General features: G+C 35.4%; 6 protein-coding genes and 1 pseudogene across 6 annotated transcripts in view; 5 read left to right on the top strand and 2 right to left on the bottom strand.

The window, feature by feature from the left end:
* The window catches only part of LOC115967170, a 2,995-nt gene extending 1,529 nt beyond the window's left edge, over positions 1-1,466 (bottom strand). The window contains exons 1-3 of the mRNA XM_031086238.1: positions 707-1,466; positions 330-463; positions 109-279 (exon numbers count right to left, since the gene is read on the bottom strand). Of these exons, the coding sequence (XP_030942098.1) occupies positions 109-279; positions 330-463; positions 707-1,466 (1,065 nt within the window). The remainder of the gene's footprint in view (positions 1-108; positions 280-329; positions 464-706) is intronic.
* Positions 1,467-3,468: 2,002 nt separating this feature from the next.
* Positions 3,469-7,098, bottom strand: LOC115969367. Its single transcript, XM_031088999.1, has 3 exons — positions 6,617-7,098; positions 4,148-4,248; positions 3,469-4,043 (listed from the first exon to the last, which is right to left on the bottom strand). The coding sequence occupies exons 1-3, from the start codon at positions 6,669-6,671 to the stop codon at positions 3,762-3,764; spliced, it is 438 nt and encodes a 145-aa protein (XP_030944859.1). The 5' UTR covers positions 6,672-7,098; the 3' UTR covers positions 3,469-3,761.
* Positions 7,099-11,976: 4,878 nt separating this feature from the next.
* LOC115969073 lies at positions 11,977-13,769 on the top strand. The gene is made up of 2 exons (XM_031088637.1): positions 11,977-12,537; positions 12,691-13,769. The coding sequence occupies exon 2, from the start codon at positions 12,781-12,783 to the stop codon at positions 13,516-13,518; it is 738 nt and encodes a 245-aa protein (XP_030944497.1). The 5' UTR covers positions 11,977-12,537; positions 12,691-12,780; the 3' UTR covers positions 13,519-13,769.
* An 11,514-nt stretch (positions 13,770-25,283) lies between these two features.
* Positions 25,284-26,397, top strand: LOC115967169 (annotated as a pseudogene).
* Positions 26,398-31,527: 5,130 nt separating this feature from the next.
* Positions 31,528-33,952, top strand: LOC115969432 (non-functional pseudokinase ZED1-like). Its single transcript, XM_031089083.1, has 2 exons — positions 31,528-32,397; positions 33,532-33,952. Exons 1-2 carry the CDS (start codon positions 31,676-31,678, stop codon positions 33,560-33,562), a joined length of 753 nt encoding a protein of 250 aa, XP_030944943.1. The 5' UTR covers positions 31,528-31,675; the 3' UTR covers positions 33,563-33,952.
* A 17,824-nt stretch (positions 33,953-51,776) lies between these two features.
* Positions 51,777-54,249, top strand: LOC115967168 (zinc finger BED domain-containing protein RICESLEEPER 2-like). Its single transcript, XM_031086236.1, has 3 exons — positions 51,777-53,892; positions 53,994-54,078; positions 54,218-54,249. Exons 1-2 carry the CDS (start codon positions 51,777-51,779, stop codon positions 54,065-54,067), a joined length of 2,190 nt encoding a protein of 729 aa, XP_030942096.1. The 3' UTR covers positions 54,068-54,078; positions 54,218-54,249.
* Positions 54,250-56,559: 2,310 nt separating this feature from the next.
* Positions 56,560-58,077, top strand: LOC115967165 (non-functional pseudokinase ZED1-like). Its single transcript, XM_031086235.1, has 2 exons — positions 56,560-56,715; positions 57,175-58,077. The coding sequence occupies exons 1-2, from the start codon at positions 56,560-56,562 to the stop codon at positions 58,075-58,077; spliced, it is 1,059 nt and encodes a 352-aa protein (XP_030942095.1).
* The last annotated feature ends 14,012 nt before the right edge of the window (positions 58,078-72,089 follow it).

Here is a 72,089-nt window from a genome sequence, read left to right as displayed (position 1 = left end):
ATCCATTGGAATCACATCATATGAAATCTGAGCCTTGTATGAAAGGATATGAATAGGAACAAGACACCTATCCTTGATGGTGATAGATGAATCATCTACCCAACAAACCTTATAGGGCTTAAGATGGGCAACTAACTTCAAACCTAGGAGGGAGACAAGTTTAGAAGAAACTGCATTAATGCAACTTCCACTGTCAATGATAACCTTGCAATTTGTGGTTCCACACTTGACAAAGGTTTGGAAGATAGTATTTCTTTTCCAATCATCACTTTCTTCGGACTGTGCTAGAGCACACCTAACAACACTCATTATAGGAGTATCAAGACTACCTTCATTGAGGTTATCAAAAGATGGTAGGGCTCTAATGAAGCTAATTGGGTGGAATCATCCTCTCCTATTTCTACAATGTCTTCAGTGTTAGGCTCATAGACTACTTCTTCTACCTCTTCCTCTCCATCCAATTCTTCAATCAACAAAGTCTTATTAGGACATTGGGTAGCCATATGACCAAAGCCTTGACACTTAAAGCACTGGATTCTAGAATTTGGTCTAAATGTCTCTCTAACCACACTCTTCCCTTTGTCTTCTGGGCGTAAGGGCCTATTGTTGGGATTGGGTCTAGTTTGAGGACCTAGTTGGTATTTACCCTGAGGATTTTCTTTTAAGTGTAAGGGTCTGTTGTTGAGATAAGGCCTATTTTAGGTACCTTGGAGGTATCTACCTTGGGGACCATCAAAATTGTTGCGAGGCAACATGCGATTGTCAAATCTCCTTCCACCTTGGGGCCTAAGGATCAGCTTTAAATCTTGTACTAAGGTATAAGCATCATCAAGAGTTGAGATTTGTCGAGCCACCAATTCTCTTTGAAGATCATAATTAAGACCTTTCCTAAATCTACTCAAGGTAATTGGCTCATCCTCAGTTGCATTGCTACGTATCCTGTACTCTTCAAATTGTTCTACGTACTTAGTAGCAGACCTATTGTCTTGTCTCAAATCATGCCATTGATCCAACAAGTTGCCTTGATGAGAGACTGGGAAGTACTTTTCATTGAACTTGGCCTTCATTTCTTCCCAAAGAGTTATGGGTGATTGGCGGGTCTTACGGAGGTGGTTGACAACACTATCCCAATGGAGTTTTGCTCTTCCTACAAGTTTCATTTTGGCAAACCAAACCTTTCTATCCTCAGACAGGTCATACCACTCAAAAAAATGCTCCATCTCTCGCACCCAATCATTGTAGACCTGAGGGTTCCTAACACCATCGAAGGTAGGAGCCTCTACTTTGATATGCTTAGCAGAGTTGTCTTCATTGTCTCTATGGTCTTGCCTGGGGTAAGGGCCATGCCTATTATTATTTCTGCCATTATTTGCATTTTCCTCGTCATACCTAGCCTTTAAGTGGCCTAGACGGGCAGTAAGCTCTGCAATGGCTTGTCTTAATTCATCTTGGGGAGGAGGATCCATGTTTAGGCGGGATTGTGGACTAGACTGGGATTCAGAACTAGACTCTGATTTGGAATTAGATTGTTCTTTAGAACTAGTTACTAGACGACTACTACGCAAATGCATGCAAAGAGATCAACAAACTAATTCTAGCAAGTGAATAGTAAGGATAATACTCAAGTTAAATTATATGTGAAGAGAAGTCATGAATTCCATAGGTTGTTGCATTCAAGCAGTACTAGCTTCAACAAGAATTAAATTAAAAAGGACCTAATTATGACAATGTGATTAGGCTAGTTCAACCACTAATACTGAGAAGTAATTACTTTAAAGGATTTTTTTTTTTTTTTGGTGGAATTTTTTTTTTTTGGCTAAAATAAAATGTTGAAAGAAAATAAACCAGCAACTAAAATAATAAATTCATGTGAAAATTTAAGCAAAACAAAGGACAAAGGCAGTAGCATGTTAAGGTAAAGTTGAGGCACATAGTAAACATATTGATATTAAATCTGAAAGTGCATTTCAATCCATTAAGTTTGGAAAGTCCACACCTTGGTTGGGCTGACTTAACAATCTGGGCCTCACTGGATAGTGGGTCACACTACTAATCAATAGGGAAATTGGGCCTCACGTGTAGTGTAGTGGAAGTGGAAATTTGGCTTGTTGGCCTTCACTGGGACTTTCTTGAAGCTTCTACTTGACCTGACTTGAATGTTTTTTTTTTTTTTTTTAATTTTATTTTCAAATATAATAATACAATAAAGAAAGAACTAGAATATAAAGCTAAAGTCCTTATCTGCCAAGTTCAAACAAAACTAAACACCGAAACTAGAGAAAATAGAAACAACGGAAAACTAAAAGAGATAGCGGAGCAAACACGAAACATCTTTGGAGTTGACGGCGAAGAGGCAGCTGGGCTCGTCGGCGATGACTGTCAGCGGCACTCGAAGGTGGAGATCGGAACTGGTGAGTCAGATCTCAGAACCCGTGAAGCGGCATGGTGGGAGCGAAGGTGACGGCGTGTCGACGGCGGGTTGTGTGATGGCGTCATTCCGTTGATGGGATCAGCGACTTGGTGGTGGCTTTCAACTTTCTTGTTCTCAATCTAGCGGTTTGAAGTTGTGGGTCTAATTTATTTATTTATTTATTTATTTTCCGGTGGTGGTCCTAAAGTCGGGCACGAATGGGGGTCACAGGCTTGGAGGGAGTAGTGGGTTTCTCTGTTGGTTTTGGGATGAAGAATTCTTGTGGCCAAAGCGGGTATATGGTACAGATTGGTTCAGGTTCTGGTTTGCAGATCTCGTGAGGCAGGGACTTGGGTTGCTTTGGTTTGCAAATCTCGTGGGGGTAAGTATTTGAGTAATGGCATGTTTGGAGGTTGATTTGTTTGTTGATGGTGAGTGTGGGTGTGGGTGTGGGATGTCAGTCATGATTTTGGTTGCTGAAAGGGAAGATCGGGTTAGGCTCTGATACCAAGTTAATGCAGGACAACCTAGGCTTCCCACCTAGATTAGTCCTATCGTAAAACCTTAGGCTTCCCACCTAAGGTGTTTGGAATCACCACCAAACAAATCAATGCAAATAATCTCAATAATGATAATAGTAGTCTGTAAAATACAAAAGGAACCATCTGGAGCTTTATATACAGCTTCCAGGAATCATAATTATAAAGATAAACTCTCCTAAACAAATCCTAAACAATCTCAAATACTAATACGATAATCCTAATAATCTCAAATACTAATCTAATACTCAAGATAAACCCAAATAAAAATAATATAAATGATAAAGATAACCTCTACAGATGTGCCATCATGTGGTGTCCGCACCACAAGGTCAGCATAAGCTTTAGGTGAAAGTTTTGATAATTTGATAGTTAGAGGCAAGAGGGTGCCAGTCAATTAAGCTTTTACTCAAGATTTAATTCAAAGTATAGTTGGCTTCAGCTTTGCTAACTGAATACATTTGGACATTACCACACATGGGCCACCTCATTCAAGGTTTTCAAGCCATAATCCTGGGGTTTTAAAGAACAAGCAAAATTCCGCTTGAGGTTATTATCATCATTTTCTTTTTCAAGATCCAACAGTGATCCAAACTCAAAGTGGAAGGAGCCCAAAATAAGAGAAGGGCCGAACACCAACTGCAGCAAATACAACCCAAACATCGGAAATGCTACTGAAAGAATCTTTCGCAGCAAAAGCAAATCTCAAAGGCCTAGTTGAAAATTTATTGTCAAAATACATAAACTTTTATAAATTCAGTCTCCAAAGATAACCCTGTGTACCAAGTTTAAAAAGCTCTCAAATATTCCACTCACTGGGGATTCCACTTCTCAAACTGAGACTCATGACAATGTGGGTCCAGCCAATCCCTGGTAGAGCCCTTTGTCATGTTGCCGGTGGCTTTGCCACCACCCACAAGTTCTCTGAGACTCTCTAACTTATTCTCCCGACCTGTCCCACTGGTCCTCTCATCTGCTTCCTTCAATTTTTGCTTGAACCGCTGCTTACGACCAGCAGAATTTGGCTCTTGCTGCTTTGACTGCGAAGGAGGTGCTCCGTGTGGACCTAGGTAGATATTCTCTTCTTTTTTGGCCTGCAAAAGTGAACAAAACACAGATTTTAAAATACAGACTTAAATACATAATCTATAGACAATATTTTTTTTCTTTTCTTTGGTAATGAATAGTGTAGGATGACCTTTGGAGAAGGAGGTTTTGAGGCTTCTACTTCTGAAACATCTGTTTTACTCCGATCTAAGTCTCCTATTTCCAAGCTTGGAATCACGAATCCATCAGTGTCTGATGCATATAAAGGCCATAGATTAATGTCAGCACAATAAGAGACACCTTAAAAAATTTAGAGATGTTAAAGCTGATGACACCTACACAAACCCATTTTTTTAAAAAATTGATTAGTCACAAAAAAAGGTCACTGAAAAGTGAAAGAACATATTCATCATGATCACAATTACCATCACATTTACTCACTATTACACTAACATATAAGGTTAAACTACCAAATCAATCTGTGAATACAAACTACAAGGGATATTATAACAAGATGAAAACACTCTCTCTCTCCAATATGATAATTACTAATGATGTAACAAGTAATGACACTACTAAAGACATTGTTCCTTGAGACAGTGATAGATGTTACACCTTCCACTCTTGCAGACCACAAACGGTCCACCTAATTAGTTACATGTCAATTCATCAGGTATGGCCTGTGAGAAGGCTGCATATTACTCCCATCTAAATGAACAATACTTACGCCAAAGAAAGAAACTTAATATTTACTATACTTCAATTGGTAAACAGGATAAATGAGATTTTAACAATTAAAAAAATATCAAACTCAACTACAAATTAGAGCAATTCAAAGATTACAAAGACTCCAAATTTATCAAGTGCCATGAAAGGCATTATGTTCTATGCTGAATCCTCTACTCATAACATTCTCTACTGAATAATTACTCATATTCTTACTATGTCTTCTAAAAGATGGAAAGACAGAGACTGCATAGCCATATCAACAAAAAAAAAAAGAAAAAAGAAAATGGGAAACAACATATACATATATAGTAAATAATGAATAATTCATTTAATTGCTTAGGAAAAAGTGAAAGCGAAAAAGCATAGGAATGGATGATACAAATTGTCCTTGTGAAAAGATTAGCCCGTCAATGATTAATCACATAATAATCATCATGTGTGACCCCAAGACACAACAAACAAATTCAGAAACATACGTTAGAGTTATGAACATTAGGTAGTTATAAACTTCAAAGGACCAAGCTCATACACATGGAGTTCCAATCATCCTAATGTAAGATGTATGTGCAAACAAAGCTTAAAGATCACTAAGTCTAATTTATGGTCAATCTACTAAACCCACTAAATGAACTACAGGACATGAGTTAGTAAAAATATGTGGAAATGGCCCATTGAAACAATAATAAACTCTTCCGGGGACATAACAGCCTCCACTTTGACAGGAAACTCAAGCATAATTGCACTGCAAAAAACCATATATTAACAGATGATCTGACATTTATGTGTAATATAGTGCCAACTATAGCTCAGCGCATGCATGTAAGCAAGAAACATTGCATTTATGATGTTTCCCTCACACTAACAACTTAATCCTCAGCTAACTATATTCACCCATGTTCATTAGAATGGAAACTCATTTAACAGTATTATATTTATTCCCATCAAATAAACATAATAGCATCAGGAATGAAAGATATCAAATCAGTAGGCCACATATTCTCAATTTCTTTTTCGTGACAATGAATAAACAACTTTTTAGGCATATACTCATTCCCTTCATAAATTTTAGGTAATATATAACTTCTGATTTCAGGTCCCTATTTCTTTCCCAGGTTCAATGATTTAGCTATATCAATAGATAAGAAATTATTTATTGGCCAAGTAAAAGACATTTTTGACACATTAGAGATGGTCATCTTTCTAATACAACAATTTAATCTCTTCAACTCTAATGTCTAAAGAAAACCCCTTAAAGTATTTCAACTTATCTACAATTCTTGTCAGAACAAAACTTTTCTGCAATTTGAAATGTGCAGACAGCTCCTGAGACAAAGTCAAATACTAAATACATTTTTTTTTAAAAAAAACCTCTAATGCCCACACATACCCAATTTAACACTGATGGGTTAAAAAGAAAAACTTTAACACAATGCAGTCCAAAACTGAGAAATCACACAATACAAACATGCCCAATTCCAAATATTCATGCAACACCAAACTCATAACTCCACCAATAAAAATCAATAAGACCCACAAATCCAAATCCAAATCACAAGCCCTGCGCATCAACAACTATACACTAACACATCCAATTGCAACGCCATCACCAAAAACCATGCATAGTGAAACTAACTGTTGCATGCAGTTTTGGTTGTGGCGTGTTAGTGTAATAAAAAAAAAAGCATAGTGAAACCAACAATTTTCAAATGAAATACTACACTCATAACACAATAGCATAATTGAATAATTACGTCAAGACATGTAGACATAAATCCAGAAAACCCAAAATACAAAAGCTTTCCTCTTCTTTCCCACATTTTCTCAGCAACCAAATAATGGGTTAGTGACAAAATCTTTTTAAAAAAAATTGAAAAAAAAAAAAAAGTGATACCCCACTCATCTTCTTCTTCAACTGGAGGAGTGGTTGGCACTGTAGACGGATCCATGAGACGCTGATGATCATGGATTTCAACGGTGCCTCAGGGCGCTAAAGCCCAGAGAGAGAATCACAATCTCACGCCCAATAAGAAACCAAAAAACCTCAGAGCGAGCTTCTGAGCCGTCCGATTCACTACACAACGCAAAGTTCAGAGCTTTATAGTGAAAAACCCCAAAGAATCAATCACTCCCAACCCCAAATTTGGAAGCTTTGTACTAATTCGATTTTAAACCCTAACCCTAGATTGCTCCTACTAGTCCCAATTTGGATTTTAATTTCTTATCACCGAATATGCCCCTATAGTTTTGGTTTACGTTGTTGGAAGGGACTGAGGGTGATTTCGTCATTTCATGGATTGCTGGAATTTAGTTGACTTGGTTTTTTTATGCTTGATTAGTGGTGGTGATTTGGGGTTTAGGAGAGAATATGGAGCACCTGGCATTGATACATCTGCATGGATATTAATTTAATACAGCAAGGGAAGTGTTATCGGATATTTTAAGTACATTAGTTTAAAAAAAATTTTTAAAAACTTTTTATGGAAAAAGAAAAAAAATGTGATTTTTATATTTTTAATAAAAGTGATATTAAATTTTTCTAAAATGATTTATTAATTATTACTTTAAGGATTTCGATTAACATAACTCGTAAAGTAAATCAGCAACACAAGATGTTTAGTTTTTTTTTTTTTTTTTTTCAAAAATTGTTTAGGTAATTTATTGTGATTGATGTATAGTAAAAAAAATTCTCAATAAAATAACCTATGAGAATGATGTTGCATCAATCAAAACTAACAAGTTGTGCAAAATATTGTGTTCATAACATTCTTTTTTTAATTATATAATATTGTTTTCTAAATTAAAAAAAAATGTTTTTCTTTATCATAATTTAGATTTTGTTTTTTATTTTTATAATTTGATAGTTAGAGTGGGAGAATTTGAATCTTGAATGTCCCTATTAAAAACATCCGAAGATGCCAACTAGTTAACTAATAAAGCTCTTAACAAGTAAATTTTAGATTTAAGTACGAGTAGACATGTTAAGTGTAGTTTATGGTCTATATGATAAGGTTAATTTATTTTTTTCTTTTCTATTTTTTTAAATACTCATAAAAAAAGAGATTTATTAAATGATGAATTTCATAAATATCTTTATTTTAAATTTATAATAAAAAAATTTAAATGATTTTATTTGCTAATAGATTTGGGCAAAATAACTAGATTAATTATTTTTAACACAGTAAGAAACTAAATTGACAAAAATTAAACCTTAAGAACTATTTTGACAATTGAAGTACAAGTCAATGTACTAAATTGAATTTTAGCCAAATTTCTATAATTTTTTTTTTTTATAAAGTTGATGATGTGCCTTTGTTGTGATTGGTGCATAATATAATTAATTTCAATTGTGGAATCATGTAAAAGTGGTGAACCAATCAAAACTTGTATCCTTAACAAGTTACAAAAAAAATCTTGTAAATTTTTTTAACTCTTGACATTATTCTTTATCAAAATTCTAAATTTTACTAAGAGTAGACATATTAAACACGGTATATTGTCTATGCGATACAATTCAAGGTTTTTTTTTTTATCAAAATGAATGGTCATTTGAATTAGATTTTAATTTTTTTTTTCAATTTTTAACTTATTTGTTTAAGTATAACCTTTTAAATTCTCATTATTTTTAGTTACAACTATCACTTTCATCAGATCAACAAAAAACTAATCTCAATGCATACTAAAATCAAATTTTAAAATAATATTTATGTTGATTTTATATTTCAATATTTAATTACCTTAGTTTTTTTTTTTTAGTAAATAGTAATACTTATTAGAATACACACGAAAATACTAATAATAGTGTTTTAAACAAAGTTTATAATACATTACATAATCAGAGTGCAACTACAAAAAGTTTAGATTAGGGTTATAAATAGCGGACACTAGATACACACAACTAATATGGGATAAATATCCTCATTTAATTATCTTAGTTGAATTATCTATTTGGATACTTCATTTTCCCTTGATGCGTACACACTATTATTTATTAAATTAAAGTTTATATTTTATCTTTTTAACTGTGGTATTGAGTACTCATTTACTTATCAAAAAAAAAGAAAGAGAAAAAGAAAGAGTACTCATTTTAATTGGACTTGATTTTCCTCGACAAAAAGAAAAAGAAAAAGAAGGGACTTGACTACCCAACATTTGTTATCGGCAAAATAATTGGTAGAACATAAACAAATGTTTTTTATTTACAACCAATTGTTGAGGTACAAGACTTAAGACTTTTAACAATCTAAACTCGCCTCAAATCTATGTCATGACGTTTAAACCCAATTTAGTACAGTTTTAAATTTTTAATGGGTAAACTCTAAACAAGTAAACATCCTAAATTCCCAACCCTTAGAACATAATGCAGAAATACAGACGATCAGTCCCAAGTGACAAAGTCAGAGGACATAGAATTGCCAAACCCTAAATCGTTAGGAGCTGTTTTAGTATAAGATATTTAAGAAGTAAGCATTAATTAATGTTACTCAAATTATAATAGAGTAGATTAAGAAGATGAAGTTGATAATGAAACCAGATTCTCAAAAAAAAAAAAAAAGTTGATAATGAAACCTTAGTGGAGGTCAATCTCTAAGTGGGACCTAGTGATTCTCACTACTTTAATTCCTTCGGTGGAAAATAAGGATTGTGAGTTTCGAGTAAATTAATTGTGTGGCCACCGACACATTAAAGATTCAATTGTTTTTTAAAGATATCTTAACCTGACTCGAACAGGAACCAAGCTAATCTTATATATAGTGAGTGTTTGGATATCATTTATTTTACAGAAATTAAAAAATTATTATTGAAAATACTATAAATAAAGGTAAAAGTTAGTTGAAATAGTACAGTGGGGCCCATGAATAGTGTCAAAAAGTGCACTGAAACCCTTGAATAGTAACAAAATAATCTAAATAGTGAAATAATTTTAATTTTTAATCCTAATCCAAAACGCACACATAGTATAAAAAGATTAAAAGAAAAAGAAGAAGAAGCTAATCTTATATATAAAAAAGTGTGTTAGATTTCTAGTATTATTCCTTGTTACGCATGGTAATAATTAAAGTCATTATCTTGTCCCTATTCTATAATCATAAACTTGAGAATGCAGCATGAGTCAAGCAAATTGTTCTGAGTGGTAAAAATTCATCTAATGGATCATTACTGCTGTTTTTTGCTTGAAATGACAAGAGTAAAACTATAAGGAAAAATACTACTATTACATTATGAATGACATATTAAAATGTCCACAAATGCTGCTGCCTCATCTAACTTTATATTGTCCTTAGTGACGTGAGGCGTTTTAGTTAACATCATGAACAATTTTTTTTTTTTTTTTTGGTAATTCAATAGTATTTTACACTATCCCCCAAATTAGGACAATATTTTATAGATTAAATTACAAATTACCTCCTCTAATTATGAAATATTTTTAATTCAGTTTTTTAAGTTTATTTTATTTTCATTTTAGTTCTTTAATTTTAATTTTTTTTTAAATTTAATTATTCTATCTAGTTCTATTTGCCGTTAGTTTTAGTGATTTTTACTTTAAAATATGTCGTTTTAGTGGATGTAATAGCTAGGGCGGATTGGATGAAAAGACTATATTGAAAATGAATACAAGTTACGTAACCAAAAAGAAAAAAGGAAAAAAGAAAGAAAAAAAAAGAAAGAAAGAAAGAATAGAAATTAAAGGACTAGAATAAAAAATATGAAACTTAAAAAATTGAATCTAAAAACCTAAAACCACTCAAAGTCAAGGGTTCTAATTTGTAATTTAGCCTATTTTATAATATCAAAAACATATTCTTCTCAGTTTCTCATAAATGAAGAGGAATCTTATTTATTTTTTGAGAAACGAAGAGGAATCTTAATTGGAACATAAATATTAGAGTGCATACCTTTTTAATTTATCTTTAAACTAGGGTAATGTCACCTTCCACTAGCTTTTGTCATTGAGTTAAGAGAGTCACAGTTAAAATGCACCCAAGTCTCCACAAAAAAAAGCACCCATGTTGTTAGTGATGCCTTGTTACCTGGACATGGATTAACAAGACTTTGACAGCATATATTTTGAATTTTTTTTTTTTTATTTTTTAATAATCATAATTGCTTTTCTTGCACGGGAAAATGATTAGGCTGAGGAAATGTTTCAACAAAATAAAGTGGAAAAATCTAATAGGGACACTTCTTTTTTGCTGTCAATTTTTCTTTTTGCTATGCGTTTTTGCCCATCTACTTTTTTTTTTTTTTTTTTTTTACCTTTTCCTTTCGTCTTTTTCCATAATTTTGCCTACTCACTTCAAACAATTCAAACTTCTAAAGAATTTTTTCAATTTCAAATGCGATCCTTAACATAACATAAGCTTATGAGTGCTTTGTTATGGTCACATTTTGGAAAGCACCTTTTTTTTTAATAAAAAAAATATATTTTTATGAAGATTTTTTTAGAAGCAAATTTGACATTTTATGTGATGACATTTATAGTGGAACCTTTTTGCTGTCAAAATTTGTTTCTCCTATGCATTTCTCCCATCTACTTTCCCCTTTTCTTTTGTCACTTTCCAAAATATTTTGGACCTTAGATGGAACCTTGACATGCAATATTTATTTTATGCATTCAATGTATGGATTCTTCCCCTTTCAGGGTGTGTGAATTTCATAGTTGTGCAGAACTCGGTCATTTTAAAAGGAAAGATGCTTATATCAAGTGCATGAAATATATACATTATCCTTAACATGACATAGAATTGCTTTGTTTATTATGTTTTGGTCACATTTTGAGAGAACCTGTTCTTTTCTTTTTTCCTGTTTTGTTCTGTGAAGCCAATTTAGCAATATTTTGGGATGAAATTTAGTGGAATATTTGTATCACACTAACTAGATGACACCTCGTAAATAGATTATCGAATGCATGAAATTTTCAAATTAATGCAGCGGATACTTTGCACCTGCCCCTTTTATCAGCTCTGTTTGCTTGTGAGAACAAAGGAGTAGTGGAACCTGACCAAACTAGCCGAAAGGTCTCTTCAAGGAAATGGGCTTCCACTAAAAACTTGGAGGATAAGTAGAAATAGAAATGTACCTCCAATTGATGGCTTTTAATGCAGACAGTAGAAAATGGGTCATAATCAGTGAGCACAGTTCTCTTTTATAATTGGATTTCTGAGTTCTGACAAAACTGCAGGGTGCTATTATTTCGAGTCAAGCACTAATTTTTCATTTCTACAGATATTTGGCCGGCTTTAGAATAGTGTTGTGAAACCCCAAAAAAATAAAAAAATAAAAACTGATTAATTGATGTTTGTTTACTGGGAAAATTTGTTGTACACAAAAGGTAATCTTTAAGGAAAATTGACTTTGAAGTGACCCTTTTGAGTATATTGACTTTTTTTGTTTGGTTGTGAAAAAGATTAAAGTGACTAGTAAGGATTTTCCTTTTTATATTATTTTATTTATTTACCTTGAAGTACTGTATATGGATATCTCGTTTCTGCTAATGGGTTTTGTTTTGAAGGGTCTCATCGTGCCATGTGGGGAGCACAGATGTGTTGTACATGATTTGGTAATTCCTAGGCTTTGAGGTTGTAAAATGATAATGGAAAACAAGGGTTTTGCTTCTTTCAAGAGAATCAGTTGCAGATAAGACCAGACTGTTTGGTGTAAGAGAAAACAAAAAAAATACCATATTTGCTAGGTCTTTAAAGTAAAGGCTGTGCAAGGGAGGGAAACTAAAGGGGCTAGTAATTTCAGTGCCAAAGTCTTACTAGAGCTCATTACCATAGGGTTACTTGCATTTTTCCTTGGAAGCTCAGTCAGGTAAATGCAGCTGGTCTTGTTCTATATTCATGTCATCTTTCTACTTGGGATTGATTGTTCAACTCACTCCCATTTCTGTTGCTCATTTCTTGATATATGAGCAACAATATTAGTTTATAAGAAAAATTAAAGTTTGTTACTTTTTTGCTCCAGAAAATCTTTTAGCTCTGGAAAGTCTCTTTTGCTACCCCTAAAAGTTTCTACTTGGTTAGGTCCTTCTCTTTCGTCTTCTTTGATGAGTATATGAAAATGGAAAAACCAGCTGAGAATCAAATCTGTTCCTTAATGTGGTTTTCCAGAACCTCATTGCTATGTGTTGCAGTCCTTGTTCCAGTCTTTGCTTACTTTCTCAGTTTTGGGTTCTATCCCTCCCTTGTTACCATTCCAATTTTGGTTCTATCAACTTTGTTTGTTGTCACATTCAGAAAGAAAAATGTGATTTTGGATGAGAATCCAGTCCAAGATGAGGGTCACATCTGTGACCAGAAACACCTACTTGGAAAGGAAGTTGGTCAGACTCAGACACCACAGCCACTTCTAGAAACAGCAATCCAACCTGAGGTTACCCAACAAAATGAAGTTGGTGTGATGCATGAGTACAAAGTTGAGTCACCCCCAGATACTCTTTTTCCTTCAGACAGTGAAAGCAGCAATGATTCCTTAATTGGTGAAAATTTTGAGGTCAATTTGATGTGTTCCAACCATATGGATCAAGATCTAGCAATCTCAGATGGTTCAGTTTCTGATGAAGATGATGATAGCCTCATTGAAATCTCCCTCCCAGGCAGCAAGTCTGGTGGCCTAGATGAAGAGCCAAAGCAAAAGGCACAATCAAATTTGCCAGATCTCTTGCCAGAGTCTATTTTTCAGCAGCAAGGCTTAATGGAACTCCTAGCAGAGATTAATGAGATGAATGAGGAAGAAAATTTGATAGAGATTGACCTTTCAATGGGCTCTATCAATCAAGTGTTCCAAGGTTAGAGATTGAAGAATGAGTTGTCATTATCAAGACTCAAGAGGTCAACATGTTCTAAATTTTGATCTCCATGAATGATGCTTAGATTAATGGATAGGGTTGCTCTTCTTTTTTTAATTTTTATTTATTTATTTAATGCTGAACCTTATGAAAATATTGCGTTTTCATTAACTTGGCTTTCTCTGAAGGCTTCAATTCTGATTAGTAAAGCATGCCTACCACAGCCTTTTTGTAACCCCTTTAAAGTTTATATATCAAAATTCCACTTCATTATGTATTTGTTGTATATGTAGAGTTTTTGGAAGTAGCTTTTTGACAAAAAGCTTATTTACTAGAAGTAGATTAAAGTATAATTATACATAAACATGTGAAGCTTAAAAATAAGATTTTTATTTATTTATTTATTTATTTTTAGGAAACATTAAAAATAAGAAGTTGTATATAAATAAATAAGCTAAAATGTTAGAAGAAAACTCTGTTTTCAAACGGACACTAGACATAAACAAAGCAAAATAATCTTGTCTGTGGAGACTTTTGCTAGTCAAGGAGCCCCACTTGCATTTGCTTTTGAATGGTATCAATTTCTTTTGTTCTTTCATTTTCACTTTTTTCATATCCTTTCCCATTATGTGCATAGGCACCAAGGACCCAGGCTATGATCTTGGATGCAGTTGCTTATCATTAAGAATGTAATGTCGTGAGCCACATAGTGGAAGAAATTAACCATGGGTGTTTGAGACAAATGAGGTTGGTATGTTTGTCATGTTACCCAGCAAGTGACACTTTGGAAACAGAATTGGTCCTTGAATCATTTGAAAGAAGCTTGAGACTGTGTAACATTTATAATCTACTTTCACTAGTCACAAACATTTTCATTATCTATGTTCTTGTTAGATGAAAGTGGTCTAATCCTGATCTTCTAGTAGGAATTACCCTGATGAAATAAATAGTGTAATTGATTCAATCACATATAAGGTTAGCAACAACCTTCCCTTTTCTTTTTTGAGCTGTTCCAAAGCTGCTATATGAGTGAACCAATTACACTATTTACATAATGGCAACTCCAACTAAATATATACCTAGTTCTTTCCTTAACTCTTCATTGAACATGTTGTATTTTATCATACTCACGGTTATCACACCATTAGGAGCTGAATTGTAATATACACAACTAAGTTTTTCCAACTATCTAGCAATAAGCTCAACAAAAGTAATGCTTTTACCGCATCATCTACACAAGTTTAATAATAGACTACTCAAGTAATGCTTTTCCCTACCACTTCCTCCAGAACATTACAGTTTCTGCAGAGCTTACTTTTTTTCTTTTTTTTTTTCTTCTTCTTCCTTTCTCTCTTTTCTCTTACCACTTTGTCTGCAAATTTCTTTCCCTCTATCCCATCAAAACACACAAACTTAAAGATCACATACACCACACCATTTGATTTTCATCAAACGAAGATAGAGAGGGAAATCGCCAAGGGAGGAATGGGTCAAATTGGTGCTTGATCTTTGCCTTCACCGCCACCTGTCTTCCTCCCCATTGCTGCTTGATCTCTTCCCTAATACCAATGACATGCAGTAGAAATGGGTCAGATTAGTTTTTTTTTTTTTTGGTTCTGATTTCATTATTGGGTTACTTAGTAAATTTGTGTTATAAACAAAGGGATAAAATTGGGTTTTTAAGAAAAACTAGTGTTCAATTTGGGAAATTTGTTCAACGGTAACATGAAACGCACTAGTACTTTTTTGCAATGGAGCTTAAGGTTGCTTTTGCGAAACGCGCTTTTCCTTCACAAATGAAAACGTAGCTTTTTTAGAAAAAAACAAATTTTAAAATTTACCAAATGCAGATTTTATTTATTTGGTTTCAAAAAGTGTGTTTCAGCTTCTAAAAGCTGAAACAAACGAGCACTTAAGAGTGATGTTATTGTCTGCGTTAAGGTGTTTTTGGATTTTACTGAAATAATGATGTGGCGTGGTCTCATTGGCTGGTGTAAAACACTGGTTTTATGCCAGCTCTGGACCCAATTTATTCTCAAATTAGTTTTGGCTGCCATGGTTTATCACATCTGGAACAGAGAAGTGCAAGAGTTCACAATGGCAATGTTAACATCTGAAGAGGCAATATTGCAGTGTTTGAAACTAGACTTCTCGTATTGATTTTTGTGGGTTGTTATTGAGTGCTTTGGGAGTATACTCCCTCCCTCTCACATAGAGGTGGACCCCATGTGAGAGGGAGGGAGAATACTCCCAATCTACCTAATAATTTTCTAAGTTTTGTAAGGGAGTTAGGAATTCAATTTTAATCAAAATGTTGTGTTGGAATTGGGCAATAGCTGGTTCTGTTTAAGTTTTGTTGGAAAAATTAGATCTGGTTGTTACTTATTACTAGTCACAGACCCATGCGATGTGTATGAATAAATAATTATTTTGTAATTGTAATATAATGTATTATTTGTTCTGTAAATTTTTTGAAGATAATTTGTTCTTCTTAAAAATTAAACAATTTCTTTTCAGTCTAATTAGGTATACTTGGGTCCACACAATCAATGTCGGTCTCCTTTGGTTCATTTTGGACTAATTTAGCATTAAATTGATTCTTTTTTTAGGTTGCCTATTCAAGTTTAACTCAAAATTTTATTTTATTTGTCCTTAATTTTCAGGTTGAAAAGTACGAAATTTTAATATATTTGGACTAAATTCTTTATTTTCTAGTTAAAAAAAAAAAACCACATTAGAAATTAAAAATATGAGTACTAAAAATGCAATAAAATGATAAATATTCAAAAGTCCTATTCGGTCTATATTGGTTTTATTCAGTCCACTTCGGTCCTATTTGGTCTGTTCTGTCCTCTTTGGTCCACTTTGTTTCCCTTCGGTCCATTGTGGTCCTATTTAGTTCATTTGGTCCACATTAGTCCTATTCTGTCCACTTCAGTCTAATTTGGTCCAAATTGGTCCTATTCGGTCCATACTTTTGTCCACTTCAATCCTATTTGGGCTATTCGGTCCAATTTGGTCCTATTCAGTCCATTCTATCCGCTTTGATTCTATTCAGTCCACATTATGGTCCTTTTTAGTCATTTTGCCCACTTTGGTTCTATTAAGTTGACATTGGTTCTATTTGGTCCACTTTAGTCCTATTTGGTTTGATTTGGTCCTATTTAGTCTATTACGTCTACTTTGGTCCTATTTTATCCATTCTTTCTTATTTGGCCCTATCCAGTCCACTTCAGTCCTATATGATTCACGGTTCACATTAGTCCACTCTATCCTATATGGTCCACCTTAGTCCTATACGGTCCACTTTGTCATATTTGGTCCACATTGGTCCAATTCGGTTTACCTTGTTCCCATTCAATCCTATGCTGTTCATTCGGTCCACTTCATTCCATTTGGTCCAATTCGATCCATTTGTGTTCACTTCGGTCCATTTTTGTATACTTACATATAGGAAGAAGTTGAAAAGATGTTTGGGTTGAGAGCACCTATTCTAAATCCAAATTTATTAAAAATATATATATAGCTCTCAAAATCATAATATCTAAAATCATGGATATTCAATTATTTTTATGTGCTTTAGAGGAAATAAAATTCTCTAAAATAAGAGGTCATATGAACAATGTAACAAAGACCAAGTAGGCATTTGATTAGGTAACTTTCCCCCCAAAAGAATTTAAAATGTAACTAAAAAAATGTTAACAGTTTATATCTAAAAAAAATGTTGCAATTTGATGCAATAACTTGGAGTAATCATAGCTTCTAACCCAACTTTTATTAAGGAAGGAGAGGGAGATTAAGAAGGCTAGCTAGCAATGGTAATAATCTCCTTAGATGGCAGCTACTATGTGCTGTGTATTTTGTTACTAGTTTTCTCCAATATTTCAATACTTTTTCTAGTAAAAAATTGTAATATTTAGTGTTCTATTCTGTATAGAAAAAATAGAAAGACAATAAGAATAGTGTAGTAATTTTACCATACTATATTTATTTACAAAATTTGAACATTTCATGATATAGTGATTGTAAGGACCAAAAAATCTTGTGGCCTAAGCCCACTTAGAACAGTGAGTTGCATAGTTAAACCTTAGCCCAAATCAATAGGATTTGTAAAAGATGGAAACGAACAACAAGAGGGGACTCTGCCTGAGGATCAAGATAGAGAAGAAAAGGTTAATCTTATAAAATAAAGGGGTATATATCCCTCCACAAGCTCACCTGAGGAGGCTTAGTTTGTACAAGTAGTTACACTGTTCACTATCCTCTCTCTCTCTCTTCTCCTTCTTCTTCCCTTTTGTGCTTATGTCTTTTTGATACCTGTATCTCGATCCCTTTCTCAATGTTCCTTTTTTTCCTTATATACTTCTCCCTCTATCATATCTCAACCATCCATTCTCACCTAACATCCCTCCTTTCATTACACTTGTCACTTTTAACATCTGAAGAAGATGGTGGAAGGAATCTGCTTAGCTATGACTTACATTGTTCAGGTCACTTCCTTATCAATGCGGCTGATAAAGCTATTGCCCACTATTTAATGTGAATGCAATAGGCTACACCAGACCAGAAACTTCCCTAATGTCCACTGACTTTCTCTCTCTTCAAATTCTAGCTCCCACTTAGAATACTATAGAGTACCTTGATTCATTTCTTCCTTTCCTCGAGCGGCTTTCTTCCTCGGGCCCGTGACCGGTGGCATTCCCACACCAATGTTGCAACTCTTCAACTTCATCCTCGGTCCTTGGGCACCCATAATAGCCCCCTAAAACGTTCACTATTTGTTTATGAGACAAAAGCAAAGTTTTAGTCTCACAGGTAAACTATGCACGCGCCATATGAGTTCCCATGTATTAACGTCCTTTCACCTGTCTTCTGCACGCTCTTGATGCTTTGGAATTAACGATCTCACATTTATGTCTTCAGGCGGCTGTTTGTCTCCTCACGTTCTACGACTCGATCAAGATCCTACGGTCCTCATTCCCCCTCATTTATAGGCGGGAATTTTATCGCTCATTTTTTCACTCCTATAAAAGGAGAACTTGGAGTTGGCTGAGGTTCATTTTGAACATTTAAGTGATCTAAGTTGAAGAAAAAACTCCTGAGGAGCACTTTTCACGTTCACTTATAGGTGTGTTGATTTCCCTTTTTTTAATTTTAATTTTTATATATTAAGTTTAACGTTTTACACCACAAAACTTCATGGGTAGATATGCTAAGTTAGTGGACACTGTCGAGGCTAGGGCAGTCTTTAGGGCATAATACAGGATCCCTAACAGTGTTGAAATCCAACACTGTGAAGAGGGTGGGTAGTTAGTCTTAAACAAACCTCCTGAATCCGTTGTCATTACTATGATCGCCTTCATCGAAGGTGGGATGGAACTTCTCATGGAGAGGGTAACCAAGGACTATTTAATAAACTATAGGTTAACCCCGACCCAATATTCCCCAAATATCTTTAGGATCCTCGGGTGTGTAGATGCGTTAAACTGTAGAATGGAGACTAACCTTACTTGGCATGATGTAAATTGGGTATTCAATTGCCAGAAAGGGGAAAAAACCAAATACTACATGAAGTGTAGGATTCTCGCCGTTAGACTAATCTCCTGCTTGCCTGACCCAAGCAAAGGCATGGATGAAGATTTTCTTATTATCTCGGGAGGCTGGCATGATGGAATACACTGCCTTACCCAAGAAGGGGAACCAGGTAGTGTTCTCGAGGACCGTGGTCACACATAGGATTTTACATAGCTTTAATAGTGTTAACGTTTTTTTATTTTTTATTTATTTATTTATTTTATTTATTTTTTACTAACAACCCCTCTTGTCTTATCTAGCAAATGAATACCACACCACCCCAGCCAAGCACTTGGTGAATTTTAAGGACTTAAACTGGATTTTCAAGGCAGAGATCTTCCTACACAAGGACGGACAACTTTGGGTAGCTCACGTCATCCTTGGTTACAAGCCGTCCCCAAGAGCTTTTAGACCCTGAAGAACATTATTAAAGCCAGGGATCCCCGCTTGGCTTTAATAGATGTAGTCGTACTGGGTTTCTTGTTGTCAGAACCTCCGCTAGTAGGGACTCAGGACGCCCAACTCCCCGCTCTTTTAGCCGCTAGACTCCTTTATTCTCAAGAACCACCCATCCCATTAGACGACGAGGCCAAAGAGTCCACCCCCAAGCCCATCCATCAAGAAGTCATAGAAAAAGGCTTCGAGGTTTTTTACCTTGAGGACGCTCTTAGCACATCAATAACATGTACTTTAGCAGAAATGGGTTTTGAAGAGAAAACCCTAAATTTGCTTGTCTTGCTAGCAGCCCATACTGGGGACTTTTCCCCAACTATAGCAGCGACACCCCGCCCTCCTACTCCTGCTGCAATGCACATATCACCTGCTGATGTCGCTGACAAGAAGAGGAAATAGGGCCAAGGAGGCAAGGGCTCCGAGGATGCTGAAGAGGGGGAGATTGCTGAACCCCCAGCCAAGCGGTGCTTGATGACGCCAACCTAAAGGACCCTAAAAAGGGTAGCTTAGGCTTGGTGGCAGAATGCTTGGAGAAGGCATTATGCCTGCCTGAGGACATGGTAGAGTTGAGGTCCTTCAGGAAGTGCAAGGTCTTCCTTGCTTTGAAGTAGGACTTGGCCAAGGTACATGACTGATCCCATCTAACCGTATAGTTAGCTTATTCATGCGTTATATGTTACTTACGTTGTTTTTTTTTTTTTTTTTTAGGCCGTCCAAATCGCTTTCATGGCTGAGGAATGGGTAGACCCACTCCTTAGACGTGGCAAGAAAGGCCAAGAAAGGATAAGAGGCCGTAGAAAAAGCCCATGCAAAGGTGGACAAGAAGTTGAAAGAGACTCTTGCCTAGCTGTCTGAAGTGGAGAAGGCTTAGAAGAACGCTGAGTCTACTTTCAAAGGCTATGAGAGGCAGGCGGCTGACGCCTTGGAGGCCTAGAAGAGGGCCGAGAATAAAATGGCTCTCACAGTTGTGGAGCTAAAACAAATAAAGAAGCAATTGGAGACCAAGGAGGCTGAGAAAGTTCAGGCCAAGCAAGCAGCATATGACGTAAGCATGACCAAGGCAGTTAATTGCCTCACTGCCCAACTCAGAGATGTTGCTCGTGCCTTTTGCTTGGAAGTGTGGGGCCAAGTCTTGAACGTTGTGGGGGTCAGCACCAAATCAGAGCTTCGAACTCCTGATAAGGTGTACTACCCTCCTACTCTACGTTTGGCGCCTACTCTCCCTCAGCCTCCAACAAACCCCAGCTCTACTCCCCCTTCTTCCTCGGCTCAGCTTGATCACGTTCCCTCCCCTACCTGGGCTAAGGGCAAAGAAAAGAAAAAAGAACTACCACCTCCAGCTGATGTGTAGGACATAGAGATCAAAGAGAAAGTGGCCGAGGTGGCGCAATTGAATAGGAAGAAGAAGGAAAAAGAGCAGGAGAAGAAAGGAACCAAGGAGAAGGAGTCAACAGCCTAGCTTAGCCTTAGTCTAGGAGATACTTAGGTAGTTTTGTAATGGGCTGTTGTATAGCTAGTGCCCCTTTTTTCCTTTTTCATTGTATCACAGTTCGCTTATCTTTAATGAAAAAAAGTTTGAAGTTAACCTTGCTTGTTTATTTTTTACACTTGTACATTTTTTTTTACTGTTTACTTTATGCTAGCCATTTTACGTACTACGTTACCTTCCTTCATAACAATCAAACCGTGGCAAATTTCTACTTTATCATAACATAAAGAGTAAACTAACCAATGGGTCTTAAGCAATTTTATCAATCAACACTTACTTGAAAACTTGCTGACACTACTTCAAAAACCCGAGGAAATGCCCACAGCGTTTACTTTTCTATTCCTTCAAGCAACCTTTTTCAAGGCCCACTCAGTTCCCCATTTGTGACCTTAGGAGCTATGTCAGATCCAAACTCTATCCAACACTTAGAATATTTCATACAATGTTAATTTAACCTAGGCTTGTGAATCGAGGAGCCGAACGAGAATTAAATTCTGTTTAACACTTATCATTTTTTCTGCAATGTCAATTTACCCTAGGCTTGTGACCCGAGGAGCCAAACAAGGCCTAAGTTTTGTTTAACACTTAGAATTTTTTCTACAATGTTAATTTACCCTAAGCTTGTGACCCGAGGAGCCAGACAAGGCCTATGTTTTGTTTAACACTTATAATTTTTTCTGCAATGTTAATTTACTCTAGACTTGTGACCTGAGGAGCCAGACAAGGCCTAGGTTCTATTTAACACTTAGAATATTTAATGGACCAATTGTCTCAGTAAACACATCCATAATAAGATATAACCAGGCAAGATATGAAGGGTAATAGAAATTACTAATAATAATAACGTCGTAGATTATTTACATTTCAAGGGCAGTGAATTACATTTTCATCCAAATCTTCCAAGTAGTAGGCCCCAATGCCAGCAATGGAAGTGATCCTATATGGCCCTTCCCAGTTAGGGCCTAGCTTGCCCCAAGCAGGGTTCTTGGCCATCCCCACCACTTTCCTCAAGACCAAGTCTCCGAGAGCCAATGGCCTAGACTTCACCCCCTTTCATACCTCTGCTTAAGTTTCTATTGGTAATGTGCCATCTTTACCGTTGCCACCTCTCTTCTTTCCTCGACCACATCCAGGCTGTTTAGGAGTAAACAGTTGTTCTCTTCAACATTAAACTGATCAGTTCTTAGAGTTAGGAATCTAGATTCAAGGGAAATTACTGCCTCTACCCCATAAGTCATTGAAAAAGGGGTCTTTTCGTTGATCTTCGGGGTGTGGTACGATAAGTCCACAACACGTGAGGCAGTTCATCCACCCATTTTCCTTTAGCATCATCCAACCTTTTCTTCAGGCCAGACATTATAACCTTATTGGTGGCCTAGGCTTGCCCATTCCCCTAAGGATAAGCAGGCGTATAATACCCGTTCCTAATCCCTAACTCCCCGTAATATCTTTGAAAGGCTTTACTGTCAAATTGAAAACCATTATCTGAGATCAGTGTGTGAAGAACTCCAAATCTAGTGACAATGTTCCTCTAGATGAACCTCTTAGCATCAATGTCCCTAATATTGGCAAGGGGCTCGGCTTCCACCCACTTGGTAAAGTAGTCCGTGCCAACGAGGAGCCATCTACGGTTCTCTATAGCTCGGGGAAAGGGTCCCACTATATCCAAGCCCCATTGAGCGAACGGTCAAGGGCTAGACAATGGATTCAGTATTCTCCCTGGCTGATGAATATTTGGGGCATACCTCTGATATTAGTCATACTTCTTCGCATAATCTTGAGAGGTTTTTCGCATGCTAGGCCACTAGTACCCCTGAGTGAGGGCCCTATGCGCTAAAGATCTTCCTCCTATATGACTCCCACATATGCTTTCATGCAACTCTTCCAACAAGGGCTCCACTGCTTCTGGATGTATGCACAACAAATATGGTCCTGAGTAAGAGCGCTTGTACAACTTCTGCTCCTCAGACAACTAGTAGCGATGGGCACTTCTACGTACCTTCTTTGCCTCGCACTTGTCTTTAGGCAACGATCCTTACTTCAAAAAAGTTACTATGGGGTCCATCCAACTCGACCCCACACAGAGGTTGTACGCCTCTACCAAAGGTACCCTTGTAAGACTTGAGCTGTCCATCTCCTCAACAAATAACAACCCGAGGAAGACTTGACTCTAGCGAAATGGCCAACATTGCTAGAGAATTTGCATGAGAATTCTATCCCCTTGGGATTTGCTTCAATATAAAACCCTTAAACTGAGCTTGGGCATTTTGCACTTTAGCAAGGTACCTGTAACACCCTAACCTAATTTCATAATTAATTTTATGGATTTATATGCATGTTATTATCTTAATTATTTTTAAGTGCATGAAGCTTTGATATTGTGATATTATAGAACATATATGTTTTTTTTTAATGTGATGGATATAACTTTATAAAGGTAAGGATATATATATGTGTGTGTAAAGTGATATTATTTTTGTAGAAAAGTGAGTGAATGCAAGAAAGTTGAAAAAGTTGGGAAAAAGGGGGTGTGATTTTTCTTCTCTAGCATTCCACGTATCCCACCCCAGTTGTCCACATTTCTTATCTTCTTTTGTGCCCCAAAAGTCTTCGTAACCCCTAAATGTATTGATGGAAAAGATGTTTTTGTCATCTTTTAGAAAGAAAAAGAAATTTTGGACTTTAGGGAGTTGATTTTTTCTTGCTCAATAAGACCTCATACTTGACGTTGTTTTACTTTTTTTTTTTTTTGGGGAGAATCAACTTTAACTTAGGGTGCGTTTGATTCGACTTCAAACCAATTTCGGAAATCAATTTCCGAAAAATTTTGCGTTTGGCTGTCACGAAAAACATTATTTTCCGGAAATTGATTTCCTGTTGACCGAAATTTGAAGCCTTGACCACGGAAATGAATTTCTGCCTTCATTTTCACTTCAATTCATTTCCGTGTCTTGCAAAACGCAGAGAGAGGGAGAGAAAAAACAGAAAACACAACACGAGAGAGAGAGAGAACGAGCGAGAGAAAGAACGACGAGCGAGAAAGAACGACGAGCGAGAGAGAACGAGGGAGAAAGACAGAGAGAAAGAAGACGCGCAAGGGAGAAAGACAGAGAGAAAGAGAGAGAAAGAACGACTCGATCGTCGCAGCACCGGGTCTGATCGCCGCAGCGCCGCGCCGATCGCCATCTTGCCTTTGACTTTGCCCGTCGACTTCGCCGTTCGACTTCGCCGTTCGACTTCGCCCGTTTACTTCGCCGTTCGACTTCGCCCTTCGACTTCGCCTTCGTGCTGATCGCGATCGCAGTCGCAGCATCGATTCGTCGTCCCCAATCGCGAACCCAGATTCGTCGTCCCCGATCGCGATCGTCGCACCCCAAAACCAATCGTCCTCGATCCCAAAACCGATCGTCCTCCCTCTCTTCCTTCTTCTCTCTGTGACCGGATTATGATTTATAATTTTCCTGGGTTTTATTTGTGTTTTTGAATTGAGGGATGAAATATTTGTTTGGCAGGTGCGAAAATGTGTTTTCTGTGTGATTTTGATTTTTGTTGTTGTTGTGGTGGTGTGGTGGTGGTGTTTTGGTGGTTGTGGTTTTTGATTGCCGGTGTTTCCTGCCGTGGGATGAATTGCTGTGTAGGAAAATAGCATTTTCACCCATATAACCAAACACTAGAAAATATTTTTCACAATATTTTCTGAAATGCAACCAAACACTTAAAGTTATTTTCCTTTCCGAAAAATAACATTTCCGGAAAATAAGTATTTTCCGGAAAATCATTTACATGAAACAAACACAGCCTTAATTGTATTTCCAAGAAAAGTATTCACGGTATATATAATTTTCCACGCATCATAAAGGGAATTATTAAAGACAATTGTCATGTGAAACATAGTCACATAGAGTTGGTGACCCTGCCTGCACAGCTAACTTAACTTGCAAGCTTGTTTAGTAAAATCCATAAATAAAAAGTGAGGGAATTAAGTCAGAAGAACCAGAGATGCATGATGATGGAAAAGAAGCAATCTTGGTCAAAGCATGGGCACACATATGAGTCAGACCAGTCAAAAGGAGCAATCTTGGTCAAAACATATGGCTCTCCATGGAGTAACAGGTGCACACGTTGGTTGCTCATACCATATATAGGAATGGACATTGATAGGACTCATAGGAGCCTTCTAGAATGGCTGCTGAGAAAAGCTGAACTTGGTTTAGCGTGTAACCTCAATATATGGCCATTGAGCGTCCCTATGGCTATACAGTAGTATTCTAAAAACTCCTTGTGAGCAGAGCAGGCAAAAGGCTAGCGAGATAGCGAGGTTCCACATTCAAGATATGCGGAGTTGGTTTAGAGATAGTTTCTTTAGAATGAGTAAGAAAGATGAGGAAAGAGAGAAAAGAGAGAGAGCGTTTTTGAGAACGGAAGCAAATTACTGGAGAAGCTAATTGTCTCTTGCAATGGCAAGTCTATTCCCATCCGTAGCTTCTCTGCACAAGAGCTCCAACAAGCCACCAACAACTATAACAAACGTTATGGAATGCGTTGGTACAAGGGTTCTCTTGAAGGGCGAATGGTTTTCGTTAAGAGATTTCCTGAAAATGAATCATTTGCCGAATTTGTCATCAATGATATAGTGATTTCTGCACAGATGAGCGCTCACAGTAATGTATTAAAGCCCATAGGGTGCTGTCTTGAGACTACATCTTCCATTTTAGTGTTTGAATTCGCTGCCAATGGTTTCCTTGCAGATCAAATTTTTGTCTACCATATTACTCAACAACAAAATCAGCCCATGGTGTGGGAGAGAAGGTTAAAGATTGCAAGGCAGATTGCTCATGCAATTTCCTATCTCCATGATGCCTTCTCTAGACCTGTCATCCACATGTACATAGATATAAAAAATATCTTATTAGATGAACATGATGTTCCAAAATTGTCCAACTTTTATTTTTCCGTGTCAATCCCCGAGGGCGAAACTGATGTGGAAGGCTTTCAGAATCGGCATCCAATGTTCAGAACTCCCGAGCTTGAAGCAACAGGCAAGGTAAATGAGAAAACTGATGTATATAAATTTGGTGTGGTTCTTCTAGAACTTTTAACTGGAGAGGATTCTGATAATATAATACGATTGGCAAATGATGAAGGTTCTAACTTGGTAGCATACATGCATAACCGTGATCAAGTTTGTTGCATAAACGAGATTGTGGATCCTGCAATCTTGGTTGGGGAAGGAGGTGCTAGTTTAGAGCAGCAGTTACAATCTGTTGTGGACCTTGCCTTGACATGTACAGAGGAAGATCCAGAAAGAAGGCCAACTATGGTTGATGTCACCAAAGAACTCAGGCGGATTGAGAGCTTCGTTCCATGACTAGTTATTTTCTTACTTGAATATTGATCCAAGTTCCTTTCCAACTATCAAATGTTAGACATGTATTTACCAAAAGGATTTGGTCTCCCTTGATGGCTATGCTATGCTTGGAATGGAAAATAATATCGGCTGTTGGCTTGAGGTCTTGTAATGGGGCATAAGAGATTTGAAGGGGAGAAGTTCATGTAAAATAGCCTTGTCTGCCATCGCTTATCAGATCTGGATACATAGATGTGCCAGAGTTCATATGGCAGTGTTTGAAGCTAAACACTAGGTCTCATATTGAGTCTTGGAAGAAAGTTAGGAACTCAGTTTCAAATAGCTGGTTCTGTTTTAGTTTGTCTGGTTCTTATGTGTCTTCAGCTTAGCTGCTGGTGTGCAGATAGTCTGATGTGTATTCTGCGTGCTGATTCTTGATATGTTTCTTTAATAAATTTCTCCCATTTCTAAGAGAAAAAAAATGTTAGACATGTAGTTACAATTTGGCATGAATTAACAAATGTCAAATGAACTTGTTTTTGCCATCATTTTAAAAAAGAAAAGAAAAAGGACCAGAACGTAAGTACCCCTAAATATATTGGTGGAAAAGATGCTTTTGCCATCTTTTAAAATATTTTAAAAGATGGAAACCTTAGCAATCTAAGTCGAATTTTTCTTGCTCAATAGAACCTCATACTTGACTTACTTTTTTTTTTTTTAATTACAATCATTCGGGGAGAGAAGAATAAAGTTGATGCGGGAGACGTAAGAAAATTATTATTTAATATTATTTATGTTTGCAAGCCAATTGTATTTTTATGTTTTAGGTCTTATTAGTTTATTGGGCTATTAGTATTTAATTTAGAAGCAAGGTTATTTTTGTAATAAGGCAATTAGGGTTTCCTAGTCAATTAGAACTAGGGTTTAGCAATTCTTTATAAGCAACCTATTGTACTCCTTGATAGATAGTGGATATTTTAATGAATGAAAAAATGGCCGTTTACTCTCTTCTTTGGTCTGGTGCTGACTCTATGTTTATCCTAGGTGCTAATTCCTAGTGGTTTCCCTGCTTGGTGCTAACTCCAAGCCAGGCCTAGGTGCTAACTCTAGGTCATATCTCTTTATTTTACCATTGTTTAGTTTTGTTTTAGTTGTCCCATGTCGTATTTGATATCAGAGCAAACACCGTTCTGTTTGAAGCATTACTGCAGTCATGAACCAAAAAAGTTATAAAAAAAAAAATTTTATTCAATGCCTGTGTTTCTCATCCCATCAAATCACAATTTAGATCCACAAGAAGTCAGCGCTGCCATTAGCCTCCATCACTAGCAGCATCCCCATCACACTGGTGACTTCCAATTTCATTGTCCAAAGCCACCACGACGATGATCCAGCCTTCAGACCGCCACCTGCTCACCTGCTCCAGTCGATGCCAAACCATCTCCGTCGACCTGTGAGCTCGATCTTGATCTTTGTTAGTGTTGCACTGCCAGCAGCCCTTCATCTTGTGTGCCATTGCCGGCTCCGCTGGTTCTGAAGCTCTCCATCTCACCCAACGCCGCTGTCAAACCACTGCACCTACTGGGACTGAAGCTTCGTTTTGTTGTTACCCATCCACACCACAGTGTATCTAGCTTTTTGGTCATTAAAAAAAAAGGGGGGTCAAGACCTTTGGCCGGTGCACTAGAGAAGTTCCAAGTCCGTGAACAACCAACTCCACGTAAGGCCCAGTACACTTAGCCGCCATTACAAGGGTTAGGTTCGCTTACTATCTTTAGTGGACTTAACTTTTCATTTAAGATTCATCTTTAGTTTCTTTACGTGCATACCAAAAAAAAAAAAAAAAAAAAATCAAGTCTAGCCTTCTAGGCCTTCAGTCCAGTCCACGGTTCTTCTATTGGTGTTCAAACTTCAAATAGTGAAGCTTTATTTGGTTGATGCCATGACAATCCCTTCTTTAGTGGGCCATACATAGCAAGTCAAGTTGGCAAAATCTTTTTGCCCAGTGAGATGGTAATATCCAAAGCACCTTATTTTAATGGTTGTAAAACTAATCCACAGAATTTTGTCAACTGGATGAATGGGATGGAGCAATTCTTTAAACAAGCAAATTTTGCGGATAACATAAAGGTTAGGTATGCAAAGTTGAAGTTAAGAGGTGGAGCACAAATGCTTTGGGAGGATCTTGAATATTTCCGCTATATAAAGTATGAACCTGCCATTAGTGTATGGGAAGATATGAAAGAAAAGTTTTGTGAAGAGTATTTGTCACCATATTTTCGAGCTAAGTATCTACCCCAATCTCAATGTGGTACTTTCAAGTTGAAGCAAATATGATGAATTCTCATCCCATTTCATGTCCTCAGTGCACTTTTAAACAATCTATCAAGGAATTATCTATCAAGGAATTGTCTACCAAGGAATTAAAGGAATTATCTGTAAAGTTCATGAAAGATGTTCAAGACAGGATTGCTCAAATGAAGCAAATGAAGACTCAAACCGATTCAATTCGGAAACCAAGGATAATTGATCACAATGAACTTGTTGCTGCCCCCATAGAAGACAACATTGATGATGATATCTTGGTCATGGAGAATCCTTAAGCAACACCAAAGTCTAATGTTGACAGAAACGTACATGTCTTGACAAGTGTTGCTTTAACATGCGTGCAAGGAAATGAATCTATTGAAGAGTAGCGAGGTGAGGAGATGGTTTCTAAGGAGAGTATTATGTTAGAGGGTGCACATGATGTGATATTGGAAGCTAATGAATCTGCTTTTGATTAGCCTTCCATGGTGCATGAAGACAAACAATTTGCTAAAGTGGAGAAAGTGGATAATATAGTACTTCCAATGGTTCAAGATAAGATTATGTTAATTCCACACATTAATTTTGTTATTTCAGAAGAGTTTGCCATGATTGAATTCAAGATTTTTCTTTTCTCTATGCTCCCTAAGGTGATTCCAAACTTGAAGCAAGTGTTACTTGTCAGCATCCTAATCCTTCAATGCTTTATAACTCGAGGTCGAGTTTTCTCCAACCAGAGGAGAATGATGCTGGAGACGCAAGAAGATTATTATTTACGTTTGCAAGCCAATTGTATTTTTATGTTTTAGGTCCTATTAGTTTATTGGGCTATTAGTATTTTAATTTAGAAGCAAGGTTATTTTTATAATAAGGCAATTAGGGTTTCCTAACCAATTAGAATTAGGGTTTAGCAATCCTTTATAAGCAACCTATTGTACTCCTTAAGAGATAGTTGATATTTTAATAAATGAAAAAATGGCCGTTTGGTCTCTTCTTTGGTCTGGTGTTGACTCCAAGTCTACCTTAGGTGCTGACTCTTAGTGATTTCCTTGCTTGGTGCTGACTCTAAGTCAGACTTAGGTGCTGACTCCTAGGTTATATTCCTTTGTTCTGGTTGTCTTGCGTCAAAAGTGATGGACCAAGAATGTATTGACTCCTTGTGATAAATTAACCAATTAATTTAGCCAAGTGAATTAATTAAGCTAATTAACATGCAAAGCGCGTGGTAACACAAACAAATCACCAAATAACTAAATGCAACAGAAATTAAATTTGACACGGGTGATTTATTTACGAATGGGGAAAGCTACCAAGGCAAAACCCCACCGGGTGATTTTAAGGTCACTACTCCCAAGAATCCACTATTATCAAAACAAGCGGTTATAAGTAAAGGAATCCCAGTACCTTATACCAACCTACAGTTGAAGCCTTATCCTAATACCCAATTGGACTTGTTCTGTAGTGATAATCTCTCCTTTTAATGCACGGCTCCTAGTACATGACTAACCAATCTGATATGTAGATCCCAGTATGTGACTTACTCCTTTGCACGAATCCAAGTACGTGACTAACTCCACAGCAACCCTTTGATTGTTGTAGTTGATTTGCAGCAGCTTCACATGAAGACACCAATAAGATCTTCAATGTTGGTGCAAGAGACTTTGCTTGGTTACAAAACCCAAAGGCGTACAAGAAATGCAACAAAAACTCTTTCTTCTGTAGGAGGAGGCTACGATTTTAAAAAGAAAACCTTATGAAACTCTCTAGGGTTTGGTTTTTCTTTTTCCACCTCCTTTTAAATAGGAGTTTAATGGGCTTTCATATTCCAAGTAAGTTTACACAAATCTTGGGCTTTCCTAATCCAATAAGGATTATACAAACCCACAAACAAATAGCACTTTAGAATAAAAACGTTGCTGGCTATAATCTGAATCTCATAAGCTCGATAGATCGAGACATATGTCAAGTTTTAATGAATCTCGATAGATCGAGTTTCTATCGAGGAGGTATCGAGACTTGTAGATTGCACTTTTCTTGAGCAGTTCTTGAGTAATATCCATGTCTTCAATTACCACTTGTAATGATTATCTTGAACCTACTTAGATTTACCCAAATACAAGTAAAATGCATTTTGTCAAAAGATATGCCAATTACATAAAAATATGTCCTTAACAAAAAGTAATATTTCTAAACTACAGAACTAAAGAAGAGGAAAAATAAGAAAACCTTACTATAAACATACTCTTTAGAATTATCAACATTGAAAAAAAATGTTCCTCACGTTCATACTGAGACATCGATTCAAATCCTAATCCTTCCACCCAACTAACAAATTATCAAAAAATAAACATAAAAAATTACAAAAAAAAGAAAAGAGGGAAAACGTCTAAGGTTGAGATGTGAATGGAAACACGCAATCTTGGTCAAAGTACAATTTACCACGCATTATAAAGAGAAGTTAGCTAAATACAAATGTCATACGAAACATAGAGTTGGTGGCACTGCCTGCACAGCTAACTTAATTACTTTTGTAAGTTTGTTTACTTCCAATATATGATCATTGAGCGCCTGTGGCAACTAGGTAATAAGGAAGGCTCTACTTTGTACGAGATCTTTTGAATTTTTATTTTGGTGGGTGGTAGGAGAAGAGGGTAATAAGAGATTAGCATACTTTCATGCTATGTGGAGTTGGTGGAGAGATTGTCTCTTTAGAATGAGTAAGAAAAGTGAGGAAAGAAAGGAAAAAGAAAGAAGAGAAAGAGCGTTTATTGAGAATGGAAGCAAGCTATTGGAGAAGCTGATTGTCACTTGCAATGACAAGTGTATTCCCATTCGTAGCTTCTCTGCTCAAGAGCTCCAACTAGCAACCAACAACTATAAAAATCCTCTGAGAAAGCTTTGGTACAAGGGTTATCTTGAAGGAAGAAGTTTTTTTGTTAAGCCAATTCCTGACAATAAAATATGGGCTGATTTTGCCATTAATGATCTAGTAATGTCTGCACAGATGAGCTCTCATAAAAATGTATTAAAGCCTGTAGGGTGTTGTCTCGAGACTCAATCTCCCATTTTAGTGTATGAATCTGCTATGAATGGTTTCCTTATGGATAGAATTTACGTGTCCCATGATACTCGACAACAACATCAGCCCATGGAGTGGTCCAGCAGGTTAAAGGTTGCAAGGCAGATTGCTCATGTTATTTCGTATCTTCATACCGCTTTCTCTAGACCTGTCATCCACATGGCTATACATATGCGAAATATCTTATTAGATGAACATGATGTTCCGAAATTGGACCACTTTTTTTATTCAGTATCAATCCCTGAGGGTGAAATAGACGTGGAAGTTTATGATGGCCTTTGGAATGTATACTTCAACCCCCCTGAATTGGAAGCAACGGGCAAGGTAACTGAAAAATCGGATGTATATTACTTTGGTGAGCTTCTTCTAGAGCTTTTAACTGGAGAGAAATCATATGATATAACTCGATTAGCAACTGATAAATATTCAAGCTTAATAGCGTACATTCATACATGTGCTCAAGCTTGTTGCATAAATGAGATTGTGGATCCTGCAATCTTTTCAGGGAAAGGAGATGTTAGTTTAGAGCAGCAATTACAAGCTGTGCTGGACCTTGCCTTGACATGTACAGAGGAGGATCCACAGAGAAGGCCGACTATGGTGGATGTGACCAAAGAACTCAGACGGATTGAGAGGTTTGTTCTATGATTAATTATTTAATCAGTTGGTTCATCCAAGTTCCCTTCAAACTATCAATTGTTACTGTTAGACGTGTTTACCAAAATGATTTCGTCTGATGCAATGTTGTTTTTCTTGGAAAATAATATGGGTTGCTGTTAGCATGAGGTCTTGCAAAATGTTAAATCTAGGCAATAATACAGTGTTTGAAACTAGACAATAGATCTTGTTTTGAGTTTTGTAAAGGTGTTAGGAATTCAGTTTCAAAGAAAATGTTGTGATACAGTTGGGAATAGATGGTTCTGTTTTAGTTTGTCTGGTTTCCTATGTCTTAGCTTAGTTTTCTGTTACGTGGCTAGTCTATTGTTTTCTGTGCACTAATTCTTGATTTGTTTGTCTCTTTAATAAATCTCGCAATCATAAAAAACTGATTTTTTTTTAAATCTCTCTCAATCATATGAAAAATAAAATGGAGCTGCTTAATAATCATGCAGAAGGTTCACATTATTTCATATCCAACTATTTTAGGCACAACAACAGGCATAACTCAGTTGATTTTCAAAAGGCTTCCTGATACATAATGGGTCAAAGGTAGGAGATCAAAATGTAAATCCAAGCAAGATAGTTAGTATTCATTGTTACTGTCACATCTTGGGAGATACTTTAAGAGTCATACTTATTTACAGTATAAATAATGATTGACACCATTCAGTTAGACACATTTTTCCCTCTGATAAATAGTGTTTAAATCATTTGTGTGAATTAGGTAACAAATTCATTGAATAACTTATTGCCTCACATTTCGTCATAATAACTGGTATAATTGCATTTAAAAGATTCTGGTAGTAATGTGAAACACAATCGCTGAGCTCTCCATGGACTAACAACTTGGTTTTGAACAAACCTGCCAGCACGGCTGCACTTAGTCCATTGGTATTTGGTAAGCATGTCACCCCAATTTATATACCAATGACCCTCTGACCTCTGTGGTAGTCTTCTAAGAAGTCCAAGTGAACGGAACGAGCACAATTGGCTAGTGAGAACTGAGGAAAGCTTTACTTTCCATGAGATCCTTTGAATCTTTATTTTGGTGGGTTGCAGGAGAAAGAGGGTAAAGGGTTAGATTCTGAGCTCACGTTTAAATTATGCAGGGTTTCTGATGAGGTGGTTTCTTTAAAATGAGTAAGAAAGGCGAGGAAAGAAGGGAAAAAGAAAGAGCGTTCCTTGAGAATGGAAGCAAGCCACTGGAGAAGCTACTGTATCCTGCAACGGCAAGCCTATTTTCATCCATAGCTTCTCTGCTCAACAACTATCATAATCATCAGGGAATTTATTGGTTCAAGGGTTCTCTTAAAGCAATTTCCTGACTGGAAATTTTCAGCCAATTTTGTCATCAATGATTTAGTGATTTCTGCACAGATGAGCACTCACAATAATGTATTAAAGCCCATAAAAGATTTGAAGGGGAGAAGTTTATAGGTCCTGCTATTTAAATTTGTCTTGGCTGCCATGGTTTATCACATCTGAATACAGAGATGTGAAAGAGTTCACAAGGGTAATGTTAAATCTGAAAGAGGCAATATTGCAATGTTTGAACGGAAATAGATCATCCAACTCAATCTATTTCTATTGACAATATGATCTCAATCGTCCTTGTATACACATTTGAATGAAATACATGTAGCCTCAAGAAGAATGAAACAAAAAAAAAAAAAATCTGTATTCTGACAAAGAGAGATGTGCCTAATCTTGCTCTAGTAAGTATGAAACAAAAATTATCATTATCCTAACAGATGTGCCTAATCTGGTGTTGGTGCTCCAGTATGTCATAATCTGCTCACACAAAAAATCAGAATGCACCTTCTAAAGGAGATAAACATTGATATACATTACCAAAATTAAATACTGTTGGGTTAAGATAGCTTGACTCCAGTTAATTAATTCAATTACCCAAGTTGATTAATTGGGTTCAATTAATTAAATACAACTAGAATGGAATGGTGGGTTGATTTATCAATACATGTGTTTTTTTTTTTTTTTTGGTTTGATAAACATTAAGTGTTGGGAAGAATAAACTTCATTACTTTTCATAAGTTTTGAAGTGATATTTGTTATGATTTGTGATTTTTTTTTGAATTGATTAATGTAAAATAAAAATGGTGTCTATAGTGAGTTTATATGAAAACTACATTATATAAATTATAATTTACTAACTTACCAATTTATAAAAAAAGAAAAATGAAAAAAATGAAATTTTGTCAGGAACAAAGGAAATGACAATAAATAAGAGAGCAAGGAAAGAGATATTTTTGGATTTTCATTTTATTTTACATTGTGTTTGGTTACAACTACGGAAAGAGAAAACAAAATATTAAGGGGAAGGATATGACATAGAAAAGAAAAGAAAAAGTAAATATTTCAAGCATATATGCTTGTAAATACAAAATAGGAATGAAATGAGAAAAGAAATGAGAATTTTTTTTTAAAAAATAATTGGTTTGCAAAGGGAAAAGAAAAAGAAAAAAAAAATTATATATATATATATATATATATCAATCATAACATGCAATTCTAAAATTATGAAAAAGAAATTATAAAAATTTTGTTTCATTATATTTATGTTCCATGAAAGGTGTGAACTTGAAATGAAATTTACTGGATTGGAAAGATACGTTGATTTATCAATACATGTGTTTTGTGATTGATAAAAATTAAATTTAGGGAAACAATAAATTTCATAATTTTTTTTGTAATTGTTGAGGTGATATTTGTTGTGATTGGTATATAATATGTATAGTTTTCTTTTATTATTTTTGAATTGATTGGTATAAAATAAAAGTGGTATCAATAATGAGCCAAAATCAAAGTAATATTATCACTTATAATTTACTAATTAAAAAATTTATAAAATTAAAAATGAAATTTTGCATGACTTCAATTTTCACAAAGGAGCAGAGGAAAGGACAAAAATGGGGAGAAAAAGAGAGAGACAATTATTTTTATTTTACATTGTGTTTGGTTACAGTTGAGGAGAGATAAAAATAAAATAAAAGAGTAATGGGAAGGACACGATAAAAAAAAGGAAAATAAAATATTTTCCTCATATATGTATTTGAGAAAAAATTTCTCTCATATATTTTGAAATAGGAAAGGAAGGAGAAAAGGAAAGAGAAAAGTATGCTTATTTTTTTATTTGTTTGCTTTGCAAAGGAAAAAGAAATACGGGAAAAAATGTGTGTGCATGTGTGTGTTTGTTTTTTAAAACTTTTATAATCTAATAGAGTAAAGAGATGGATGAAAGCACATGGGAAGCAGTGTAATTTTATGAGTAATTATGCACTATTTGGTTAGGGGAAGGGAAAAGTAGAGAGATAAAAAATTTTACAGAATAGAAAGATTTTTTTAGTTTTCTCTCATGTGTGTTTAGTTGGGAAGATGAAAAACTCTTTTGTTTGGTTAAAAATAAAAAATAAATTTTCTATAAATTTATTATCACGCTCATATTTCATTTATATATATATAAAATAAGAATAAAACAACAACAACATCAGATAGTGTCAATGGAGGAGAGGATAGCATGTAGATGGATAATTTCTCATCAAACCCCCTATTCTCCCCATATTTTCTCCTCAAATTGGAGTTGGAGAGGGGGGGGGGGGGGGTGGAGGGGGATTTTGGTGGGCTTGGGTAGAAAGCACCTAGGCCTCACCAAAATCCCTTCCATTTTCTCCACTCAATTATACACCCAAGAATACCATTTTGTTTCCACCATTTTCCATTCCCCCAATTATCACCCCAACCAAACACATTATAAATGTCAAAAATTGTTGGTGCACTTTTTCATTTTAACTTCTCTTAATTTATGCCGAAATTGGAGGGATCATACCCTTTTTTTTCTTTCTCTTAAGTCACCCAAAGAGAAGAAATGCAACCCTTTCCTTCGTTTTCTTTCCTTCCCTCTCTTTTGCATGTTTCAAACATAGTGTTACAATTAAAAGGGAAAGGAAAAAAAAATCAATACGAAGTATAGAGAAATATTATTTTTTAAGGAAAAAGTTTAGCTACAAACCTAGTTGTAGCCAATGGCTATATATCTCATTAAAAAAATTAACATGACTATATATTTTTAAAATTTAATGTTGGATTACATGTTTTTTATGTTCTTAATAAGTATGTCAAATTTTGCTTTAATAAAATTTTATTTACTATTTGATCCATAAACTTATTTTTTATGCATATTTTTATTGTCTAAGAATTTGAAATATAAACATTTGATTGATGAGATAACTATAAATCTTTGATATTTTAGAGAGTTTGCGAACACAATAAATATATGAAAAAAATGTAATTCAATAGTATAATTATCAAAATTCACATCTAATAAAAAGATATTAAATAGAATTGTAGTCAAACTTTGTTCTTTTTTAATAGAAAACAACTATTAATTTACAATAAATTTAGATAATGAGAGAATCTTGAAAAAAAAAAAAGAAAAAAAAAAGAAAAAAAGAAAAAAAAAAGAAAAGGCTTTATGCCAAAAAGACTTAGACTAGTTGCATCTTGGGATTCATCAGTCCACATTAACTTCTTCCTTATTTTATCACATTTCAACAATCTTTAATGGCTTGGGGAGAAAGCTAAAAATGATAGTACAGGTACAGGCCAATTATTCAATTATTAAGGTCTTGGTCAATATATCTCAATTATTGAATCAGTTTTTGCTAGCGCATGTTTAGACTAAGCTTTTGAATGTTGGACCTTTATTGTAATGTCAATTTGAAAAAAATGTCGCATAGCTATGCCAGAGTCCAGGTACACCCCACCCAGCCTCAGGCAGAAAAGGCAATCCTTTGAAAAACTATATAAGGACTCCTTTCCAATAAAAAACTATATAAGGAGAAACAAGTCATGCTTTATTTAGCAAAAAAGTTGTCGTTGAAAGTGTGCCTCATTTTTTTTTTTGTTTTATTTTATATATATATATATATATATATATATGAGAAAAAAGTGTGCCACTTAACTAAGCAGAACGAAATGAGTACAAGATACAATTTGAATGCATGAGCACTAACAAAGTATAAGTCCTTTCCCTCCAAAAAAAAAAAAAAAAAATAAAAAAATAAAGCCCTTATTTTTGCAAGGTTAAGCGTGGTTTCATATTTAAAATGATACAAAAATTATGGTTTAAAAAGTGTTATGAAAATATGTGTTAAAAATACTTATAATTCAAAAAATGTGTTTGATACCATATTTCAAATAATATATTTTAAAATGTTAAAAAATATAATTGTATGTTTGGGATGTGTATGTGTTTTTTTTTTTTATATAAAAAGTGATGATTGTTTGTATGGTAAAAGGATACTATTTTGTTTAAGAAGAGAGAAAAAAAAAAAAAGTTGAAACTTGTGAGAGAGAGTTTGATTTTGTCAATGGGTCCCATAATTTTCAATTTATTTACAAAAAAGACATTCAGCAAAGTTATTTGAAAACTAAAAACTGATATGAATGAGTTCTCAAAATACATTTTTTCAAATACCTTAATTTAAGAATTATAACTTAAACACTCTCAATAAAAAATCCTTACCAAACACATTTTTTTAATCATAATTTTCAGTTTTTAAACACTGAAAATTGTTATTTGAAATATGCTACCTAACAGGCCATAAAGTACTTTTTTTAAGACTTACTAGTAAGTTGCCTGTGCGATGCACGGATAATGTTGTATTAGTTTATGCAATTTTTTTATGAAGAATACTGTATATATATTATAACATAGTAACAATTATAAATTGCAAACAAATATTCATTATAATTATTTTGTTGAAGTAATCAGTAAAAAAGAATCAACTTTAGAGTAATATTGTATAATAAAAGTTGATAAAAGCATGGTAACATTCCATATTATTGATATTTATTTTGTGATGTAATAAAGAGCTTTATGGCGAAATTTTGTTTTTTTTGTTTCTTGAATGCCTTGGTTTTTGAAGTATGTCGACACTTGTAAAGCATGTTGAGGGATATGTTATCATCATCTGTTTCTTCATCTTCAGCGTTTGAAGTTTGCTCTATCCTTATTTGTTCAATTTGTGTGCTTTTATCATTTTCTCCTTTTGTTGCATCATTTGTGTTGATCATTGATGAAATGGCACTGGAAGATTCTTGGTTGGATCTTACAAAGTTTGTGCTGGTAGATTTGTTGTCGCTAAGATTTTGCATAGGTATCTGCATTCATATTAAATTTGAGCACATTATTTACATCAGTATAGCGTAGAGAAAGAAATAATATAGCATACTGGCTTTTTTTTTTTTTGGTTCCATACCTTTTTCTCATTTGAAGGTGCATCAAAAATCTTTGCAACTGTGTAATTTTCAAAACCATCCTTCAAATTGAATTCATTCAAGCGAAGTAGAAAAATGTATTGTCTTCCTAAAATTTTTTTAAGATCACGTGGGATTCCTTCTTCAATTTCAATCTGCATATTAGGAATTTTAATTTATATTATAATCTATAGTTTTACAATAAATTTAATAATTTAAATAAGTTGTACCTCGATTTGTTTTTCAGCAAGATCTTTTGCAGATTTATTTAGGATTTTCTTAGCATCTCGATCAAATATGACAAAAGTTGTCTTGTCAGTTGAATCAAAAACTTCAATTTGAATCCTGTATCTGAAGCATTTTGCAATTGTATAGTAATTATAGTAAGAGGAATATGTTTATAAAAAAAATTTAAAACTTTGTAGTTAATGTGTGTGCCTCTAACCTTGGAGTAGGCAGATTTGTTTTTGTTTCACATTTTGCACACCAAAATGATCCTGATTGTGGTTTGACCTTCTTTCCACATAACACGCATGAAATATAATACCAACCCATTGTTGTATCAATGTTGCTTATTGTTGCAACACAATAGCAGTTAACATCCTGCAATGAATTTTGAAGTTAATATGTTTTTTTTTTTTTAAGTAAATGATGTGTTATTATATTTTCATGTAAATGATGAGTCTACTTTGAAATGATTAACAAACCTGTTTCGTAGGATCCCATTCAATGCATTTGAGCTCTGGTATTGTCTTCATATTGTTTGAAGAAAAATCCTCCTTTGAAAACTGTTTTGCATGTATTTTTGGTATTTCTTGTATAGGATCATGTTTTTTACCATTCCTATCATTGAATTTTTAAAAAGGAAAAGAATGTAAATGGTATTTTGTGAGATAAAAAATGTTATTTATCATATTTTTTGTTATTAATAATTTTTAAAATATGCACCTATCAATTATTTCAGCAACCTCGGGAATCTCAAGATTTAGATATACTTTTGTTGCACTGGTTGATGACAAAGAGAATTTGCCTGCAAAAATTGGAGAATACATTATAATAAACCAAATCGTATTGAATTGAAATTGAGAAAAAGGAAGACATGTTTTAATGAGAATGAAATTCTCTAAAAGTATCATTAGATTGTTTTGAAAATGAATAAGTTTGAGTATAAAAAATTTATAATTAGTGTTTACATTTCTCATTGTAAAATTTATGGCCTAAGATTAGTAACCTATATACTTATTAACTTGATAGCAGTACTAAGTACATTAAAATTGATAGTTGGTAACATTATTTAGTTATACTTACCTCCAAATGATTTGACAATAGTTGAAGTTGCAATTAAGACAAAAGGTCCTGGATTGTTCTTATATACATCTTCATCAATTTGCCAGGCACTTGTTCCCCATAGTGAAAGCCTAATTTCTTTTCCCTTGGTATAGTTAAAATCATTGTGGATTTTTTTGTTATTAGTAATTTTTTTATTTATAATTGTTTTTTCTATATAAACATATAATGACATCAATATGGGTTAGCCTTTGAGGTACACGTTGGTGGGAATTCATATTGTAGCCTTTGAGCTACACGTTGGTGGGGGTTCAAAGTTGGGATGGGTGAAACGTTGTAGCCTTTCAGCTACATGTTTGTGGGAAATTTATATTTGGGTCAATATTTATGGGCTTGGGTTTTCATCTACTTTGACAACGTGTTGTAGCCTTTCAGCTACATGTTTGTGGGAAAATCCTATTTGGGTCAACATTTATGGGCTTGGCTTTTCATGTACTTTGACAACGTAGTTATTTTCTTTTTAGAAGATTAGTGATTACAATTGTTTGGTCATTGTCAACCTTAGGCCATATATGTGACAATAAAAATAAGTTACTAAAAATTATTGGGTTACAGTTAAAAAATTTAATGTAAAAAAGGTTAAAAAGACTAAATGGAAGCTTAGAGTGCCACATGGCAGGACCTCATGCATTTCTGCATGAGGTCTCTGCTTTTATATATATATATATTGATTGTCATCTGAAACATAGTCACATAAAGTCAGTGACTCTGCCTGCACAGCAAACTTAACTTGCAAGCGTGTTTACCCCAATATATGATCATTGGACCTCTGTGGCAATTGGGTAATGAGGAAAGCTCTACTTTTGTATGGGAGGTAGCAGAAAGAGGGTAATAAAAGGTTAGCAAACTTTAATGCTACAACCAAGTTTGTCTTTTTTTGATATAAACCCTCCATTAGATTTTTAATATACTATATTTTCTTTAAATAGTGGAATATATAATTCTATGTACAAATGCAATCATGATTAATACTTATTAATAATTATCATAATTATTTAATTTCATATTTACAAAAAAATAAATAAAGGAGAGAGAATATATATATATATATATTAAACTTTCTCATGCTTTGCATGGGTTACTGACTAGCTTATATAAAAATTAAAAATCACATGCATTGCATGATTTACATACTAATACTTATTGGTAAAACATACGCATCATTTTTTTTTTCTTTAAAATTATTTTTTATAATATAATTCTCTTTTATATAATATATAATGATTTTGGGTTCTGGTTCTCAGACATCCGTTATCTCATTTTTCACATCACGTTAAAATATAGACAATTTTTGCATTAATTATAAATATGTGTGTGTGAAACAATCAACATAAACAAATGTGAATGAATGAGACACCTGCTTCTACTTAACAACATGGTTTTGAAACCCGGACCAGATTGTACGGTTTGACTAGGAAAACCACGAACCTCTTAGTTTTGCGATTTTTTTAGCTTCAAGAACCGTTCTATGGGAAAAAAGCAGGACCCCTGCGAACCGTGGTTAGACCGTATGGTTCTGAGAATCGTGAATGGTTTCAGCGGTTCTCACATGTTAAATAAATTATTAGCAACGCGATGTGTTAGACCATGTTGTATATGTTAGAGTGAATGCGAAAGGGGAAGTATAGAATAGGAACACTGAGAACACGAGGGTTATGTGGTTTAGCCTTGTCGGCCTACATCCACGTAGGAATCTCTTAAGGGCTAAGGGCTGCATCTTTATTATGTAAGAGTATAGTACAATAACCTATATTAAAATGGACCATAACATGAGTATATATAGGCGACTAAACCCTAAACTACTAGTACAAGTAGGAGTGGGCTTGGGCCTATTACATTGGGCTAATATGTCTCATATATCTTTAACATCCTCCCTCAAACTTAAGGCGGAAGTTCAATGAAGGCTTGAGGTTGGATAAACATGAGAAAATCCCTTCGAGATGCCTTGAAGAATGCCTTTGAAGAAACCACAATAAAGAATATGCCAGTTGACCAATTTTGGAGCTTCGAAAGAAGAAACGGAGTCCAAAATTGGAATTTACGCAAAAAACTGAGCAAGATAGGCCCTTTCGAAAATTTTGACTTTGGTCAATGGTCAAAGCAAAAGCAAAGTCAACCAAATATCAACGTCAACGGTTAGTGCTCACAGTCAGATTCCAGTGGTTCGGGTCAAGTCGGTCCGGGTCAATAGTCAGCTAGGTGATGTGGTGTTAACGAGGTGACACTGCTAACGTGGCGAGCTGCGTGGCTGATGACGTAGTTAGGGTTGACGTGGATCAAGCTGACGTTGGCGTGCTTGCGTGGTTGTTGACGTGGATTGATGACATCAGATGAGATTAGCAAGTATTTTTGGCACGTGGCTGGAACGTGAGATGTCCTCTGGCGCGTGGAGGAGAAACCAGAAAACCGGGCTGCGCGTGAGGGCTTGTGTAACATCGTATGAGTCCTAAATTCTTGAGCTTTGTAGATTGGCGGATTGCAAGGCTTTCATGGTGGCGCATGTAGCCAAATTCTAATCTAGTAGTGGAGAACCTTTGGTGGCGCATGGGATTGTGTCCAGATGTTTAGGTAGCGCGTGTGGGCACATGCAGTGGCTTAAGGTGACCAGAGTTCTAGGCTTTCCACACATGAGGTTGAGAAGCATGGATGTGTAGTTGGTTTCTCGAAAGGAAGGCTTGTTTGCACAAATTTGAGATTGATGTTATGGGTCTGCTTGAGTTTGTGGATCTTGGACACAACATTGAGCCATGGTGGCTGCGAGATGCATGGAGTCTAGATCCAGCAAGCAAGCATGTGTGACTTCAGATGGTGGTGTGCACGTGATAATCTTCTTTGCTTGCTAGAGTGTTTGTTTGATGCCAAGAACAAAGTTTGGCTCTGATACTATGTTAAATATGTTATTAGCAACGCAATGTGTTAGACCATGTTGTATATGCTAGAATGAATGTGGAAGGGGAAGCATAGACTAGGAACACTGAGAACATGAGGGTTACGTGGTTCGGCCTTGTCAGCCTACATCCACGTAGGAATCCCTTAAGGGCTAAGGGCTAATGGCTACATCTTTATTATGTAAGAATGTAGTACAATAACCTATATTACAATGAACCATAACATGAGTATATATAGACGACTAAACCCTAGACTACTAGTACAAGTAGGAGTGAGCTTGGGCCTATTACATTGGGCTAATATGTCTAATATATCTCTAACATCACAGACCCTTTTTTTAAAAGAAAAGAAAAAGAAAAGAAAAAGCCTTAAACGTCATCCCTATTTGTTTTTTACCTTATACAGCGACGTTTAGGATGCTCAAAGATTCAAAATTAGAAACCAAACCAAGTCAACATCATTCAGTCCTCAAGCTCAAGAAAAATTGCCTCCCTACGGACCCTCCCTCGCCTCAGATCGCCTCTCTCCCTTGTCGGCCACCACACTCCTTAGCTTAGTTAAATCTCTGATAATATCCTCCACAACTCTCCAGATACCAGTCAAAGCTTCTGTCCTTGTCAGTGTTGTTGCCTGCTGCTGCCTCCAGTTGATGACCAGCGATTGGATCTCTCTAAACCAGTGAAAGACTCGCTTTCTCTCACTGTGTTACTTTCTCTTTTTTTGCTAAGATGATCTCTCTTTTGTTTGAATTTTATTGAAGTCTTTCTCTGTTGCTGTTGGGTAAAGATGTAAAGTAGTATATGCTTTGTAAAAAATGCCAGACCTCGTGTATCACCACAGACCACATAAATTGATGTATTTATTTAATAGTACAATCCATTAACATCAGATACAAGTAATTTATCTAATTCATCTGAGGGGGAAGTTTCAAAAATAACAAACTCCTCCTTCAGGCAGCATCCTTTCTTTGCCAAAAAGTCAGCACACTGGTTCACTTCTCTATATACATGAGTTACCCGAACCTATGTGACTCTTGCTATGAGGAATCTGCAATCAGAAAGTAATGAAGAAAATTTTATATTAGCACTGTCAACATTGTCAGCATTGTTTAACATCTCTACACTAACCTTGGCATCAAGCTCCACTTCCAAGCACCCAATTCCCAACTGAACAGCAAGCTTTAAACCATCCCTCAATGCCCATAACTCAGCCATTACACTTGTTGCATGCCCAATAGACCTCGAGAATTCCCTAATCCATCTCCCTTCACTATCTCTGATCAGCCCTCCACCACTTGCCTTGCCTGGGTTTCCTAGTGAAGCTCCATCCATGTTGAGCTTAAACCAACCCAGAAGAGGCTTAGACCATCTAACTGGAATAGCAATCTTAGGTGCTATTTGATTGGCCTTACTCACACAGTAATAACATTCCTTGGCTTGACTCAGACACACCTTCTCAAGTCTTGGGTTTGGGACAGAGTTTTCAAACACAACATGGTTTCTATTTTTCCACAAAAGCCAAATAGTAAAAAGAAATAACGTGCACCAAGGAGTAGTGCCTTTATGTTTCACTTCACTTAAACAATTGGTCTTTAACCAAATCTCAAGACCCTCAGTAAAAGAACTTACATGAGCAGGAGGTACCTCTAGTTTCTTCCACAAATCACAAGCATACACACAATCACAAAGGAGATGGAGGATGGACTCATCCTGCTCTCTACATATCGGGCACAATCTAACACAATTGATGCCCCTGTCCGCTAGTACTTCCTTCACCGGTATGCTACCATGTAAACATAGCCAAATAAAATTTATAATTCTAGGCAAAATATCCAACTTCCATATCCATTGCCCACTGAATTGCGTAGCATTCTCCCCACCTTGAATTGCAAGTCTATAAGCTGAATTTGTATTGAATTCTCCATTTTTGGAGAACTTCCACATCACCGTGTCCCTCCCACTCCCATACATTTGGATTGGAATAGCCTTAATTTTCTCTTTAATGGATTGGGGTAAGTCGAAAGAAATTAGATCCCATTTCCATTCTTGATAGCAACATAGGTCTAAGACCTTTAGATTTTGCTCTTCCTGCCTAAGAGGACCTTCAATCATTGCTCGTAAAGAGTCACCATTAACCCAATTATCCATCCACACATTCACCCCAACACCATTACCAATCCCCCAAACTATACCTTTTTTAAAGACAGGGAAACCTAAGCTGATGGCTTTCCAATTAGGGGATGATGGAAGTTTTTCAGGATCTCTCAACCTTATTCTTGAGTTAGCGCAATATTTTTTCAACATAACCTTCGCCCACAAAGCATCTTGCTCATGATACATCCTCCAATTCAACTTGGATAACAAGGCTATGTTTTTAGCTCTAGCTTCTTGAATTCCCAAACCCCCCTTCATCTTTGGATTTCACTATTTTACTCCAACCCACCATGTGCATCTTCCTTCATTCATTCGTGGACCCCCATAAAAAATCTCGATTGATTTTGTCCAATTTTTCACAAACATGCACATGTAACACAACCCCTTGCATTACATGATTTGGAATGGCGGACATAACTGACTTAATAAGCACAACCCACCCCACAAAGGAGAGGTACTTTGCCTTCCATCCCGCAAGCTTATTCATAACCCTCTCCACAATGAAGTTATAAGGATTTCTAGGGACCCCTCGATGCTTAAGAGGAAAACCAAGATATTTCCCTATATTATTGGTCTCCCTGATGCCTAACCTTTCACTAATTTCCGCCTTCACCTCATTTCTCACATTAGGAGAAAAATAAATTCTGGACTTATCAAGACTGATTTTTTGGCCAAATTCTCTACAAAATTTTCCAAGCACATCTAAAATTGCTTCACATCCACGCTCATCAGCTTTGCTGAAAAGGATTATGTCGACTGCAAAAAGGAGATGGGAAAAGCCCAGATTATCCTTAGAAGCCTTTAGAGGTACCCAATCTCCATTCACACATTTTTGCTCAATAAGGTGCCCTAAATACTCCATACAAAGAATAAAAATGTATGGGGATAAAGGGTCTCCTTGTCTTATGCCCCTAGATGGCTCAAAACGCTCTAAAGCACCTCCATTAACCAAAATAGAGGTATTTACGGACGTAATACAGCTCATAATGATCTTAGTGATTTTAAGGGGAAAATGGAAAGCTTGGAGCACTCTATAGATAAAACTCCACTCTAATCGATCATATGCCTTTTCCAGATCTAATTTTACAGCCATAAAGCCCATTTTTCCTTTCTTTTTGTCCAAGGCATGAAACAATTCTTGGGCAATCAGAACATTATTTATGCCTCTTTTGCTAGGAACAAATGCAGTCTGCACAAGTGATATCAATTTGTTAAGCAGTAGCCTAATCCGAGCCACCAAGATCTTAGTCACAATCTTATACATCGAGTTACATAAGCTAATGGGTCTATAGTTACTCAAGGCTTCTAGGTTTTGACATTTGGGGATCAAAGAAATCAAGGTTTCATTGAGGTAACTCAGTACATAGCCCTTATCAAAAATCCCTTTTACCTCATTGCATATAGAATTTTTAACCACCAACCAGAAACATTGGTAGAAGCCTGCATGCAACCCGTCCGGTCCTGGTGCCTTAAAAGGCTTAAGAGCCCATAAACCAGCTCTAATCTCCTCCTCAATCACACCACCATCAATTCTAGCTCTATCCTCCTCCTCCAGAAAACAACAAGAGAATTCTGAGACATCTGAGGTCATGGAAGACACATTCAGCTCAGTCATATATAATTTCTTATAACTATTTCTGATGTAGTCTTTTATTTCAACCTCCTCAATCAACCAATTGCCCTCCGTATCTTTAAGCACCTAATTTTATTCCTATGTCTCCTAACAATCGTAGAGACATGAAAGAAGGACGTGTTATGGTCCCCAAAGGTGGCAGTATTTAATCTAGACTTAAGGGCCCAATACTCCTCTTCCTACAAAAGGACTAGAGAGTAATCTGAAATCAACTGCTGCTCCAACTCCAAAAGGAATTCATTAGGATTATTGGCTAGAGCTTTTTATGCCCCATGAAGCCTAGCTAATATTCTTCTCTTTTTAGCAAACAGATTCCCGAACACCTCAATATTCCATTTTTTTGCTCTACTAACAAACTCCAAAATAGCTTCCTGTAGAACTCTATCAGTCCAAGCTTGCTGGACAACCCTCGGAAAATTTTGATGGAATAACCACATGGTTTGGAAGCGAAAGGGCTTATTCTGTTGATTCACACTAACTCTACACAGCTCAAACAAGACTGGACAGTGATCAGAGAAGGTCCTAGGGAGGTGAGTCACCAAGGCTTCTGGATAAAGAATGCACCACACAGGATTAGCAAAACACTTGTCTAACCTTTCTAAAATCAGACTTGAGATAGGCCTGCGGTTTGTCCATGTGAACTTAGGACCTGCAAAACCCAAATCCACCATATTACATTCATCTAAACAGTTCTTGAATTCTAAAGCTCTGTTCAAATTAACATGATTGCCACCAAATTTATCATCATCACAAAGAACCTCATTAAAGTCCCCTAGCATCAACCAAGGCAAATTGTGGAGATGGGCCATAGTTTTTAAATTTTCCCATAAAATTCTTCTTTCAGCCAACCTAGGACTAGCATAAATAGCAGATAAAAGCCAGGTAAGGTTGGAAGAACGCACCTTAACAGTAGCGTGAATTTCCTGCTCAGTGGACGATAGAGGAAGAATCTCCACCTCCTCTGATTTCCAGAGAATCCACAAATCCCCAGCATAGCCACTTGTGTCCGTAGTAATAGACCCATCAAAAGGCAGCCCTTCAATAATCTTTGCTGCCCTGTCTCCTCCCACTCTAGTTTCTGTCACCACAAATATAGCTGGCCTATGATTTATTGCCATTTCAAAAATCCTCCTCTTGGAATCCTGATTCAAAGCACCTCTGCAATTCTAGAGTAACACATTCATTTTGATAAATTGGCCCAACGACACCTCAATCTCTGGTGGATTAGTATTCATTGCCGCTTCTTCCACCATACTCCACCCCATCCTCCTCAAAAGATCCTTGAATGCCCCCCATTTCGGCTTCCAAATTATCATGTGCTTCAGAATGCCCCAGATATCCTCTCTGCAATTCAGAATTACATCGCATTTCTTCACTGGAGCCATAATTTGGATCAATTTCAGAGTTGGGTGATTTCCCAAGTGTGCCGTGGCCATCCCTTTGAAATCCACCAGTCTCCTCTCTTGAATGATCCACCCGGATTCATCCCAATGAGGCACAAAGGATGGCCTCCTTTGCTTGCTCAGCTCCTCCGCCACTTCCCACAAGACCTCTGGAATATTCGTGAGGAACTTCCACCACAGATTGGGCGTGAGAAACCATGCATTGTGCTCTAATGGAAGACTCCCCAATCTGATGCTTTCCGGTGTTATGGGAAAGAGATGCTTCCAAGCCTATCTCAGCTCTTCTTCGAACCACCCTTGAGTCTCTGTCGGCGCCGTTCTTATTTGAGAGATTATCTCATTCGGAATAGCCACCACTCGGTTCTTGTACCAAATGGCCCATCCGGATCGTGGCAGAAGGGTTAACCCTATCAAAATCCTCTCCATTCTTAGGTTGATTATCACTCCCTAAACCTCTTGTTGACAAAAGCAAGTTGCTTTTACCTTAGGTGTAATGGGATAACCGTTTTTGGCTCTTTGAATTTTTTGGACTCTTTGAACTCTTAATCCCCAAACTTTCACTTCCTTTGCCCTTATTTTTTGCTAAAGCTTTCCTTTTGTTTCTTGAAGTTTGTTTCATATCCTGCTGACACTCAGCATATGGATTCTCAATACTCTCCTCCATCACACAATCTTTCCTCATCTCAAGGTTAATCTCTGATTTTTGGGCTACCACAGCATGTGAGGTCTCATCCGTAGGGTCTGTTAAGCCATTTCGCAAGTCTTGAGCTGCCATAACACGTGAAGTCCCTTCTCTAGAGTCTGCCGAATCTCTTTGATTGGACTTGCCAAGATCATCACCTACTTCCACATGTGCAGAAGCTTGGGAAAGGTCCGGATTGCCCCTGGCTTTAACTTGAGTTGGGTTAACAGACTTGGTAGGCCCACTAGCTTTTCCAATCCTACCCGAACCTCTTTTCCTCGTGACTACCATCCAAGCCCCATAGTTGGATTCAGGTTGGACTTCCTCACTAATCTCGTTGGATTTCAATGAGACTTGAGCTTCATCTTCTCCACTTGGCTTCCTCACTTTCAGCCCACAATTATCCTGCTTATGTCCAAGCTTACCACAACAGAAGCAAAGAAAAGAAATGCCTTCATATAAAACTTTTTGAACTAACCTTCCCACCCGAATAGAATTGATCAAGGGTTTATCCAAATCTAACTGAACACATAATCTTGCATAACCTCCTCTGGTCTCGAGGTCGTATAAGAGTCAATACGTAAGACAGGTCCAATGACACTTCCAATTTCCTTCAACACAGACGCATCATAGAACTCAATTGGCAATTCAGACAATCTAACCCAAACTACCACTGACGTGAGCTTAGCCTCAGAAGCTGTCAAATAAGGTTCCCAAGGCTTGATTGCAAGAAAATGCTCCCCTATAAACCAAGGACCTCCCTGAAGAACTTTATCAAAGTCATCACTACAACTTAAACGAATTAGGAAGAAACCTTTGCCCAAGGTAACGCAATCCATCTTTCCCGTTGGTTTCCATAAAGCATTGAGCTTGAAAGTGAGGTAGTGGAATCCAATAGATCTACCATACACTTTCACTATCAAGGCTTTCGACCAGGTGCTCTGATATAGGGCTGTCCAACGGGTTCAGGACCCGTTCAAACCGCCCGAATCCGACCGACCCGAAGCCCAACGGGTCGGCCTGAAGCCCTTGGCAGTTCGGGTTCGGTTCCTTCTCTCAGGAAACCCGAATATTCGGTTCGGGTTGCGGGTTAAGGGTTTAAAAACCCGTACAAACCGACCCGACCGAAGTTTTAAAAGAAAAAAAAAAAATCTGATCCAGGGGCAGATCACGTGAACTGAAGACTGAAGAGGAGTGGAGTCAGTGGACTGCTAATTGACAAGACTGAGCACTGTTGTTTCTGCCTCATTGAGAACCACACGGCTCCTGTACACCACAAATTTCTTTCCACTCAAAAAGTAAACATCAAATCACCATACAGCTGCCCAAAGTCTTCAGAACGGCTAATTGCTAAAAAATTCAAACTAAACTCTAAAAAATTCAAACTAAGTCTCAAAAGCCTAAAATTGGAACTAAAACTCTAAAAATCTAACCTTTCCCTTCATTCTTCAGTCCGGCCTTCTCTCTCTCTCTCTCTGTAAGTCTCAAAAGCCTAAAACTAAAAGCCTAAAACTGGAACTAAAAATCTAAAAGCCTAAACTTCCAAAAGCCTAAACTTTCCCTTCATTCTTCACTTCAAGTCCGGCCTTCTCTCTCTCACTCTCCAAGTATCTTCGGCCTCACTAACTCTCTTCCGTCTTCACTTTCCTCTAATTCTCTTCAGGCTTCACTCTCTCTCTCTCTCTCTATCTCTCTCTACCAGCCGGTCCAGCCCCAAATGGCTAGTCGGCTACCCTTCAAATCAAACTCAGATTTGATCTTTCCCATGCCTCTGTTCATGAATCATAGTTTAGGGTTTCAAGAGTCAACTTGGCTACACTTCTCAAAATCAAAATCAAAATCAGATTTTCCCTCATATCTCTCTCTTATAAATTGGACTTTTCCCGAGTGTTCTACGTTCTCTCTGCTCTCTAGTCTCTCTAGTCTCTAGTGATTTCAAAATCTCTTATTTTTATTTTGAAACAAACAAATCCCTTTACTCCTTAACACTCAGCCTCTCAGACTCGGCTTCCTAGTCTCAGATCAGGTAAAGTTTCTTCCTTCCTATTTCATCCCTCTTTTTCTGTATTTTGTGTTTGTGATTCGGCAAATAAAGAGGAAAGCTTGATGATTTTCAGTCCTTTGTATGGTATAATCCGTTCTTCATTGATGCTAGAAATTGCTAAGCTTTATTTTATTTTATTTGTTAATGTTGTGATCTGCTACTTAATTGCATTGAAACTCTTGTTTGCAATTAGATTGTTAAATGCATTATAAGGAATCTAATTTTCATTTCACCTTGTACAAATATGTGTTCTTTAATGTTGTGATCTGCTACTGAGTGTTATTTTCATTCGGCAAATATGTGTTATTTCCTCTTTTTTTGCCCAATCTGGGTTTATCATTTTGTTAGTGCTCTGTGTGTGATTTGTTAGTGCTCCCTGGTTTTATCATTTTCTTGCATTGACTCATTATGGTAGTGCTCTGAGTGTGATTTGTATCTGCCCTATTTTATTCCTTGTTTTGTTTGTTTTTTTTTTAGTGATCAATATACTTGTATCTTCACTGTAAAAAAAGAATATGAACCCCTATTTTAACAAGATGAAATCCAAACACATTTTTATTTTCTTATCTGCCTGTTTTATTCTTTGTTTTGTTTCGTTTTCTATGATCAATGTACTTGCATCTTCACTGTATAAAAAAGAAGAAGATGAGCCTCTATTTTAAAAAGATGAAATCCACATTCTTATTTTCTTATGTGATTGTATTTTATTACTCGTTTGATTCATTTTGCTTTCTTAACTTAAAATTTTGAAATGTTAATTTTATACAGGAGTTGAAATCCTAGGCTTTTTGCTTCCTTTTCAAGGTTAAATCCTTGATAGCTGAGAGTTCTTTGAGGTATCCTTTCTTTCTCTTTTAACTTCTTGTTATTGTTTGTGTGTTACTTTTATGGTTGTTTGCTAATCTATAAATTTGATGTTTATAGGTTATGGAACACTCAAGTGATGCATCCCCTTCCCAAGCAACACCTACTGCCACAACTGAACCTGTTGCCCAAGCTGCCCAAGCTGTACCTACTGCCCATGCTGAGGTTCCCCCACTTCCACCTAAAGGTAAAGGCAATGTCTGTACTAATAGGAAAAAGTCTATTGCCTGGAACCATTTTGAAAAAGTAGATATTGGTGATGGTCATTTTAAGGCTGCTTGTAATTACTGTCAAAAAACTTATCTAGCTGATAGTAAGGGGCATGGTACTGCTAACTTGTTGAATCATACACCAATCTGTGTTAAAAACCCTAATAGAAAGATACTTAGTGGGCAACAAACCTTAATGTTTGAACCTAAAATGGATGGGGAGGAAGGGTTTCAGCTTGTACCGACAGCCTTTACTGTTGAGGCTTCTAGAAAGGCACTTGCTGAAATGGTTATAATAGATGAGTTGCCTTTTAGGTTTGTTGAAGGGTATGGGTTTCAAAGATATGCAACAACCTTACAACCTAAGTTGCGAATTAGGGATATCCCATCTCGTCAAACTATAGCTAGGGATGTGATTAGCATTTATGGTGTTGAGAGAGAGAAACTAAGGGGGGCTTTGAAGGGTCGTAGGGTGTGTCTTACTACGGACACATGGACGAGTATTCAAAATCTGTGTTATATGTCCCTTACTGGTCATTTTATTGATGATGATTGGAAGTTACATAAGAGAATTTTGAATTTTTGTCAAGTTGAAGACCACAAGGGAGAGACCATAGGTAGGAAGATTGAGTTGTGTTTGCATGAGTGGGGTATTAATGGCATATTCACTTTAACAGTGGACAATGCTAGCTCAAATGGTGCCACTATTAAGTTTTTGGAGAATGTAACTAAAGATTGGGAGGGAACTGTTTTAGAACATGAGTTCTTACACATGAGGTGTTGTGCACATATCCTAAATTTGATTGTGGGGGATGGTATGAGAGAAATTGATGCGTCCATTGCAAAGGTGCGTGAAGCTGTGAGGTATGTGAAGTCCTCACCAAATAGGAATCAAACTTTTGTGGGTTTTGTGGAGAGATTAGGTATTGAGTCTAAGTCTCTTCTTTGTCTAGATGTACCAACTAGGTGGAACTCTACCTACCTCATGTTAGAAACCGCACAAAAATTTGAAAAAGTGTTCATACGTATGGACTTTGAGGATGATAGTTATTATTCATACTTTATGAACAAGGAGAATAGTGGTGGTATGGGATCTCCTAGTAGTATTGATTTTCAAAATTGTAGGATATTTGTGGGGTTTTTGAAGCTTTTTTACAATGCCACAAAAAAGTTTTCAGGTTCTTTGTATGTTACTGCCAACACCTTTTTTGATGAGATGTTTGTCATTCAAGAGAATATTTCCAATTTAAGTAAATCACAAAACCACCTCTTGAAAAACATGGCAACTAAAATGGAATCTAAGTTTGATAAGTATTGGGGGAAAGGGGATAAAATGAATCATCTCTTGTATGTGGCTGTGATTCTTGATCCAAGAAAGAAGTTGAGGTTTTTGAAGTTCTGTTTTTCTGAAATTTATGGAAATGAAGTGGCTGATGTGATGGTTGAATTGGTGAGGGGTGCCTTGGTCAAGTTGTATGATTTTTATTCTCGAGTTGATTCATCAAATGTACAAGTAGCAAGTGAGAGGGAGAGGACACACATAGAAGGTGAGTCAATAGGTTGTAGTGATCCATATGTGATGGTTAATTCTAGGTTTGAACGGTTTTTGGAGGCTGAGCAGTCCATAGGGTGTAGCAATGAGATTGACAAATATTTGGCTGAAAATTGTGAAAGTAGAAGAGGGGATGTGAAATTTGAGATATTAGGGTGGTGGAAGGCCAATTCAGATAGATATCAAGTGCTGTCCAAATTGGCTAGGGATGTGCTGGCTGTACCTGTTTCTACTGTTGCATCTGAGTCGGCGTTTAGTACCGGAGGACGCATACTTGATCCATTTCGGAGTTCACTCTCCCCACTTATGGTTCAAAATCTGGTTTGTGCACAAGACTGGCTTCAAGCCTTGGTTCCAATTTCTTTTCGCAAATCAAAAGATGAGGTAGAGGTCTTGGAAGATGAATTTCATGATTTAGGTAATATGTTAACTTCCAAACTTTGTCTATTAAGTGCTATTAAATGTGTCTAATGCAAATGAAATTTAATCTAATAGTCTTCATTTCTTTCTCTTTTCTAGTTATACGTCAAGCAGCAAGAGGTGGTGGAAGTTCAAGCTCAAGCAAAGGTATCTCAATTAACATTGATGACTAATCAAAAACTGGGTAAGTTTCTGCCCTTATGTTATTTCTATTGAGTTTGGTTCTGCTTTCTCTATTGTTTTTTGTTATAACTATTCTGTATTTGTTGGTCTTGTCCTTATACTTTTTATTGATAAATATCTTTTTGCCCATTTTCTTGTAGGAGGAAGGACACACATTTTGTATAGGAGGCAGCTTTTTGGATGCAATTTGGAAGTTTTTTTGGACAGTGCTTTTCTAACTGATAATTGATAAATTAACTCTTGCTTATAGGAAAGAAAACTTATTAAGTTTAATAGGCTTTCTTTTCTATAAGTCATGGACTAAACTCTATATAGTAGTTGCTCTTTAAATGTTTTAGAAAAGCTATTTTTTGGAAGTTTGTAACTAATTATAACTAGCTACTGCTTTACACACTTTCTGCCTTCTTTAACTCTATGGAAATATTGCAAGAGATGCTCTTATTATCTTTTGTTACCACACTTGTGATGTGGTTGTGATTGAATTATTTGTTAAAATTTGTTTGCTGGTTTGCTGGTTTGTTGCCATACTTGTGGTGTGGCTGTGATTGAATTATTTGTCAGAATTTGTTTGTTGGCTTGTGTTAGTTGTGTTACATAACTTACATGTATGAGTGGTTGGCACAACTTGGTAGGTTTAATAGGCTGCCCAGGTTTACATGCAAGTTATGTATTGTGAAGTTTTAACAGGGGGTTTGCATGTTGAAAAATTTTCAATGTATAGTGTTATGTATAGTGTTATAGGCATTTTGAAAAATTTTGTATAGTGTTATGTATAGGGGGTTTACATGCAAGTTATGTATAGTGTTATAGGCATTTTGAAAAATTTTCTTTGTATTGTGAAGTTTTAACAGGGGGTTTACATGTTAATGCCTATAAAATTTTGGGCCTCCTCTTGTGTTTTTGCTGCCCAGGTTCTATAGTGTTATAGGCATTTTGAAAAATTTTCTTTGTATTGTGAAGTTTTAACAGGGGGTTTACATGTTAATGCCTATAAAATTTTGGGCATCCTCTTGTGCTTTTGCTGCCCAGGTCCTATAATGTTATAGGCATTTTGATAAATTTTTTTTGTATTGTGAAGTTTTAACAGGTGGTTAGAAAGCAATATCATGTGTTTTTTATGTGTTTGCAAATTGCAATTACCCAGGTTGTGTTGTTATATATTTACTGTATTTTTTTGTCATTAGATGTGAGCTAGAAAATTAAATTTGGACTGAAGGGCTGGAGGCCCAAAGGTTTCAAAGTTGTGTAATGGGCCAATTTGAAATAAAGGAGGTGAAAAAAGGCCCATTTGATTTATATATATGATTTAATGATATTAAAAGTAGTAAGCCCATTAATTTTGGGCCCAAAAGGCCTGTCAAAAGTTGAATTAAAAAAAAATTATGCAAATTCACAATTTTAGCCCAATTTCGGCCCAAACCCGCCTAACCGACCAAACCGACCCGTTCAACTGTTGACCTGAACCGTCGGATCTGACCCATTATTGGGTCGGTTTCGGGTCAAATTTTTTGTAACCCGATCCAGTCGGGTCGAGTTCGAGTCAGGCCCAAACCCGAGCCGACCCGACCCGTGGACAGCCCTACTCTGATACAAGCTTTAGTTTCCTTGGAAAGCTTCACCTCATCCATACCTTCTATTAAAGGCTCCATCTCAGCTTCTAACTCATAATTTTCCTCCCAATCTTTGCTAAACTTAAAAGCCTGCTCATACGCTCCAGGGATATCTCCCACAAGACTATCCTTGTAGCTCACTAATTTCCTAGGTGGCAAGAAGCTTCTTGCACCATTGCTTTCTTTGAATTTCTTGACGCTACGATGCAACTCGTCTTCTTCTTCACTTGTACGCTGGGCTGGTGTTGAGAACTCAACTTCCATTCTTTCCTAGTTACTAGTAAAAAATACGATGTATTTATTAATAATTATATTTATTTTTTATCTTTGTTGATATTATATTAGTGTATTACAGTACCACCACTGCTACTACAGTGCTACAACTTTAAGCTTTTTAAGCTCTCCTGTTTTAATAATATTTTAATGTTAGATTTAAATTTGATAGTGGGTTTTATTTATACAAAAAAATTGATAGTGGTAGTTTGCTAGTTGGTTACTACAACAGTGGTGTTATACTCGTTATATCATCTACTATAATATGGTTATATACTTATTTGTTTGTTTATTTATTAAGTTTGCTTAAGATTTAATATTTTCTATTTGTCTTATGAAAATTATGATATGAAAAATATATTTGAAAGATAAATCTTATATTTATTTAGAGACTATTTTAGTTCATTTTTCTATTTTTACTAATTTAATGTATTTATTTATATTTAAAATAATTATTAAATTAATTATAACATCATCACGGTTCGACCTCAGTCTGACCTTAAAAACCTTGAACCTCTCCCTTTTATGGTTAAGTGAACGGTCCAGGTTTCAAAACCATACTTAACAAATAAAAAGGAGGGAAGTCAGAAGAACCAGAGATGCATGATGATGGAAAAGAAGCAATCTTGGTCAAGGGTGATTCTTACATGTGCCGAGAGCAATGCTCCCTCCTCTCATATGAGAGGTGGGCCCCACAAATGAGTTCCATTATGGGGTCTACCCCTCATGTGAGAGGAGAGAGCATTGCTCCCAGAGTACTTAAGTTTTCTCCCTTGGTCAAAGCATGAGCACACGTATGACTTAGAGTCAGACCAGTCAAAAGGGGCAATCTTGGTCAAAACATATGGCTCTCCATGGAGTAATAGGTGCACACGATGGTTTGCCTATACCATATATAGGAATGGACATTGATAAAAGCCTTCTAGAATGGCTGTTGAGAAAAGCTGCACTTTGTTTAGCGTGTAACCTCAATAAATGGCCATAGCGTCCCTATGGCTATACAGTAGTATTCTAAAAACTCCTTGTGAGCAGAGCAGAGAAGGCAAAATGGCTAGGAAGATAGCATGGTTCCACATTCAAGCTATGCGGAGTTGGTTTAGATATAGTTCCTTTAAAATGAGTAAGAAAGATGAGGAAAGAGAGAAAAGAGAGAGAGCGTTTTTGAGAATGGAAGCAAATTACTGGAGAAGCTAATTGTCTCTTGCAATGGCAAGTCTATTCCCATCCGTAGCTTCTCTGCTCAAGAGCTCCAACAACCCACCAACGACTATAACAAACGTTATGGAATGCGTTGGTACGAAGGTTCTCTTGAAGGGCGAATGGTTTTCGTTAAGAGATTTCCTGAAAATGAATCATTTGCAGAATTTGTCATCAATGATTTAGTGATTTCTGCACAGATGAGCGCTCACAGTAATGTATTAAAGCCCATAGGGTGCTCTCTTGAGACTACATCTCCCATTTTAGTGTTTGAATTTGCTGCCAATGGTTTCCTTGCAGATCAAATTTTTGTCTACCATATTACTCAACTACAAAATCAGCCGATGGTGTGGGAGAGAAGGTTAAAGATTGCAAGGCAGATTGCTCATGCAATTTCCTATCTCCATGCTACCTTCTCTAGACCTGTCATCCACATGTACATAGATATAAAAAATATCTTATTAGATGAACATGATGTTCCCAAATTGTCCAACTTCTATTTTTCCGTGTCAATCCCCAAGGGCGAAACTGATGTGGAAGGCTTTCAGAATCGACATCCAATGTTCAGAACTCCCGAGCTTGAAGCAACAGGAAAGGTAAATGAGAAAACTGATGTATATAAATTTGGTGTTGTTCTTCTAGAACTTTTAACTGGAGAGGATTCTGATAATATAACACGATTGGCAAATGATGAAGGTTCTAGCTTGGTAGCATACATGCATAACCGTGCTCAAGTTTGTTGCATTAACGAGATTGTGGATCCTGCAATCTTGGTTGGGGAAGGAGGTGCTAGTTTAGAGCAGCAGTTACAATCTGTTGTGGACCTTGCCTTGACATGTACAGAGGAAGATCCAGAGAGAAGGCCAACAATGGTTGATGTCACCAAAGAACTCAGGCGGATTGAGAGCTTGGTTACATGACTAGTTATTTCTTAATTGAATATTGATCCAATCCAACTATCAAATGTTAGATATGTATTTACCAAAAGGATTTGGTCTCCCTTGATGGCTATGCTATGCTTGGAATGGAAAATAATATTGGCTGTTGGCTTGAGGTCTTGAAATGGTGCATAAGAGATTTGAAGGGGAGAAGTTCATGTAAAATAGCCTTGTCTGCCAAGGCTTATTACATCTGGCTACATAGATGTGCAATAGTTCACAGGCACCGTTAAATTGAAGAAGCAATATGGCAGTATTTGAAGCTAAACACTATAGTTTTGGAAGAAAGTTAGGAAACTCAGTTTCAAATAGCTGGTTCTGTTTTAGTTTGTCTCATTCTTATGTGTCTTCAATTTAGCTGCTGGAGTGCAGATAGTCTGCTGTGAATTCTGCGTACTGATTCTTGATATGTTTCTTTCTTTAATAAATTTCTCAGAGACAAAAAATATCAGACATGTAGTTACAATTTGGCATGAATTAATAAATGTCAAATGAACTTGTTTTTGCCATCATTTTAAAAAGGAAAAGAAAATGGACCAAAACGTTAAATACCCCTAAATATATTGGTGGAAAAGATGCTTTTGCCATCATCTATATCTATATATTACTAAAAATGAAAAGAAAATGGACCAAAACGTAAAATACCCCTAAATAAATTGGTGGAAAAGATGTTTTTGCTATCATCTATATCTATATATTACTAAAAGCTAAAACGTAGCATTTAATGTTGTTACGCTCACGTTGAGCCACATCAGCAGTCACGTTATCATTTTTTGTTTCCAATTTTTTTTTTTATTATATATTTTTTAAACATTTTCTCATTTAAGGTGACTTAAAAACTCCATTATTTAAAAATTAAAATATCTTTTAACCATTATTTTTATTATTAATTTTCCAAAACTCTTCTTCCCTTTTACCTCTTCATCTCCCCACTCCTTTCTACCTTAATATCATTCTTTCTCTACTTTTTTATCTTCCTTTATTTTGACTCTTCATATTCTCAAATCTTACTATAAATTTGACATTTTCTTTTTCATTCTATGTATAGTTTTCTCACACAAAAAAGGTTACCTCTTTCTCTCTCCCTCTCTCCCTCAATTTGTTTTTCATTTTTTGTTTGATTTTTTTATTTTTATTGCATCAATTCTTTAGGTTGATGAATTTTTGTGTTAATTAGAATTCTACTTTGGGTTGATGCAATTTAGTTTTGTGTTTTCAGTTGTTATCTTTTATATTCTCATTGATTAAATATTATACTGAATTATACATGTAGGGACATGTTTTGCAGCCCAAGCCCAAGATGTATGGGATCTTAGACCTGTGAGCCCTGTACAATAAATTTGTAGAGAGTAGATCAAAGAGCTAGGCCTCAGTGCATGGATAACAGTTAACATGATGTTCATAACAGTCAAACAAAGATGAACTAAGTTAATCTAGGAAAGTTGGTCCTCGGCACAATCTGAGGAGCTTTTTCTTGTACGCGTTCAATGGTCGGGGTTCCAGCAAGAGTCCCCCATTATTGCCTCCCTTCACCCCCTTTTATATTAGTTTCCTTCCACCTGATCTAGATTCGAAGTGCTGATACTTGTCCCATCAGCCTCTCCCCCAAGTTGTTGGGAGTGGCTGTAAAGGCAGAAAAGCATGGCTATGTCAGGTACAGAGCATTGAATGCAATGATGGCAGCTTTCCCTTAGATATTTCCATTCTTTCCGTTGTCCTTTTCTGTTTTAGTACTTTTCCTATTCCATGGAGTGACCTGAAGTGCTACTTTCAGTGATAGGCTATTCCCTTTATCCTCGGCTATACCTAGCCGAGAAGGGGTTCTTCCCATGGTCGAGGAGGGGTTCTTCCTCGGATTGGACCCTTGGCCCATCATATATATTAGTGTGGGCTAGCTTTGGTCTGTTGCCCCCACAATAGCCCCTCGAGATTCTTCTTTTCTTCCCCATGGGAGGAAAGGAGGATCTCGATGTGATGATAGTCCTTTCGCGCCCATTTTGCACTATGTCTGATTGCAGGATATTCTTTTAGTTTATCCAAGTCGCGTCCCTGCCATTTCGGTGCACGAGGCGCGCTTTCATTAAGGTCTTTTACGAGGTGACGCAAATTCAATGGCTGAAGACTGCTTTGGAAATTAAGCGAGATTTATCTCGCTTGTAATTCTTTCTTTGAGATTCGGGCGAATTAATTGCCACCGGGTTTACCTCCTATATAAGACACATAGGGGGGTCGTTCTTCCTCATTTACAGATCCTTGCGTTCTACGGGATTTTTAAGTTCTTAACTCCCTAGATGTTCCTAAGGGCCCCACCAAGGTGGTGACTGAGATTTAGGGAATGAAATGGCCAAGGATAAAGGTGAGGGTGAGGGATCCAAACCCTCTTCAAAAGCTAAGGGCGTTGCCAAGATTCAAGATGACACAATTAAGGCAAGGGAAGCAGAGGCCAAAGACATTTCTTCCTCTCAATCGGGCAAGAAAGAAGTCTCTCCTCCTCCAGCCAAAATCTGAAGTAGATGTAGATCGCATCAGATTTTTGATACGACAAAGTTTGGATTTCACCCGGCGCCGTGTGTCACATGTGCGCGGATTTGGATTTCTCATCGCTGGTACCATCCATACTTGCTCGATTGCTGCTAGAGCAAGATTGTGGATCTGGCGTCTCCGCTTCTTCTTTCTCATCGCCGGTACCATCCATACTTGTTTTATTGCTACAAGAGCAATACTTGCTCGATTGCTGCTAGAGCAAGATTATGGATCTGACATCTCCGCTTCTTCTTCTTTCTCATCGCCGGTACCATCCATACTTTCTCGATTGCTGCTAGAACAAGATTATGGATTTATCGTTCACGTGGAATGCTTTTTATAGTTAGCTTTTGAAATAGGCTTGCCTAAGCCCTTTTATGTACAATGTACTCCTTCTATATCTAATAAAAATATGACTTTATTTTACTTTGCGAACCTTTCCTTTTCTGCAATAATTGTTTTAAGAATGGGTGTGTTGGTATTTTTTCTTTCGAATAGTATTTAGAATTGATGTTGTTGATGGTAAAGAGTTGTCACCCTGAATTTATCAAAACTAACAGGCACCTGACCGCTAACTTTAAATAAGTTAACTATATAGGACCAATCAGGAAAATAACTGTGTGTTCTACATTGTGAATAGCGTTGCCGCCAAGGGACGTGTATTTAAAGTAAGCGGTCCGAGGGGATCACTGGGTACTAAGGTTCTCTTCAACATTTATGATGATATTATAGCATTAACTTCCCTTAAGCATCTGGTCCAAGGACCGAGGCATGATTGAATTTAGCTTAAACACTTAGAAAGTTGCCAGTGCGTGTTAATTTCCACAAAGCAGGAGGTCCGAGGACCCAACATAGCTAAGGTTCTGTTTAACCACTTCAAAAGATTCTAGTGCGTGTTAATTTCACCAAAGTAGGAGGTCCGAGGACCCGACATTGCTAAGGTTCTATTTAACCGCTTCAGAAGATTCTAGTGCGTGTTAATTTCCCCAAAGCAGGAGGTCCGAGGACCCGACATAGCTAAGGGTCTGTTTAACCGCTTCAGAAGATTCTAATGCGTGTTAATTTCCCCAAAGCAGGAGATCCGAAGACCCAACATAGCTAAGGTTCTGTTTAACCACTTCAGAAAATTCTAGTGCGTGTTAATTTCCCCAAAGCAAGAGGTTCGAGGACCCGACATAGCTAAGGTTCTGTTTAACCACTTCAGAAGATGCCGAGTAACTAGTTTCCCCGTAGGTTTGAGTCCGAGGACCATGCAAGACCTTGGTTTTGTCTAGTACTTAAATTCTTCCTGAAGTAACTAGTTTCCCCATAGGTTTGAGTCCGAGGACCATGCAAGACCTTGATTCTGTCTAGTACTTAGGTTCTTCTTGAAGTAACTAGTTTCCCCATAGGTTTGAGTCCGAGGACCATGCAAGATCTTAGTTCTGTCTAGTACTTAGATTCTTCTAGAAGTAACTAGTTTCCCCATAGGTTTGAGTCCGAGGACCATGCAAGACCTTGGTTCTATCTAGTATTTAGATTCTTCTTGAAGTAACTAGTTTCCTTATAGGTTTGAGTCCGAGGACCATGCAAGACCTTGGTTCTGTCTAGTACTTGAGATTCTTCTTGAAGTAACTAATTTCCCCATAGGTTTGAGTCTGAGGACCATGCAAGACCTTGGTTCTATCTAGTACTTAAATTCTTCTTGAAGTAACTAGTTTCCCCATAGGTTTGAGTCCGAGGACCATGCAAGACCTTGGTTCTGTCTAGTACTTAGATTCTTCTTGAAGTAACTAGTTTCCCTATAGGTTTGAGTCTGAGAACCATGCAAGACCTTAGTTCTAAGCTTCTTTCTCCATTGGGAATTCATCGGGCTGGGCTACTAGACCCGCGAGAACTAGCCCCTTGACAAATGTACGGGGCATATACTTGATGTCAGAAGCCCCTAGAACTGTGCCCCATTTAGCGATCCTCCCCACGTAATCAGTACCTCAAAGAATGGCCCTGAGCGGAAGTTGAGTTATGACAATAATTGTGTATTCTTGGTAATAATGGGGAAGCTTTCGTATAGCATGCACCACGGCCAAAATGGTCTTCTCGAGGGATTCTTGCTGGTGGGAGCTTGATCTTACCATGATTAACCGTTGCCCTCATTAACACACGAGCTCTTCCAACAGACGGCGCTAATTGTAGGGACACATTTTGCAACTCAAGCCCAAGATGTATGGGATCTTGGACCTATGAGCCCTATACAATAAATTTGTAGAGAGTGGATCGAAGAGCTAGGTCTCAGTGTATGGATAACAGTTAACATGATGTTCATAACAGTCAAACAAAGATGAACATAGTTTATCTAGGAAAGTTGGTCCTCGGCACAATCCGAGGAGCTTTTTCTCGTACGTGTTCAATGGTCGGGGTTCCAGCGAGAGTCCCCCCTTATTGCCTCCCTTCACCCCCTTTTATATTAGTTTCCTCCCACCTGATCTAGATTCGTAGTGCTGATACTTGTCCCATCAGTCTTTCCCCAAAGTTGTTGGGAGTAGTTGTAAAGGTAGAAAAGTATGGCTATGTCAGGTACAGAGCACTGAATGCAATGATGACAGCTTTCCCTTAGATATTTCCATTCTTTCCGTTATCCTTTTCTGTTTTAGTACTTTTCCTATTCCATGGAGTGACCCGGAGTGCTACTTTTAGTGATAGGCTGTTCCCTTTGTCCTTGGCCATACCTGGCCGAGGAGGGGTTCTTCCTTGGACTGGGCCCTTGGCCCATCATATATATTGGTGTGGGCTAGCTCTAGTCTGTTGCCCCCACAATACATATAGTATATAATAATATAATTTTATTGTATTACATAGAATGACTTGGAAAATTTGATGTTTATTGCTATATATTTTATTTTTACTTTTTTTTTCATCTCGTCTTATTTCATTCAACATTTAAATCCGGTCACATCCTTTAAACTATTAAATTATGTAACACAAATCAAGAAAATGGCTACACACAAACTTGCCTTCCTTTACCATACATTAGGAGAATCAATATATTTGTGTGATATTATATAATTTATAATTTAGATAGTACCTTTTGAATGTGTCTAGACCCATAGATTGAGCAATTTGTAGACTTAAAAGGCTACTGAGAATGAACTTTTTGAATCAAGTCTAAAAAAATATGAACCACTATATCATTTAGATAAAAACTTTTATCATAGATACATTAACAATTTTTTTTTTGCCACAAATTTAAATCACACAAACTTAATAATTTTATATTATGTGTTAGCATTGTCTCTGCCTTTTCTTCTTCTTCTCAAAGATATTATGTATCATCTTTAAAGGATGCCAACAATATTGATCATATGGGAAAAGCTACGTAAAATATTGAGAAAAGAAATGTTTTATATTACAATCTACTGAATTTTTTTTTTTTTTAATATTTAAACATTTCTATTTTTCATACCACTGACATGTTTTACAACTACCACATGTGCTAACTAAAGTCTTAATATTCTTAAGTTGTTTTGGCAAAAAGGTAAAAAAAAAAAAAAAAGTTGTCACAAAAGATGAGTTCATGTAAAGTTTTCCGCAAAATGAAATATCAGTTTTGTAAGGCCACTAAACTTGATAATTTGCTAATGATGGAACCACTCGCAATAATATTTGCATAGTTATATAGTTCCAGTTAAAGCAATTGTATATAATTTTAGTCTTCAAAAAACACACATCTACAAGTGGTTAAAAGTTCATCTTGGGTAGTTTTAACTTTTCATATAATTTTACCTTTACATATTCATCTATTTTAATTTAGATATTTTTTCAAAAAAAAAAAAAACTTTAATTTAGATATTTATAAGTAAACAATGAAATAATGATTCATGAATAATAAAAAAAAATAAAATTATCTATACATATTTATCTTGTGCGATTGTAACTTTACATATAATTTTGCATTTATATATTCATCTACTTTAATTTAGATGTTTATAACTTAATAATGAAATCTATAAATAAGGTAATTAAAACAATCATATTTCTACAATTCAAAAAGTCACAATTTCTTTTATCAAAAAAAGGCCTTTTACATTTCCATGGAATCATTTTTAAATTTCTTTTTTATAAAACCTTTGACATACCACTAATCTAACCACTTCATACATTAAAAAAATTTAAGGCTCATTATTACTTCCATTAATATATTATGGATATCTTAATTGATTGAGATCAAACTAGAGAAATGCCTTTCATATTTCTTTGAAAATTCAAAAGAAAAAAAAAAAAGGAAAAAAAAAAAAAAAACCCTTTGACATACCACTAATGTAACTACATCTATAACTATTTAAACCATCCGTGACATCTATTTCTTATTGATAACCATAAAATTTACAACTAGTAAGGGAACATGCAAAGTAATAAAGAATAAATGGAGGAAGAAAAAAAGAAATCAAATCAAATGTCAATTAATAACCATTATTTAGAAAATAAAAAGGTGGTCAAGAGGAGTAAGAAATAAAATAAAGATAGCTATACAGAGGACATTGAAAACTTTATAGTGCAATAAAATCAACCATTACATTCACTTAATTAAATAAGTAATCAACAATTAAATATAATAATTCAAAATTTAAACTTAAAACTAATCAAACTCTAACTAGGGAAATTATATATATATATATATATAGATAGATAGATAGATAATCATAATCTTCATATACCATGACTTAAAAAATTTAATGAATAGTTCTACCTCTTATTTAAAAATGTCTATGTTATGCAAATCATCAACTAATAAATATATGATAATGGTAAAAAACGTTACAGACAAGATTATGAAAAATATGATACAACTATTTAAAGAAAAAAAAAGAAAAAAAAAAGAAAAAAACTCTCTGCAAAGTCTAGGGACCAAAATAGTATTTTATCTAAAAAATTATCACGCGAAACATGCGGGTCTACGACTAGTTTAAAATAAAAAGTAAAATGGAAACCTTAGCAATCTGAGTTGAATTTTTCTTGTTCAATAGAACCTCATACTTGACTTAGGTTTTTTTTTTTTTTTTGTATTGATTTTTTTAATTAAAATCATTGGGGAGAGAAGAATCAAGTAATATTTCTAAACTACAGAATTAAGAAGAGGGAAAAATAATGAAAACCATACTATTAACATACTTTCTAGAATTATCAAAAAATGTTCCTCACATTCATCCTGAGACATCGATGCAAATCCTTCCATTCAACTATTAAATTATAAAGAATTAGTCGCTAACCTGTGCGATGCACGGGAAATGTATTGAGTACAATATATAATTTAATCTTTGTTTATTTTACTACAACACCAAAATTGAATTTGTAAAATAAAATCATATAGCTAAAACATTTGTTAACAGCTATACATTTCAGACATTTATTAAACTATATTATTATTATTATTATTATCAACTTAATAGTATTTTAATATATAATACCAACATGCTTCAAGAAAATGTCCAACACTGAAAACAATTTCGAAAACAAACTCAACTAAACAGTTTGATGAATAAATATATTACAATCTATAATATAAGCCAAGAAATAAACTTTGAAACCAATATGAACAAAATCCACGTCAAATAAAACCATTTCGATCATTAAGAATATGACTCACTAAAGTCATGAAAAACACAGGATTCATTACAAAAGAAAAAAAAAAAATGAAGCATCTTTAGTCTTTATAGATTTTGCCTAAGTACCCAGATACGATGACACATACTCACAAAAATCATTAAAGAAAGAATCAAAGAACATACACAACATGTACATACGCTATGAAAGTAAAAATAAGAAAAACAAAAGAGACGTAAACACGGACAATTAAAGAAAAAATATAGGAAAAAAAAGTTAGGAATAGAAATATAAGATAAAGATGGGTTACCCTCAAAAAGAATAATCCATGGATATTCTTTGAAATCTTCTAGATAATTTCTAATAATAGAAAAAATAAAACCCAAAAGTTATGATGTTAAAACTTCCAAAAGGCCAAAAAAAAATTTTTAAAAAAAATCAGAAGATTCAAAGCTTCAAAAGTATTGAAATAAAACAATATATAAATATATATATATATATATAATTACGCAATAGAGAAATACAATAGAAAGAAGGGAATCCATGATTATAGCTTTTCTACTATTGAAATTGGCCAGACAATTAAATGTATTGCAAAAAATGAACTTAAAAATTCATATGTAAACCAAACAATTAGAAGATTTTGAGCCAAGAATTTATTAAAACAAAACAAAAATTATGTGACTACACAATGGAGAAATATAATAAACAAAAAAAATATGTCTACACAACATAGAAATATTAGAGAAATATGAGTTACCTTTTAAATGTTAAAATTCAAAATATTAAAACTTTTAAAAGGTTAAAAAAATTTGAAGATTTAATTAAAAGATTCAAGCCCAGCAATTAAATAAACAAAACAACAATTGACAAACTTATAAGAAAAAGCAACAAATCTATAATTTTTATTGAACAAATCAAATAACCCTAACCTTGATGCATTGACCGAAGAAGGAGAGGAGTCCAATACATAAGTGGAATATGTGAATTGTGAAGCATGAGCCGCCCTTAAAAAAATTCTTGAAGAAAAATAAGTTTTAAGCAGAAAATTGTCTTGCGGCAAAAGAAGATAATAGCAGATCTAATCATAAAATCTAAAATAAAAATAATTTAAAATAAAAATAATAATAAAATAGTGGTGACCAACGGCCATACATATAGATATAAGATATTGACCAACCTTTAAGGTGGGCGTACTCTTTTTCTCTATCTTCATGGAATATTTACAATGAAATTACTAATACAATGCAATGAAGTTGCTCATATTTTGGAGGGACTTTTACTGTCAATGATTTGAGTAGGAATGGTCATAACTAATAAGCATTGTCAATGTTCATAGTTAGAATATTTCTACGAAACTTACTGGTAATTAAGTTTGCTTTGCGGAGTAGGTTAGTGTTGGAGACTTGTTGATTTGGAAGAGACTGGTAGACAACTTCGATGCTTTCAGTTTGGCCGTAACCTTCTCTTCTAATTTTGGGGCTTAGGTTTTCTACGCAAGCAATTCTTAAATAGGAGAGAGTAGAGGCGGTGGGAGAGTGTCCTTATTTGGCTAGAAGTCTAATTTGCATTGGAAAAAGAAAACAGTGATGAGGTGGAAAATTTAATTTAATTTAAATATTGTGCTGACGTGGAAAATTGTGGGAGCTTTAAAAGTTTCGATTTTATATATATATATATATATACTAGTCGCTAACCCGTGCGATGCACGGGAAAACTATTAGAAAATAATAAAGCATGCATATATTAAAAGACAATTTAAGTTCATGTGTGCTTGCAAGGGATACATACCTAAATAGTTCTTGCGGTAGAAATAAAAGCCTTATCTTTGAGATAAAGAACTGATGTAAACAAACTAACTTTAAATAAAACAAATTATAAAAAAAAGAAAAAAAAAACATAAAACTGATGTCACGGGAAATTCAGCCACATAGTAGTAATATATAAATCTCTTAAAACCTAAACCTAAACGTAAGGACTAAATCTATACCGTGAGTTGTAGATCTTGAATGCTATACCGTGCGTTTAGGGCTTCCTACATCTGGAGAGAGAGAGAGTTTGCAGAAACCAAAGAAAATCTCTCTATAACTTAAGAAACACAATATACTAAAATCAAAGAGATAAAATTTTCAGAGGACAAAATATTATAGATAATTTAAAAGAATTTTGGTTTAATTCTTGAACACTGCAACTCCATAAAATTCATACTAATAATAATATTTTATGATAGCGCAGTTATAATTTTGGTTTAATTCTTGAATACTGAATTGGAAATTGATTATATGAGTATTCAATGGTGAACAAAGTACTATGTATTAATTAATATATAAACAAAACTAACCTTACAAAAGCTGAACTTTATAAGCTAAAATCTATACCGTGCATTGTAGATCTTGAATGCTTTAGGGCTTCCTACGTCTGGAGAGAGAGATTTTGCAGAAACCGTGACTTTATATTTCTTAACTTGAGAGAGGGGTAAGGTTGCTAGGGTTTTGTAGATCTTGAATGCTTTAGGGCTTCCTACGTCTGGAGAAATAGAGAGTTTGCAGAAACTGTGACTTTATATTTCTTAACTTGAGAGAGGAGTAAGGTTGCTAGGGTTTTGAGGAGTTATAATTTTTATTTATTTATTTATTTTTTAAATATTGTGCTGACGTGGAAAATTGTGGTGCCAGCAAAGGCTTCGGTTTTATAAATTTAATATATAAACAAAACTAACCTTACAAAAGCTGAACTTTATAAGCTAAAATCTATATCGTGCATTGTAGATCTTGAATGCTTTAGGGCTTCCTACGTCTGGAGAGAGAGAGTTTGCAGAAACCGTGACTTTATATTTCTTAACTTGAGAGAGGGGTAAGGTTGCTAGGGTTTTGTAGATCTTGAATGCTTTAGGGCTTCCTACGTCTGGAGAAATAGAGAGTTTGCAGAAACTGTGGCTTTATATTTCTTAACTTGAGAGAGGGGTGAGGTTGCTAGGGTTTTGAGGAGTTATAATTTTTATTTATTTATTTTTTTTTAAATATTGTGCTGACGTGGAAAATTGTGGTGCCAGCAAAGGCTTCAGTTTTATATATATATATAGACTAGTCGCTAACCCGTGCTATGCACGGGAACTTACCTAATTGTGAAGTAGACTAAAAATAATTTAATAAAATCTTAAATTGATTAAGAAACTACACCGTTACATGATTTGTTCTTGTATGACTTCAATTTGTGTTACAATTTGATAAAGAAACCAATATAATAGAAAGATGGGTTATGTTCAAAAGAATAATCCATTGTTATAACCATTGAAAGGAATAAAAAGATTCAGTACCTACAAATTATAGAAAATATATATATATATATATATATATGTGTGTGTGTGTGTGTGTGTGTGTGTGTGTGTGTGTGTGTGTGTGCGCGCGCGCGCGCGTGTGTGTACACAATAGAGAAATATAAGAAAAAGATATGTTACCATCAAAAGAATAATTCAAATATTAAAACTTATGAAAGACCAAAAAAATATTAAAGAATCATAAGATTTACTTTCTATAAATTTTTGAAACAAAACAAAATGTATATGATTACACAATAGAAAAAAAATAAATAAATAAATAAAATTGATCACCTTCAAAAGAATAATGCATAGTATAATTATTGAAATTTGCTAAACATGTTGAAATATAATTAAAGAATAAGTTATTGAAACAATTAAAAAAAAAAAAAAGACTATTCAAAAGAGAAATATAAGAAAAAGAAAAAAGTACATGAACCCATGAAGCAATAAATTTTAAATTTTAACGGTTCTAAAAAAAGAAGAAGAGTTTGTTGCAAACCTATTTGTTATATTAGCTTATCACTTTACGTGAAGAGAACTACATCACCCAAACCTGTTGTAACCATCTTAGGTTTCTTAGCATCTTTGGTGTTGTGTCTGTCCATGAGATGTTCTCTGTAGGTTCCTATGGTGGTATTATGACATAAAGACAATCTCCTTGAAAGAAAAAACAAAATAACATAGGGTTTCAAAAAGAAAGTAGGCGGCTACAAATAGTTTGAGAACTATTGAGTGATTACAATTTGGTGTTTTCTCCTTTAAAAAGAAATTGGTTTGTAAATTTTAAGAAAATAAATTAATTCTTAAATGAAATCTTGCAAATTTAGAGATAAATTACCAACATTTGAGTTTGAGTTTAAGTTGGACTTGTTAGAGAAATAGAGTTTTACTCCTTATTAAGTTTGTTTTAAAAAAATAATTTTTAAAAAAAATAATTTTTTATAAAATTTTATAATTTTATTTAAATATTGTGCTGACGTGGAAAATTATGAGAGTTTTAAAGGCTTCGGTTATATATATATATAAGAAAATAAATTAATTCTTAAATGAAATCTTGCAAATTTAGAGATGAATTACCAACATTTGAGTTTGAGTTTAAGTTTAAGTTGGATTTATAAGAGAAATAGAGTTTTACTCCTTATTAAGTTTGTTTTAAAAAAGTTATTTAAAAAAAAAATTATTTTTTATAAAATTTTATAATTTTATTTAAATAGACTAAAATTGATTATGAAACTATACTATTGCGTGAATTGCTCCTATCTTTTTGAGTTACAATTTGATGAATAAGCCATTGCTTGAACATGCAATGGGTTGCAAAAAATCTAGTTAACAAATTTAGATATTGAAAAAAATAACTAAAAAATTCTGATGTTAAAACGTCCGAAAGGAAGAAAAAAAAAAAATTACTGGCACTGCCTAGAAATTATTGAAACAAAACAAAATATATATGACTACCAAATAGAGAAATATAAGAGAAAGATATGTTACCTTCAAGAGAATAATCCATAGTTATAACAGTTGAAATTTGCTAAACTGTTTCAGATATTATAAAAAATTGAACCCAAAAATTTAGATGGTCAAACTTTCAAAAGGCAATAAAATTAAAAATCAAAAGATTCAGAACCTACAAATTATAAAAAAAAAATAAAAAAAATTCATTATTGTGAGACAATTTTAGTAAGGATGGAAAGCTTTTCTAAGTTTTTTTTTATCCAATTCTTCCTAATTGATGAAAAATTTGGTCCAAACATTGTCAAACACTTTGAAGGTGCAAATAATATAGGCTTCCAACATAATCTTTAATTAAAAAACAAAGAAGCATGACACTATAAGAGAAAACATAAGATAACATATAGTGCATATACCTTACTCCATAGCTGTGAAAAAATATCCACACAAAATGAATTGAAAACTTGTACAACAAATGCAATAAGCTACTTCTGATGTGAGACAACCTAACATACGTCTCCATAAGGTAAATCTTAAGGTTATATAATCTAAAAGAATATAGAATATAGCATCTTTGAACCACACAAAAAGTTAGCAAACTTACTACAATACTTGTAGTTATACTATATATTGTAAAGTACTACTCCATCGCCAATGAAAGTCATGCAAAATCTCATGGGGCCTGGAAGAACAGACAGCTGCAAGATCACCTCCACCAGACACAAAACAAAAGCAAAAAAAAAAAAAACCTTATTCACAAAAAAGAGAAAAAGCAATAGCAAGCATACTAAAGAAATTGAAGTTTAGGGTTTTCTCTTTTAGTGGAGACAGAGAGAGGAGATTGCTTTAAGGTTTTCAAAGATTTTGTCTCTTATATATATATATATATATATATATATATATATATATAAGAGACTTCTGTTAGGACTCTCTCACTATTTAGTTTTAAAAATTAAAAATTTTTTAAATTAAAATGATGATGTGGAAAATTATGGAAGTTTTAAAAGTTTCGGTTTTATATATAACTAGTCGCTAACCCGTGCGATGCACGGGAAATGTATTGAGTACAATATATAATTTAATCTTTGTTTATTTTACTACAACACCAAAATTGAATTTGTAAAAT

Source organism: Quercus lobata, chromosome 11 (genome assembly GCF_001633185.2).
Source record: "Quercus lobata isolate SW786 chromosome 11, ValleyOak3.0 Primary Assembly, whole genome shotgun sequence".
Taxonomy (NCBI): Eukaryota; Viridiplantae; Streptophyta; class Magnoliopsida; order Fagales; family Fagaceae; genus Quercus; species Quercus lobata.
The sequence above is the reverse complement of the archived record's forward strand: the minus strand, read 5'-3'. Positions and strand labels throughout refer to the sequence as shown.

Bases quoted from the DNA above. Each gene is read 5' to 3' on its own strand.
- LOC115967168 (XM_031086236.1), top strand. From the start codon at position 51,777: ATGGAACACTCAAGTGATGCATCCCCTTCCCAAGCAACACCTACTGCC. The intron at 53,893-53,993 runs GTAATATGTTAA...TCTCTTTTCTAG, and splicing joins AGATGAATTTCATGATTTAG to TTATACGTCAAGCAGCAAGA.
- LOC115969432 (XM_031089083.1), top strand. From the start codon at position 31,676: ATGTCTGCACAGATGAGCTCTCATAAAAATGTATTAAAGCCTGTAGGG. The intron at 32,398-33,531 runs GTTTGTTCTATG...TAAATTATGCAG, and splicing joins GAACTCAGACGGATTGAGAG to GGTTTCTGATGAGGTGGTTT.
- LOC115969367 (XM_031088999.1), bottom strand. From the start codon at position 6,671: ATGGATCCGTCTACAGTGCCAACCACTCCTCCAGTTGAAGAAGAAGAT. The intron at 4,249-6,616 runs GTATCACTTTTT...TATATGCATCAG, and splicing joins TGAAGAAGAAGATGAGTGGG to ACACTGATGGATTCGTGATT. The intron at 4,044-4,147 runs GTCATCCTACAC...TCACTTTTGCAG, and splicing joins CAAAACCTCCTTCTCCAAAG to GCCAAAAAAGAAGAGAATAT.
- LOC115967165 (XM_031086235.1), top strand. From the start codon at position 56,560: ATGCATGATGATGGAAAAGAAGCAATCTTGGTCAAGGGTGATTCTTAC. The intron at 56,716-57,174 runs GTACTTAAGTTT...TGCAATGGCAAG, and splicing joins GAGAGAGCATTGCTCCCAGA to TCTATTCCCATCCGTAGCTT.
- LOC115969073 (XM_031088637.1), top strand. From the start codon at position 12,781: ATGAAAATGGAAAAACCAGCTGAGAATCAAATCTGTTCCTTAATGTGG.